At 45.5% G+C, this 72,089-nt stretch overlaps 1 long non-coding RNA gene across 4 annotated transcripts; it reads right to left on the bottom strand.

The window, feature by feature from the left end:
* Nucleotides 1–36,421: 36,421 nt before the first annotated feature.
* LOC149127705 (uncharacterized) lies at nucleotides 36,422–63,363 on the bottom strand. 4 transcript variants are annotated; one of them, XR_016229842.1, is made up of 3 exons: nucleotides 62,577–63,362; nucleotides 59,813–59,992; nucleotides 36,422–36,872 (listed from the first exon to the last, which is right to left on the bottom strand). It is a non-coding gene; the product is annotated as an uncharacterized LOC149127705 (long non-coding RNA). The 4 variants fall into 4 exon arrangements; XR_016229841.1 differs by lacking the exon at nucleotides 36,422–36,872 and adding an exon at nucleotides 46,850–47,079 and having other exon boundaries at nucleotides 59,809–59,992; nucleotides 62,577–63,363; XR_016229843.1 differs by lacking the exon at nucleotides 36,422–36,872 and adding an exon at nucleotides 46,852–47,079 and having other exon boundaries at nucleotides 62,632–63,316.
* Nucleotides 63,364–72,089: the final 8,726 nt, after the last annotated feature.

Here is a 72,089-nt window from a genome sequence, read left to right as displayed (position 1 = left end):
GAATGAAAAGGAGAGGCAGAGTGGGGAGGGGGAGTGGGGGAGAGGGAGGTCTTCCATCCACTGGTTACTCCCCAGACTCCTCCAGGTCTCCCATGTGGGTGCAGGTGCCCAAGAACTTGGGCCATCCTCCACTGCTTCCCCAGGCCTCAGCAGAGAACTAGATAGGAAGAGGGGCAGCCGGGACTTGCACCGGTGCCCATATGGGATACCCGCACTGCAGGCAGTGGCCTCACCAACTACGCCACAGCGCCAGCCCCCTTATTTGTTTATTTATGTTGAAGTCAGATTACAGAGAGAAGGGGAGTGACAGAGAGAGATATTCCATCCACTGGTTCACTCCTCAGATGGCCACAACGACTGGGGCTGGGCCAAGCCAAAGCCAGGAGCCAGGAGTTTCTTCCATGTCCGCTACATGGGTAGCAGGGACCCAAACACCTGTTCTTTCCCAGGCTACTAGCAGGGAGCTGGATCAGCAGTGCAGCCCCTGGGACGGGAACTGGCGCCCACACAGGATGCCAGCATCTCAGGCTGCAGCTTTACCTGCTACACCACAACGCCGCCCCCACCCCCCACCCCAAGACAGGAGTATTTTTGTTTCATTTTTCCCTTGAAGCTTTCTCACTTTGACTCCACTCCCACAGAAGAGGCCTCTATGGTGCTCCCTTTTAAAAAGTATGACCTGAGAATGAACAAACACATCCTTCCTAAGACAGCTTGACATTTTCATAAAGAGCTTGATTAAAATCTGAGAAAGAAGAAATAATTGCAAAAATGCAGATGGTATAAAAATAGTTTGGTTTCTAAAGCACAAGTTTGAAATCCTAAGCATTCCAGTAAATTACTACTAAAAACAATGAATATCCCCCAAACCCTCATCCCCAGGTAACTGCTGCCCAGTTCTCTGCTTTCAAGTTAACAGGCCCTTTGCCTGGCTCCTTTCCCTTCCCTCTCTTGTCTTCCTGCTCTCAGAGTTAGCCCCCACTTCCCACCTAGCATCTCTCTCCTAGATTCAGATCTCAACCATACACCCAGGTCCCAAAAATGATTCATAGCAGGGTAACTGCTACAAAGATCTAATAAGCACTACTACACATGCCTTCACCCGATTTCACAAACTCTGTAAAGGCCAATTTTTTTGAGTTGTTTCCTCATCTTCCCACATATTCACACATGGAAATTGCCTTATAAAAGCCCTTCCACCAGAATTTTAATATATTCTTAGTCATTCACCAAGTGAAGCTCTGATCTGAAGAGCCTGACGCTGGCCTGGGCTCAGTGGGAAAGAATACAATAATCAATTAATAGCATCTGCCATGGGCATGGGAAATCCATTGGCATTATCCACAAACGTACCTAGCAACCACAACTTTAACTTCATCATAACCATAATACCAACACAGAGTTAGTAAATAGGCAAGGGTCATTCTTTCCTGGTTGGTTGGGCCAAGAAGCAACCATTTCGTTCACATAAGAAAATAGTTACAACAACCACAGAGGAACATAATACCAAGTTTCTAGACAAATGATTATCTACTTTCCTAACTGGCTCTAGGCCTCTTCCATCAACCCTATTTTACTTTCTGCCAAAAAAATGAGATCCTCTTTAAGCAAACATTCCTCTTTGTTGCATGGATATGTTGCAAATGCTGTAGTGACAACTTTCTTCAATGTAATCAGGTTGAAATTGCTGATACCAGGCATCTTCCTGGGCCACATAGCCCTGCAGATTCTGAGTACAACCAAAAAAAGGTAATTGGGTTGCAAAACCAAATGGGACCTATCACAAGTTAATCTTTTCCTGGTTATGTGTCTAAGATCCAAATTAATCACCATTTTATAGATTAAAAACAGTGACTTCAGTCTATCAATAAATATTTAGGATTTAAATGCAAATATTGTCACAGTGAATGTAAAATAAAAGCCAAGAGTCTTATATCTAGACCAGGTTTCTGCTCCTAAGTTTGATTCCCACCTTGTATAAGGAAAAATGACAATTTTATGATGTTTTTATGCCAGAGGCAACCTACCAGACAGACTGTAAAAAATAAGGTGAAAATTAGCAGTAGAGAGCAAAAGGTAAAAAGATAGCTGACATATTGTTAAAACTCTCAGGTAGCAACAGAGGATATGACAATATGAAGAAAGAAGGGATATCTTCTCTGTTAGTTCTAGCACTCATCAATACTTGGTTAACACTGTGTTGAGATTCTCAAGGATTTCATAATATGAAAAAAAAAATTCTCATTAAGTCTACACAACAGAAGATGAGGGGGAAGTAGGTAAAAGGTCATAGACATTTGCTTCATTATTGAGGCAAATTCTTGATATTAGTGTCTGGGTTTCTGGAGAGCATGACCAAAGAATTTAGAAATAAGAAAAATAAGATTAGAGTTAGAATTTTAAGACCAATAAAAGAGAATCAGAGAAGAGATAGACAAAGTCATCTTAAGGAAATAAAATAGTTCATGTCACTCTCCCTCTAATTCAGATTCCACATTGAACAAGCAACCTTTTTTATTGTGATGTTGTTTCCCATGTGGTCTGCAGTAGAATGAAGTGTGCCTCTCAAAAAGATGAGTCCAAGTCCTAACACCTGGTACCCATGCATGCAATATTACTTGGAAAACAGTCTTTGTTTACATAAGTACAGACCTCAAGAAGAGATCATCCTAGATTTATGAAGATTCCTAACTCCAAAGACTGTGTCCTTATAATAGAAAAGGGAGGAAAAATTGAGATGGACACAGAGACAGAAAAGAGGGCCATGTAAAGACGGTGACAGAGTTCGGAGTTATGCTGCCATGAACCAAGAAGACATTGGAAAAGACAAAGGAGGACCTCTCCTAGTGTAGCAGGACTGTGGTCCTGCCAACCTTACATTTGGACTCCTGACATCCAGAACTATAAAGAAGCAATGTCTATTGCTTAAAACCATCAAACGTGTGGTAATTTGTTTCAGCAGCCACAGAACACCAACGATGCTACAGTTGAAGGAAAAGATGGGACTGACCTAAGGACTCAAGTGTCCAGCCTTTAATTATGTGTACCATTGTACAAAATTAGCATTGTTTCCGTGCAGCAATTTCATATATTGGCCTATTAGACACAATAGGTTAGGTTATTTGAAAATTGCATTGAGAGACCCGGATTTAAATGTTTTAATATGCTACATGCCCAGAGGTCAGTAGAGGCTTGTGTTCAACATAGTCACTCCAGGATTTAAAATCCATCATGTTGTAGCTGGACCATGCGGAATGCATAGCAGCAAAAGATAGCACATTTTAGACATTTTACATACATACAACTTCTGTGCAGAAACCACCAGCAAATCTAGTCATACCCACTAGCCTTACTGCAGGAGCAATGGAAAATATATGGCAATAAATAAAATATTTTGTAACCATTACTTTTACTGACACACTTGTAAATCCACATGGATAAAAAATGATTCAGAAATGGTGACTACTGATCTTAGAGGACCGAAGTTTAGTCTTTGAACTGGAGCAAATGCCTTTTATGCTCTCCAGGGGTGTTCTGGGTGACTTTTTCTAGTTCACATACCATGTGACTACTTTAGCAACTGTCCAAAAAAAACATAGAACTTACTTTTAATTTCTAAGGTACAAAAATCCTGAAGAAGCTCTTCAAGAGCTATATCAAATCTAGCAACGATGGCTGTAATTCAATACACCTGCTCTGGCATCACTGTGTGTCTGTGCCAGCCGTCTCACTTCCCCCCCTCTTTCCAAGGACTAACAAATTTTAATTGCTCAGGATTCCTAGGAAAGAAGGTGTCCTGGGACACTGAAATTGTTGTCAATTGCAGGACCAAGACCAAGAAAGAAAAATTTTTCTGTCAAACCTTCTACAAATTCTTCTCAAAGGTCTATAGACCAGTATGATTTACTCAGTGGAGTCAAATAAACATAAGAGAATCTTAGATTTTCAGAATCACGTAGCACCTGAGAGTTCTCATTCTCCACAAGACACTGTACTCAGAGCAGGAATAGCCCTTCCCATAGCAAAGACTTCATTCACCTCGAGGGACTCAAACCAGGGAATTCTTCCAGATCCATTCTTTTTCCAGAAATTATCTGGAATCAACACCTATCTTGTTTCCTCCAGATCTCCAGAGCCTGATTCAAATCCAAGTTTGCTTCCTACCATTTTTAAACAACAAAATCTGAATCCCAATAATTACACTAAGTATGATTCTGGGGAAGAGAATTAAACACTCTTCAAATTGCGATCTGCTGCAATTTCCAGCTGAGGTAAACAAGCTTTGCAAACACAAACGTTTGCAGAAAATTCTTCCTGTGCTGGTAAAAACTGTTTTTAAATTGCTGCAGGTGGTCTTGGTGAGACTCAGGCATAGCATTAGGGTATTCCCTTAAGGGCTTGCTCCCTTCCTGTTACTTATTTTTGCCTACAAATTAATAGGCATGGTTAACCTGGAGTTGGGATTTAACTGGTGAATGGGGAATTGAGATCTCAGAGGCTGCATACTAGGTCCCTCCCAGAAGTACTCCCACTTCTCTGGGATGACTCCTTGCAAAGGAACTGGCCTAAAGGAAGCTTAAAAGGGAGCTCTTTTAACTTACAGCGAATCATTCAAATGGGTAGCACTTATTAGAAGAAATGTCATACTCTGTCACCAGCCTTGCCGTCTGCTGTTATCCAATTACAGCCTTATGGGATACCAACATGACCAAGGTCTCAAATGCTGTTTCACAAAGCAGAGAAAACCAGATTCTCCTCCAAAAGACTGCTATAGAGGGCTAATTTTTCAGACAACTGATTAAAGATTAACATGAGTGCTGCGTGGATCTAAGAGCAGCCTTGTTATGGAATGGTTAGACCTGAACACAAGGCTGTTTCTACTAAGGGTTCTCAACAGATGTATTTTGACAGGCACTCTGAGTCAACATTGACTTAATGAAGGTAAATGAGATATATGTCTCTCAGCAGGCCCTGCTGAGGGTGTGACCAATCCAAATTCAAATGATCTAGACTGATCCATAAGTGATTCTCACCTATCTACTGACTCTCCAACATCCTTCATTCTTTTATAGAAACAATATCCCAATTTTGTCCCATGGAAGACTCCTCCCTTCACTCTCACTTGGTGATGCATAGATATTAGTTATCCCCTACCTGGCCTGGCTAAGAAGAATCTAACATCCTTCAGCCATGGCATTGGGCAAGCATCAATATCCAACTAAAACCAATAACTTTTGCTGGAAACATAGATTAGAGAGGGGAGGGGGGAATGGAGGAAGACCAGAGAGAAACTACGAGACGCTCTCTGATTGTCTCATCTTCTGGCCTGGGTTAGTCAGAGCCACACTGCCACCATGAGAAGCCTAAGCTGAGTAATGAGGGAGTCAAACCACAGGAATTAGAACTGAAGAGACAACAGGGCCTGATAGTCGCTTGTGACATCATTTGAGCCTGAATCCAGCCACACCCAAAGGGGAGATCCTCAAAGCCTTTCAGTTACTCACATCAATGAAGTCCCTTTTTGTGTGAGATGGTATAAAGATGTGAGGTAGAGAGAGGTTGTGGTTACTCCATATTGAAATAATGATAAAGATTACATAAGTAGGTAGCTAAGGCTATGAAAGTAATTTTAAAATACAAAACACACACTATCCCCCACAAGAAAAGTACATAGCTAAAATAATACATGTCAGGGCGCCCAGGAATGAATATTCATTGTTATGAATTCAACAACCTGCCACTCTGATAGGTTTTTGGAAAAATAGATCCTGATAAGTTCTTTTGGTTCCATGGAACAAAGAAGTGGGGTTACCCAAGGTTCTGTTTTTAACTCTGGCTACTGAGTATAAAAAAAGGACCCATTACAACAATGATTTGAGAGTCTTATTAGAGTAGATTTAGAGAGCATGGAACCTCCACCCACCACCATCATGTCTTGCTTTATTGTTCAGAGTGCCTAAGGCTTTGGATTCTGAATTTTAAGCTCTTCAGAGTAAAGACCTGACACTGGAATCTCAGCTATACAAAGCACAAAAAATGTCAGAGATGCTCTATAAATTATACACAGCAGCAGTGATGAGACGAAGGAAGTTACAAAGAAATTGTGCTTCTCGGAGGTTTATGAAAATAATATTTCAAACTGAAACTAGAAAGTCTGAGAAACAATTTGTTCTGTGCAGAGTGAGAAAATTGGGAAGCTAAGGTCTGTGTTTCTAATATGTTATGATTAATGTAGGAATGGAAATAGAAATTTTATGATCAGGATCATTCCTCAGAGGAATAATGCCCTGTACATATTTTTGTAAATCACATAGAAATGAATCTTTAGGTTAAAAGCCCAATTCTTTTCATGGATCCATTACTTTTCTCCATGATCTATATATTTAGAAAATTGGTATATAAACTAATATATTAAGATGGAAACTATAAAATACTTTGAAAAGTATTTACAGTTTTGATGTTGCATTTCAGAAAAAAAAATTTCAAATAGTTAATACAAGTATTACTCTCTAAAGTTTGACATAGCAAATGACCTAAGCAAAGACAGAGTATCCTAAGAGATACCTACAAGTGATAAACAAATGTGAAGTATAGGTAAAGACTAACACCGCCATTTTTGCCCCATTAAATCATCCTTCCATCCTCCCACCAAAAAAGAGATTAAAATGGCTCATAACACAGCTACAGAAGGGAGAGTAGCATGCATCCTGATAAATGTTCAAACTGCTACTCAGTCTTTTTGGCATCTAAGAAAGCAAGAAATCAGACCTTTATAAATAACAGCTTTATTGAGATAAAATTCACATGCAATTAAAGTTCATCCTTTTACTATACAATTGTTCATAGCACATTTGCAAACTTCTGAAAGTGGCTCAAGGAAAACTATAAAGAGTTTAGCTTATTGGTTCAATCCATTGATTTACTGTATTTCATTTGTTGTCATGCAATTATTCATAGTATTCCATTCTAATCTTTATTTCTGTGAATGAGTAATGACTTCCCCTCGGTTCTTCCTCTCTCTAATCATTTAAATCTTCCCTATTATTGGTCAGTAAAATTGTCAACTTGGTTGCTCTTGTCAAATAGTCAACTTTGTGTTTCATTGACTTTTTCTCTCATTTTCATATATTTTAATTTTACTTATTTCTGTGCTAGTCTTTATTATACATCCTTCTGCTTGTTTTGGTTCAGTGTGATCTATTTTCTCTATTTTATGTTTTTTTTTTTAAAGATGTATTTATTTTATTTGAAAGGCAGAGTTACAGAGAGAGACAGTGGAGAAAGAGAAGATCTTTCATCCACTGGTTCACTCCCTAAATGACCAGGGCTGGGCCAGGCCAAAGCCAGGAGTCAGGAGTTTCTTCCAGGTCTCCCATGTGGGTGCAGAGGCCCAAGCACTTGGACCATCCTCTGCTCTTTCCCAGGTGCATTAGCAGTGGACTGGATCAGAAGAGGAGCAGCCAGGACACAAACCAGAGCCCATATGCAATGATAGTGCCACAGGCAGTGACTTCACCCACTACACCACAGTACTGGCCCCTTTCTCTTTTTTTAATGTAGAAGTTTAGGATATTGATTTCAGATCTTTCCTCATTTGAAATACAGTTGGTAAAAGCTATAGATTTCTTTGTAAGCATTGATTAAGCTACATCCAGTGTGTGTAGGGGTGTGTGTGTGTGTGTGTGTGTGTGCTTCATTCATCTGAAAGTATTTTCCCATTTCCCTCATGATTTCTTCTTTGACCCCTTGGCTATTTAGTAATGTGCTATTTAATTTCCACATATTTATAAACCTCTCAAATTTTGTTCTGTTACTGATTTCTAATTCCATTCTAACTGTGACCAGAAATCATAGTCTGTATAATTGCAAATCTTTTATATTTGTTGAGTTTTATTTTTGGCATAACACACAATGTCTTCTGGAGACAGTTCCATGTGCACTTGAAAAAATGTATTAAGCCGGCGCCGTGGCTCAATAGGCTAATCCTCCACCTTGCGGCGCCGGCACACCGGGTTCTAGTCCCGGTTGGGGCGCCGGATTCTGTCCCGGTTGCCCCTCTTCCAGGCCAGCTCTCTGCTATGGCCAGGGAGTGCAGTGGAGGATGGCCCAGGTGCTTGGGCCCTGCACCCCATGGGAGACCAGGAAAAGCACCTGGCTCCTGGCTCCTGCCAGGATCAGCGCGGTGCGCCGGCTGCAGCGGCGGCCATTGGAGGGTGAACCAGCGGCAAAGGAAGACCTTTCTCTCTCTGTCTCTCTCTCTCACTGTCCACTCTGCCTGTCAAAAAAAAAAAAAAAAAAAAAAAAAAAAAAAGAAAAAATGTATTATCCCACTGTACTACTGTGGAGTGTAGTGCTCTGTGTCTGCTGGGTCTATAATAGTTTATAGTATTGTTCAAGTCTCCTGTTTCTTTGTTGATCTTAATTCTAGTTTTTTTATACACTGTTGAGAGCAAGTTTTTTAAGATTTATTATTTTATTTGAAAGTTAGAGTTACACAGAGAGAAGGAGACTCAGAGAGAGAGAGAGAGAGTCTTCCATCTGCTGGTTTATTCCCCAATTGGCTGCAACATCCAGAGCTGCACCGATCTGAAGCCAGGAGTTCCTTCCAGGTCTCCTACACGGGTCAGGAGTCCAAGGACTTGGACCATCTTCTATTGCTTTCCCAGGCCAGAGCAAAAAGCTGGATTGGAAGTGGAGCAGCTGGGACTCGAACCGGCGCCCATATGGGTTTTTGGGACTGCAGGCAGTGGCTTTACCTGCTATACCACAGCGCCGGCCCCAAGACAGCGAGTTATGAAAGCCTCCAACTATTATCGGTGGAAAATTTACTTCTCCCTTAAATTCTATCAGTTTGGATTCATTTGAGGGACACAGATCTTAAGAGCATATATGTTTTTAATTGTTACGTTTCTATTTGCCATTTTATCATTTTAAAATATCAGTTTTTGTCTCCAATAACAGTTTTTGTCTTAAAGTCTATTTTGTCTGATAATATATTCACTTTAGCTCTTTTTAAAGGACTGTGTATGGTTAAAATTTTGCATCCTTTTACTGTCAATTTGTGTCATTGAGTCTAAAATTTTTCTCTCACGGGCAGCATATACCTTGATTATAGATTTTTTTTTTTTTTTTTGACAGGCAGAGTGGATAGTGAGAGAAAGAGACAGAGAGAAAGGTCTTCCTTTTCCATTGGTTCACTCCCCAATGGCTGCCACGGCTGGCGTGCTGCGCCAATCTGAAGCCAGGAACCAGGTGCTTCTCCTGGTCTCCCATGCGGGTGCATGGCCCAAGCACCTGGGTCATCCTCCACTGCCTTCCCGGGCCACAGCAGAGAGCTGGACTGGAAGAGGAGCAACTGGGACAGAATCAGACGCCCCACCCGGGACTAGAACCCAGGGTGCCGGCACCTTAGGCGGAGGATCAGCCAAGTGAGCCCCAGTGCCGGCCTGATCATAGATATTTTAGAGTCCATTCTACCAATGTCTTCCTTTTAATTGGGGAGTTTAATCTATGCATATTTAATGTAAGGTAGAATTGTGGCTTCCATTTGGTTGCAAGTGGAGTTTTATGTATCATGCATTTTTCATCCTTCTATTCCTCTATTACTGCCTTCAGTTGTGATAAAGACTTTTCTGTGTACCATTCTAATTCACTTATTTCTTGTTTCATCTTATGAGTTATTTCCTCAGTAGTTGCATGAAGATGACAATATCTTAAAACAATCCAATCACATTAATATGAATGAACTTCAAAGATATATAAAGCTTTGCTCCAACATAGTTCCATTTCCTGCACCCTGCTTTGTACTAATGTCATCCAAATTACATCTTTATGCACATAAGCCAAGCAATACAATTTTACAATTATTTTACATAATTTTCTTTGAAATCATGGACGAGAAGAAAGCAAAATACAGTTAAATTACAAAGCAAAAATACAGTTAAACTTTTTTTTATATTTACCTATATACTTACCTCTACAGGTACTCAGTACTATTTCATATGGATTAAACCTATCTATGAAGTCCTTTCATATTGGCTCAAAGGCCTTCCTTGACTATTTAGTATAAGACAAGTCTGCTAGTGACACATTTTCTCCATTTTTTTTGATTACACTCTCCTTTATTTGTGAAAGATATTTTCCTGGATACAGAATTCTTCAGAATTCTTCATTCACAGAGTTTTTTTCTTCTTTCAGTAGTTTGAATATGTTGTTCCAATGACTTCTACCTCCAAGGTGAGAGGTCAATTGTTAACCTTATTGAGGCTCCTTTGTACATGATGAGTTACTTGTCATCCCTGGATGATTTCAAGATTCTTTGTCTTTAGACATTTGACCCTACATTATTGAATATGGGTCTCTTTGAGGTTATCCTCCTGGAATTCACTATATTTCTTAGATGAACGAATTAATGTTTTTATCAAATTTTGGATGTTTTTGATATTATTTATTCAAGTACTCTTTTTTCCCCTTTCTCCCTCTCCTCTTCTTTGGGAACACCAAGTATGATACATGTGTTAATGCACTTAGTGTTCCCACCAGTTCCTAAAGATCTATTCACTTTTCTCTTTCTCATTTTTCAACTGTTCCTCAGATTGAATGCTCCCAATCTGTCTTCAAGTTCACTCTGTCTCTCTTTTTATTTATTTATTTTTAAAGATTTATTTATTTTAAAGACAGATTCACAGAGAGAGGTAGAGACAGAGAGAGAGGTCTTCCATCTGCTGGTTCACTCCCCAGATGACCGCAATGGCCAGAGCTGTGCTGATCAGAAGCCAGGAGCCAGGTGCTTCTTTTGGGTCTCCCATGTGGATGCAGAGACCCAAGGACTTGGGCCACCTTCCACTGCTTTCCCAGGCCATAGCAGAGAGCTGGATTGGAAGAGGAGCAGCCGGGACTAGAACCGGTGCCCATATGGGATGCCGGTGCTTCAGACCAGGGCCTTAACCCACTGCGCCACAGCGCCAGCCCCATCTGTCTCTCTTTTAAAAAGTTTATCTATTTTTAATAAGTTTAATATTTTTAATAAGTATTTTTAAATAAGTTTATTTATTTATTATTTATTTATTTATTTATTTCAAAGGCTCAGTTATGAAGACAGAGGGAGAGAGTGAAAGAGAGAGAGAGAGAGATCTTCCATCTACCAGGTCACTCCTCAAAAGGTCAAAACTGCTGGGGCTGGGCCAGGCTGAAGCCCAGAGACTAGCACTCCATTCAGGTCTCCCAAGTAAGCGGCAGGGGCCCACGTACTTAAGCCATCTTCTGCTGCTTTCCCAGGCACATGATCAGGGAGCTGGAGCAGCAGTGGAGCAGCTGGGACACAAACTGGCATTCACCTGAGATGCCAGCTTCGCAGGCTTGACCCACTGTACCACCAAACCAGCTTCAAACTCATTCACTTTTTTTCTTCATCTAGCTTAAACTAATCCCTTGAACAAATGTTTGATTTCAGAGATTGTACTTCTCAACTCCAGAATTTCATTCAGTTCCTCGTTGCAACTTTCATCACTTTGTTGATATCCTCTATTTGGGGAAGTAACGTTTTCATACTTTAGTTCTTTAGACTTGATATCCTTGTTTCTTGCCAGGTGATTTAAAGTCTTTGACTAGTGAGATGAACACCCAGGGACAGTTTTTACTTCTACATACTGGTTTTTACCCTGTGTATGGGATGGACTTTTCAACTTCTTTGTGAAACTCATAGTATTTTTTATAAAATCAGACATTTTAAACAATACAATGTTTCAATTCTACTTTCAGATTCCTCAAATTTCAAATTCCTCTGGTATTTATTGTTCTTGCTGTTATTGTTGCTCTGGCTGATGCTGTTTGCTTGCTTTTGGGGTCTGTTAGTTTCTCAACTAATTCTGTGAAGTCTATATTCTTTGTCCTGTGCAGTCACTGAAGTCTCCACATTATTGGGTCCATCAGCTAATTACTGGACAGATTTCCTTAGCTTCTTTGAATCAGTAAGTCTCCCAGTTTTTGTCTAAGAGCTGTGTGTGTGTGTGTGTGTGTGTGTGTGTGTGTGTGAGAGAGAGAGAGAGAGAGAGAGAGAGAGAGAGAGAGAGAGAGAGAGAGAGAGACTCAATGTTCCTGCAGATAGCTTACAACTCCTTCTCAGCCTTTATCTCCTACTCTACAGGGTCTCAAGATCAGTCAGAAAGGGAAGCAGCTTAGAGTTCTCCTAGACCTTTCATGAGCATTTCTTGTAGAGTCCAGGAGTACATCAGAGCTTTTCAAAATCCCCATGGGCTTTCCATTCCCCAGTTTTTCTTTCTAAGTTTTGGGGTCAGCCTCGTTACCCTGGTAATGCCATCTCAGACAGCTGTGGTGTTAAACACCTGTCACTGATTGTTCTCAACAAATGCCTTGCAGTTAAGGCTGCTGGCTCAGAGTGAGTGCTGAGTTAAGTCAAATGATGCCCTAAGAATGGAGTCTGTCAGCAAGCTGCCAGAGGGGCTTTACTGGTGTGGATCTCTAGGAATGGGACTTGAGGGGCAGGGGGGTTCCAAATCTTTTACCTTTTCTAGTAACTACTAATCTATTGGTTTTCACAGCTATTATCCTTGCAAGGTTGTTAGATTTCAAAGCTACCACAAAGCCCAGGAGAGGGGGTGGAATTAGGGCAAATTAAAAGACAACAAAGGTTTGCAGTATTTACCAAGATTTAGCTGTTTTTCTTGAACATACTTAGGTTGTTGCAAGCTTTCAGTTAACTTCCAGGTTCTGAAAAAGTTGCTTTTGTCAGTTTTTCCACTGTTCTCACTGCTTTTATGAAAAAGAAGGTTTTTAGAGTCCTTTACTTTGCCATTCAGAAAGTTAGAGCTAATAGATGGTTATTGTAGCAAGTTCATTTTAACTAGAAAATAAAATTGTACAAACAAATAATATATATAATTAATCACAAAAGTAATAACAAAATGGGGTCGGCACTGTGGCACAGTAGGTTAATCCTCCACCTGCGGCACCGGCATCCCATGTGGGCGCCAGTGCTGGTCCTGGCTGTTCCTCTTCCAGTCTAGCTCTTTGCAATGGCCTGGGAAAGCAGAAGATGGCCCAAGCGCTTAGGCCTCTGCACCCACCTGGGAAAACCCAGAAGAAGCTCCATGGCTCCTGCCTTCAGATCAGCTCAGCTCCAGCCATTGTAGTCATTTGGGGAGTGAGCCAGCAGAGGGAAGACCTTTCTCTCTGTCTCTCCCTCTCATTGTGTGTAACTCTACCTCTCAAATAAATAAATAAAATCTTTTTTTAAAAAAGTAACAACAATCATATTTCAAGACGCCACAATGATAAATACAGTTCATGACTGTCAGTATTTACTTCCACATTTCTAATTTTGAGTTTTTACTGATGTGCTAATACTATATTCCACAGATAACTGAAACATATTACTCCTGTGATTCTCAAATATGAGTAAATTCAATTCACCAATCAATAAGAGAGGTTCTATTATCAAAAATTCATAAAAATTAATGTCTTGATCCCCAAATTTTTATCTCGTTCACACTACATATTGAGTAATGGAGTACACTTGGAGCCCCTGGCCATCACACAAAGATCCAGGCTGACAGAAGCTTCATTTCAACAGATGATCTCACGACTGGCGTTACTTGGGCAGGGAATCTCCCACCAGTTCTTAAAGCTTCCATCCAAAAGCAATATCATTCTGTATCTTTATCATTGTTAATTTAACAATTAGATGAGGTATATACATCAGGTTTCAGAAGCCTCTTAACAAGTAAACCACAGAGGAGAAATACTATCTAGTAGTGTAATAAATTCTAGTCACTCTTCAATTTTTTTCCCTAGAGAGAGCTGGTAAAATAAATTCCAGTGGTAGAAATCTGGGTTCCCCTGTTAGAGTTGACAATGCTGATACAAGAATATTTGGGGATATTGTACCTTACAATATCATTTGGTTTAAAAGGTTAAGAGGCAGAGATTCAATGTCATTCTCAGTATCTATTCCTTCCCTCAACAGGCAATTATTGTTCAAGTAAAAATTCTTTTACTCATTTAACATTCAATGGCAGTCTAATATTGACAGATTCAGTACTACAATCATATACAAGCGCTTGAAATGTTCGAGGGATACAAAGATGAATTTAATCCAGCCTCTAATCTGAAAAGAGCATCCAGACCCATGGAGGGGAATGGTCATGTGAGTACCCAACTATAAGGCAATTTTTGGTGTTTAACAGTAAACAGGTTTTTCATATCCATGGAGAGCCTCAGATTGTCTGTCATATCTCCCCTACCAAAAGCACAGAGGATAAAATAGACATTTGGATAAGAGGAAGTAAAGCCCTCTTCTAGGTCACTGATCCTCAAATTTCTGTGCACAACATAATGACACAAAAACAACTGTAAGCAATGCTTTGCAAAAGCCTCGGACGCACCTGTCTCAGATGTTTAAATTCAGCTGGTGCAGCCCAGGCTGTGTGAGCTTCAACTTCAAACTCTCCCAGTCAAGGACTCTGTTCTCCCTTCCCAAAAATTCTAACCTCCACTGTCTCAATATGTTATCGTTTCTGCAACTAGGGTTGCTGCAGATATAATTAGCGAAGGAGAGTTAAGAATACACCTGGGCCCTTAATTCGCTGTGAACATTACCCTCACACTTGACTCTGCTTTGGTTGCCACAGGCGGCACCACTGACTGAGCAGCATAAACAACATTTCTTTTCTCAGAGATCTGTAGGCTGAAAGTCCAAGTTGAAGATGTCAGCAGTTTTAGCTTCATCTAAGGCTTCTCCCCTTAGTTGGCAGATGGACTCCTTCTGTGTCCTCACGTGGCCTTCCTCAGGGTGCATCCATCCCTGGTGTCTCCCATGGTCAGAGAGGACTGGCATCCACTTTAATGACCTAATTCTAGCTAATCTCTCTAAAGGCCCTATCTCCAACTAGAGTCACATGTTAAGGGACCAGAGGTATGGGCTTCACATCTGGATGGTATACAATGCAGGCTGCACAGCTTACAAAAACGGAAATGTGGATGCGGCAGCCCCCATCGAAAATGCCATGTGAAGATAAAGGCAGAGAGATCTAGTGAGGTAACAAAAGCCAAGGAACACCAAAGATTGCCAAGGATCACCAGAAGCTAGGGGACAGGCATATAAGAAATTCTTAAGAGGCCTCAGAAGGAACCAACCCAGTCAAGGCCTTGATCTTAGACTTGCAGTTTCTAGAAATGTGAAACAATAAACCCGGGTGTAGTCCACCCAGTTTGTGGTACTATTTCTGCAGCCCTAGCCAACTAACACATTCCCCTTTCCCACCACAGTAAATACCGCCTGACGCCCTTATCTGGGAGTTTTCCCTGGCTGCTAAAGTTTGCCTTGGGATACTAATGCCCCAGAAGCCACCTTCAACTAAGTTGTGATGAAAGTCATTGCACAAATACCACTCACCTTTAGGAGTGCTGTTTCTCCAGGGTAGGAAGCTTGGGAACACATCTAGTATGGTCTCCCTGGTCTTCCCTGTCCTTCCCTATCCCTCACCAGAGTTTTCTTCACCACCTCTACATCACTCACTCAACTCTTGTCCTAGGCTGATTGTCCAGGTTCTCAACTAAATTTGAGCTTTGGAATGAGACCGTGGGATTTGCATGTTAATGAGCATCTCCCTATCATTCAAATGCAGATGGTCCCTGGACCCCATCTTGGATGGCAGACTGTCCCAGGAACTTCAAAATTCCACTCCTGGGGCCAGTTAGTACAATCCAAGTCTGAATGATCACCTCATATTGTTCCCTCTCTGGTACAAGCATTCTATTGAGTTGCATTTGTATGCGACATCTTGATAGTGATTTGTGAGAAAGCTATTAGAAACAATCTTGGAATTCATCACAAAATTCTTACTGTATATCTAAAATCCCTCCCAAGATTTATTTTACTCTAAAAATTGTGTTCCAGGAAAAATTAAATCTCCTCTAGTAGACTGAGATGCTTCTGTGTGGCAATGGGAGACTTTTCTGTAAAAATGACAATGAAAGGTCTGGGTTTGCTCTTTCTCACTTTTTGCCCTGGTGACCAGGAAGTCCCAGGGCAAATCAGATGTTCACATTCACATCCGTTTCATGCTCTTCCATTTAAACTCTACCTCTGTTTCCTTTTTGAAAAAAAAATAGGAAGGAAATAAAGTAAAGATGAGAGGATAAACAAAGAGTAACACATTTTCCAAGTTATGCGAGCACCAAGCTAAACAGCATCTTCTTTGCATTTTCAATGGTAGACTTTCCCCAAGAAAACTTTGTGTGGAACATTTCACTGTCAGAGGAAACCTGAGCAACAGGGACACTGACTAAAACTCATTAATGGCATTTGATCTCAGCCACTCATTTGGCCTCTAAATCTGAATATACCCCATGCTATAAACTACACCCAGAAAAATAAAAGATTGTGTATCTAATAGGATACCCAAGGGAAATTTTACCATTGCTGCAGAGGCATCGGTTGGAGGAACCAAGCACATTTTCTCTTGGGAAACCCCTGTTGAAAAGAAGGCAAGAGTTCTATGTTCATTTTAGCTCAGCCCCACAGCAGCCCAGTTAAGACAACAGCAGCAGTATCTACTGAGTCAGACTCCCTCAGCCCAAAGCCCTGCCAGTCCCATAGGGGTTTTAAGAACCCTCCAGACTAGTTACTGATCAAGACAACATGCCTCAGTGGTACCTTGTGATACCTGCACTTCAAAAAAAGAGACGCAAAGACTCCGGAAATGAAACCCAAACAGGGACATCATGCGAAGGACAGAGTGTGTTTGCTAGCAACTGTCTTTGCAGAAAGTAAGTACATCATAGACACTCAATGCTTGCTTCACAAAGTTGTTTATCTAGTTTTTTCAATGTGATAGGTAGGAAGGAAATAATTTTTATTTCACAAGTAGGGAAAAAAGAGCAAAGAAATATTATGACTTATTTGAGGTTATAGGCTGCAAATAACTTAGGACTAGTTATCTCCAGTTTTCCTCTAACAACTTGTACATCCTCCTGGGTTTGATAGCTCAGTTAACTTCATCACCTCCCCTCTGGCTGAGCTGTCAGGGTCACGTACAAGCCCTCCTACTTCTATGAGAGCTCTTACCAATTGGTGCAGATTCTTCCCCAGAATCTGGCCTCTCCTCTCCATTTTTCCAACCATGACCTTGGTCCTTCCTTGTCTCTCCTTGGGACATGCAGCCAATCAGTTGCTTCCAGTCCAACATATTTTCAGACACTTGTGTTTAATCCTGAGCTAGGACACTAGCAATCATATTAAAGGAAGGAACGGAGCATTCCCTGGTCCAGAGGTGCTTACAGTGTCAAGCTGAAGACAGATGGCAAAACTCCAGTGCACAAAAGTGAAATTACAGAGGAGTAAATAAAGGGGAGAGTGATCCAACATGGGAAGTGAGATACTCAGCAGACTCATAGAATGGCAGATGTCCTAAATAGCACTCTGGCCTCAGAATCAGCCCTAAAGGCATTCGGAGCTGGCTGAAGAGCTCATGAGAGTATTTCAGGCATGGAAAGCCAAGACACTCTGGCAAAAGATCTCTGCGAGTGAGATCCCAGTGGAAAGAACAGGTCATCAAAGAAGGAGGTACCTTTCTCTGAAGGGAGGAGAGAACCTCCACTTTGACTATGACCTTGTCTAAACAAGATAAGAGTCGGAGAACTCAGAGGGCTTCCATAGCCTTGGAAACTCATGACTGGAGCATAGGGAGATTACTGATGCCATAGACAGGAGTGTCAATTGGTAAAGTCAACAACAGGAGTCACTGTGCACTTACTCCTCATGTAGGATCTCTATCCTTAATGTGCTGTGCATTGAGATTTAATGCTATAACGAGTACTCAAACAATATATTTCACTTTGTGTTTCTATGGGGGTGCAAACTGTTGAAATCTTTACTTAATGCATACTAAACTGATCTTCTGTAAAAAAAAAAAAAAAGAAAAGAAAAAAAGAAATTATCAATTCCCAACTTGACTCTCACTGGGATTAAACATGACAATAGGTCTGCTCTGATTTCATCATCATTTAAAAAAAAATCATCTATTATTTTTCACTTTATGTTTCTGTGTGGGAGCAAACTGTTGAAATCCATACTTAATGTATACTAAGCTGATCTTCTGTATATTAAGATAATCGAAAATGAATCTTGATGTGAATGGAAGGGGAGAGGGAGTGGGAAAGGGGAGGGTTGTGGGTGGGAGGGACGGTATGGGGGGGAAGCCATTGTAATCCATAAGTCGTACTTTGGAAAATTATATACATTAAATAAAAGTTTAAAAAAAAATCCAAAAAAAAAAAAAAAAAAAAAAAAGAAGGGACCATGGGTGTATAATAGACATTCATTAATTCCCTCATTGAATAAATATTGAACAAACTGTATACCAGAAATGCCTGCATAGAAAGCTGGCAGAAATTGAGCAAAGATATACCTGCAGATTCATAGATAGGAAGCTGGTGGCACAAACCGAAGTGTTCAGTGGCCTCATATTTCTAACCACATAAAGCTCCATAGGTGATGGTGACCATTGTAAGCAAGACCACTAAGGCCCCTCTACACTTGGGTTCCTACTTTCATGGAAAAGACAGGCAAAAGTACTGCATTTGTAATAGACAATGAGATTGGGGGCTGGTGCTGTGGCGCAGTGGGCTGGTGCCCTGGTCTGAAGTGCCAGCATCCCATATGGCACCAGTTTGAGGCCTGGCTGTTCCACTTCTGATCCAGCTCTCTGCTGTGGCCTGGGAAAGCAATAGAAGATGGCCCAATGGGCCCCTGCACCCACATGGAAGACCCGGAAGAAGCTCCTGGCTCCTGGCTTTGGATCAGCGCAGCTCCAGCTGTTGAGGCCAATTGGGGAGTGAACCATTGGATGGAAGACCTCTCTCTCTCTCTCTCTCTCTCTCTCTGCCTCTCCTCTCTCTGTGTAACTCTTTCAAATAAATAAATAAATCTTTAAAAAAATAGACAATGAGATTGATGGTGATGATGATGATGATTAAAATAGATAGACAGATAGATAGATGACATTAGTGACCCTGATGAAAAATGAAGCCAGAAGAATACCAGTGTAGTCCTAGAAGAAACAAGATGATGTCAGGTGCCTCTAGAGGAGATGCCATGGGAGCTGAGACTTAAACAAAGGAGGCACAAGACAACTATTTAAACCAAAGCTTGTAGACTTCATGGAGAAGATGAAGTGCAAGTTAACTGAAGACTGAATGAGCCACAGATCAAGAAGGAGAAAAAGCATCCTAGCCAATGGCAGTTGTAGGCAGAACATGAAACCAGGCAAATGGAATGATTCACTCTGGAGCTCCGCATGGTGAGAGAAATCTGGGCTCCCAACAGTTTTGGTCTATGTCACCAACTTCTGTCCCAGGAATGCAGCAGAGTCATCTTTGCTCAATTTGGGCTGTCTTTCTGTGCAGTCATTTTACCAAGAGCAGTCCTTTGTGTTCACTGGCTCCTATAAAACAATGGCCCAGCCAGGTACCACACTCAAGGCTTTTACCATTTCCACATGCTGGACTGCCCTGAGGGTCCTGATGTGAGGTGAAATTTGCAGCAAATTGCCCTGCACCTTTTGAGGGTGTGTTCTCCTTTCTGATTAATAGCTCAGGATATGAGCTGGGAACACTGCTTTGCTTCATTGAATTTTTCTTAACAATAAGCACTACCTTGGTTTCTCCAACTGTTATATAGGACCAAGAAGCTTCCCTTCCTCTTGTTTTTCAGAATCCTCTAAGTATGTGTAGCCTGTAAAACCCTGTGAATTCTTCCAAGAAAGGCTTTCTGTAAAGATGAGATTAAGCCTTCAGCAGCTGGCGGAGGGCTGGCTTCATTTCTACATCAGCGCTCTTTATTTTTTGCTGCAGAAGCAATTCCATCACACCAGAATTCACAACTGGAAGGAGAAAAAAAAATTCCTGATTTTACTTCCGTGTAATCCAGAAACATATGGCCCGTGGATCTATCACAGAGGACGCCAGAAGGGGCCAGGTGACGCGTCACCAGGCAGAAAGAGCACAGCATGGGAGAAGTGCTACCAGAAACAGCATGAAAAGAAAGAGCAACTAGGCCACACTGCAAAAGAAGGGGAAAGAAAGTAGGACGCCCAGCAAAGGCAAACGACGACTTTTCACCACACGCTCATCCCCAGGAACAGGAGACCTAGAAGAGGCGCCCATAAAAACCCAAGCAGCTCATCTCATGAGTGCATGTACTCATTCCCCAGCTTCCATGGAGAGTTTGTTGCAAACCTGACAGATGCCGAAATCCGTGGATGCTCATATTCCTTATACATATAAGGTGGCATAATCTACACACATCCCGTGCATACTTTAAATCAACTCCACGGTACTTGCAGTAGCTAGTACTGTGTGAATAGTTGTTAGACTATATTGTTTAGAGAATAATGACAAGAGAAAAATTCTACAAGTTCAATGCAGATGCACTTTTTTCTCATATATTGTTGGTTCACAGTTGGTTGCATCTGCTAGAGCATGTAGGCCGGAGGGTCAACTGGATATGTCCTCTGTGACCCTCTTCAGTCATCTTGCTGGGAGCATAGGTGTCCTCCTTGCATGACCCTGGTCCCTCACAGTCTAATCAGTCACTAAGGAAGCTTCAGAGGCAGAGGCTGGGCTCTAAGGATGGTCCTTAACTGGCACACAGGACTTTCCCACCCATGAAGAGGCCAGAACCACACCATACCAGTCCCCTGGAATGAAGCTTCCCACTAGAGTGTGCACCTGTCTCCATTGCCTTGTCTATTGTCTAAGACTTGTCAGACTCTGATGGCTACAGTCCATGACCCTGGACTTCCCCACTGGTGCATTTCTGACACTGACACTCAGTGTTAAGTCCCATGATGGCTCATGTTGAGGGAGGAATGCTGGATGCTTATTCTTAGTTTCCTGCATGTAATAAACATGTATAATGTTCCTACTAGGTGTCACACACAGTTCTGAGCACCAGGCACACCGATGGCCTGTAAACAGAGGAAATGTCGCTAGGAGAGAGGTATTTGGTGGGATTTCCAGACAGCCTAAGACAGATAGGAGACCTCTCAGAGTAAATGACACTTGAAACAAAAAGAGCTAGCCATGCAGAGATGTGTAAAGAGGGTCAAGGGTGGGAGAGAACAGTTCAAAAGCTCCGTGGCAAGGTCAAGCTGTATTCAAAAGGCAGAGGGAGGGTGCATGGCAGCAGCAGAAGGTAAAGGAGAGACTGCCAAGAGATGAGATCCGAGATGGTCTTCAGGCATGAGATAGTCTAGACCCCCATGACCCCTAATGGTTACGGTGAGGATTTTGAGAGGTTCATAAATGAAATAAGAAGGCATTCAAAGATTACAGCAAGGGAGTAATTTGTTCTGATTTGGATAAATCCATTTGTTTAATGATCACAATGGCAGCTGTAGGGAAGGCATGAGTAGCAACAGAGAGGCCAACCAGGGGTCCAAAGGACAGCAGGTGATGGCCATGGAAAGGGTTAACCATGGGGACTGTGGAGCCACCTGCTGTTCACCTCTGCCGCCTTCACCCACACAGTACAGGCCTCCTCACTTCTTGCCCAATCTATTACAATGGCCTCTAAATTTTTTATCCTTCCTCCCCAGTCACTCCCACACCAAGCTAACTCTAATCATCACTACCTGGTAAAATATACTAAATTACAGATCTGGACTCAAGGATAAATGTGTGCTGAATCCTAGACATCCCTCCTCCTTCTCTGAGTTTCCTTGTGACCCAATCTGCGTGAATGAAAAGTACATGGGGGTCTCCATGGTGGGGCATCCCAGAACATCATTGCTTTTCTAATATAAATAACGACTGACCTGGCACAGATCTTGGTACAGTTTTTGCCTGTGGTCCAGACATTGTGTCTGGAGGCAGGACAGCCACCTGCTAAGAATGGTGCAGCAGGAAGCTAAAAGGGGCCTAACTCCTGATGGCATCTTTAAGATCCGGCAGCATACCCAGATAGTCTGCCTCTGAACTCTTTGTTAGCTCTGAAAAATAAGCCTGTATGTTATTAAGCCACAATAGTTGGATTTCTATTAAAAGCAGCTGAACACATTTCCTTACCAAAGCAAGGAGCTCGGGGAATTAATTCACCTACAGCCATAGAAGCTGCTGGCAAGTGTATGCTTCCAAAACAAAGAGAGAAGCCGATTCTGAAGACAGGTGTGTCACATGTCAGAGTTTTCGATAATACAAAGCCTTGATTCCTGTGTGTAACTGCTCAGAACCCACCAGCTCCGTGTAGGCAGAAGCACTAGCAGAAGCCTGAGCCAAAACCCACTGACAGCGCACCAGTGGGGCTCATTCTGGGTGCCTGAACTCCCTCCCTTGAACACTGCTTTGCGGGAGCATCCAGAGAGGCCTCCAAATCTGAGCACTGGATCAGTCAACTAACAACAAACCACCTCCATGAACGGCTGTGAGTCAGAAGCTAGACTGGAGTGTAGACAAGACTCACCCTCCCAGGTCCAGAGGGACTCAGAGATGAGGCCAGGAACCACAGAGGAGATTGACTATCAGGCTAAATCAGAACACTACAGGCCCTGAGCTTTGGTTCTGACACAAAGCAGGCAGCATCCAAGAGGGCCAGATAGATGCAACAGAGGCTTCCCAGCGTGGGGGCCATGGCATAGGCTCACCAGGGATCTTGCTAAAATCCAGATTCTGGCAGATTTGGAGGGAATTTGAGAGTCTGCATTTCTAATAACCTCAAGACACATGACCACACTTTAACGAGCAGGTGGAAAACAGAACAGGAAATGTGCTCCATAGGGATTGCTGGGAAGCTGGGGGAGGTCATACATCCATGTGTGTGTATGTGTGCACACACGTGTGCTCATATTTTGAAGTCGGCATCAGATGAGTGAGCAGATTTTCTAGTCACAGAGGATACAATAGGCCTCCCTTATTCACTGCTTTACTTCCTGTGATTTCAGCCACTAGCAATCAACCACAGTCTGAAAATATTACGTGGAATATTCCAGAAATAAATAATCCGTACATTTTAAATTGTGTCCATTCTGAGTAGCATGATGAATGCCCCAGCTCCTTTATGCAGCACATCCACACAGTGTAGGAGACCTGCCTGATGTCAGCTAGCAGCAGGCCCAGTCAACAGACTGACTGTTGTGGTATCCCTGTGATTGTGTTCACGTAACCTTTATTTTGCTTAGTAACAGCCGCACAGCACAGGCGTAGTGCCTGGGTGGGGGTTTGGCACAACAGTTAAGACGCTGCCTGGGATGCATTCCATATTGGAGTGACCAGACATGAGCCCCAGCTCCACTCCTGATTCCTGCTTCTTGCTCATGTGCGACCTGGGAGGCAATGAGTGAGTGACGTCCTAAGTTCTTAGATCCTTGCCACACACATGGGAGACCCAGATTGAGCTTGAGGCTCTTGACTTCAGCACGCAAGCCTGGATCTTGTGGGCATTTGAGGATTGAACCTGTAGATGGATGGTTTCCTCTCTCTCTCTCTCTCTCAAATGAATAAATAAATAAATACTTTACATAAAAAATAAGAGTGGTGAAAGGAGGTATCAAGGAATGAAACATGGAAGGATAGATGAACTCTGGCACTATGTGGAAATGTTGCAAGGCATATAAAAAAAAAAAAAAAACAATATAGACAGGGCTTAGTTCTATCCATGTTTTCATTATCCACCAGGGGTCTTGGGCCATATCTCCCTCAGATAAAAGGGGAATAATTATTCCAGTAACAGGCAGCTTGCCTTTGCAGAAGCTCTAGAAATTGCTGAGGAGTGTCCCAAAACAAGTGACTTCCCCTGGTCCCCTTAGGAGCCCCACCCAGCCACCCTCACTACAGCTGTGACGGGGTTGTCTACAGCCTCAGTCAGTGGGGATGCCATACACCAACACATAGGCTGCTCACCTCTCCCAGGCAAGGCAGTCGTAACCAGGACTGACTGCTCAGTCCGAATAAAGTCCTTGGACACAGCAAGGAAAAACAGACCCCAGGGAGGTCAACACATTCCTGCACTAGTCAGCTGGTGCCCAGGCCATGTTATTTAAATGTAAAAGGAGATCTGACCTCAGTTTGAATTCTAAGCCAGTAAAGCCAGACAGGTTGCTTACCTTTATGGTCAGGGAAAACAATAAAGCTATTTTCATTTGAAAGAAAGTAAAAGTGCAGAAAGGGCCTGGCCTGCTGAAAATTGCTCCAGATTGGCTGCAAAACTACGCGCTCATGCTTTCCCAAAACGTAACCTGGACCAGCAGCTCAGATACTGACAGCCACAGGAACGCTCTTACATGTGGACAGGGCAAGGAATGAGTAGGAGAGGAGACTGGACCTGGAGGCGACAGAAAAGCTGGAGTGCACTTGTCCTCCGCCCTGTCAGTGTGTGGGAGTGTGAAGGGTGTGCCCTAGTCTGTTCCACTGGCCCTCCAGGCTTGTTTGGGCTGCACTAAGGCTTTATGTGAATAAGCTGAGCACTGGGCTCCAGACAGAGACAGGGCATCCAACAGAGAAAGCTTGGAGCTCAGAATCAAACCTCAGTGTCCCCAGAAGCATTTCCTCTCTCAACAGCTTCATTCCTCTTCTTATGGCAACTGCTGCTACCTCCGTTTGTGGTGGAAAGGGTGCATCTGGGACCAGGTCCCAGGAAGGAGTCCATCATCAGAGCTGGTCCTAAGCCCCCCAACACCTCCAGCCTAGCCCACAACAGCTCTGAGTCCACCCTGACAGCTGCCAGGAAGTCCACCGGGGGAGGCAGAGAGGCCTCACCTGCCACCTCCCTCCATATCTGCACAGTGTGCTGACGTCCGTGGACTTGGCTCTGGGATTCCAGGCGGAAGGCTTGACTGGGTTCCCAGGAGACACGTGTAAATGTGCTTCTAAGAGCAAAACAGATTCCCCTTCATCCCTCTTATTGGCATAGATCTGTGTGCTGCTCTGTCAGCAGAGACCCCAGACAGGTCTGAGCATGCCAGAAAAAGTAACTCAGGAGAAAAATCATCAAACTCTGTCATGTTGTAGATAAGGAAAGATTGTAGGAATGCTGGGAGTTTCTGATATAATGTATTAAAAATGTAAACCAGAGGTTCTCAAATTTTTTAATCAAACTTATATTGTGAACGCAGAGTTGTTATGAATCATGATTTTTTTTTATTTTGGTTAGAGGGTGGCAGTTCAAGAACTAAAGACTTACAAAGTGTTATATCAATCTGCCCTGGAGTTACTGTCCAGTAGCCACAACCATATTCTTACTCAGGGCTGCTTGGAGATCCGGAGTCTCAACTGCAGCTCCTGTTAAATGCACCTCCCCTGGTCAGTTAGAGCATGAAAAGACTTAAAGTACAACAGATGGACTTTCCTGGTGAGTACATCCAGTTGATAAGAACCAAAGGTAAAGGCCAGTTTTCAAATTTTCCTAAAGCACATAGGAAAGTGTTTTCCATTCAAAAGTTAAAGCATAAAGAGATAGATGACACTGGAATAAATAACAGGGAGAAGGTCCAAGACACAGGATAGATTAAAAATTCCCATAGGCAGGAGCCGGCGCTGTGGTGTAGCGGGTAGAGCCGTCAGCTGAAGCGTCAGCATCCCATGTGGGCGTGCCAGATTGAGATCTGGCTACTCCACTTCCCATCCAGCTCTTTCCTATGGCCTGGAAAAGCAAAGGAAGATGGCCCAGATCCTTGGGCCCCTGTACCCGCGTGGGAGACCCAGAAGAAGCTCCTGGCTCCTGGCTTCAGATCAGCGCAGCTCTGGCTGTTGAGGCCATCTGGGGAGTAAACCAGTAGATGGAAGACCTCCCTCCCTCCCTCCCTCCCTCCCTCTCCCTCTCTCTCTCCCTCTCCCTCTCCCTCCCTCCCTCCCTCTCTCTCTCTCTCTCTCTGCCTCTCCTTCTCTCTCTGTGTAACTGACTTTCAAATAAATAAATAAATCTTTAAAAAAAATTCCCATAGGCAGCTGAAGTTACCTATGTGTATAGATCTGTGTGGGCACAGATATATATAAATGCACACATACACAATTGCAGCACACACTAGGGAAATGTTTCTCAAGGAGGACTAATCTCACCTAAGGCTAAGAAAGGCTTCCCTGAGGAAGCAGTATTTAAGCTATGTATTAAAAAATATAAACTAGATATTTTCAGATTTTTTTAATCAGACTTGTATTATGAACACAGAATTATGAATCATGGATTGGGAGGTAGTGCACTCAGGAGGTTTAACTGATGTTTTACCTGTACTGACTTTAAAAGATCTCACTTAAAAAAAAAAAAAAAACCCTCAGGGCAAGTATTTAGACTGGTGGTTTAGACACCCATGTCCAATAGCTGAGTGTCCAAGTTCAATTCCTGGCTCCAGTCATGACTCCTATCCTGCTAACACAGACCCTCAGAGGCAGCAAGTGATGGCTCCAGTAGTCGAGTTCCTGCCTTCTCCATGGGCAACGTGGATTGCAATCCAGGCTTCCAGCTCATGCCCCACCCAAGCCGCTGCGGGGATTTGGGGAGTGAGCCAGTGGTTGGGAATTTCTTTCTTTCTTTCTTTCTTCCTTTCTTCCCTTCTTCCTTTCGTCTATCTATCCATCTAGCTATCTAGCTATCATCTATCTTCCTCTGTGTGTGTATATGTGTGTCTGCCTCTCAAGAAAAAATATAGCTAAACATGATGCCATGCACAAACACAAATGCCTTCCTGAGGTTTTAATCTCTCCAAGCTCCAAATCACTCTATGAAACAGGAGAGGCAGCAGTAGCAGTGGCCAACAGAGCTGCTCCAGAAGCAACTGGGGTCAGAGGCTCTCCTTTGCCTGAAGTTGGCTGATGTTTGAGCAGATTTGGGCCCAGCCTACCTGGGCCTGAATTCCAACTCTGCCTCATGGATGGGCATCCTGCCCTGTTTGCCGAAGAGTTGATTCCTGACACCAAGCATGGCTGGGACAAGCAGAGAACCAGCATCTCGGGCAGAAAGGGCCTCAACAGCAAGACCAGAAGTGAAGAGCAGGCTCCGACCAGTTAGCAAGGATATAAAGGAGATCACAGGGCATTTGTGAGAGTATTAGGCAGGGAGACCTAGAGGTGGGCAGAGGCCCCACCTTGGCTGGTCATGGATACAATTAGGATTTGTGCAGAAACAGGAAGCTGGGGAGTACATTTCAGTAAAATCACCCTTGCATTGGAGTGAAAATGCAGCAGACGGACAGGAAGATGGAAGCAGAGAAGCTGGAGCAGGAGTTGAGAAGAGAAATGACAAGGTCCCCAACCTAAATAAGGGCAGAGTTGGCGAGAGCTGACGGGGAGGTTACAAAAGAGTCAGCAATAGGTGTAGCACCCGGGTGGATGAGGACGTTAAAGGAGGCCTGCGGTCAAAGAGGATGCCTAGGTTTCTACCTGATCGTGTGGTAGAGGAGATGCCAATCTCTAAGCCAGGAGACCTAGACTAGAAGGGGGAGAGACAGTGATGTACATAGTGGAGGCAAGATGTTGTACAGCCAGAGGGCCCATATGATGTGGCAGCCAGACAGATTCTTACAAGAGAGAAAAGATTGCTCTGTTCTACTCTTAAAATCCCACAACAGGCCTTGGGAGGCTGAAGGTAGAGATCTGAGGGAAGCATTTCCAGCCAAGAAACCCAAGAGAATGCCAGGAAACCACCAGAAGCAAGGAAGAGACAATGAAGGGAGCCCCCTGCAGACTTCAGAGGACCGTGGTCTTGCTGACACCTTGATTTCAGACTGCTGGACTCCAAAAGACAGTGCATTTCTGCTGTTTGAGCAGCCCAGTTTGTGGCATTTTATTACATCCCCTCTCACAACCTGATCCAGTGTCAGGGGGATCATCCGGTCCAGACTGCAAGCAAGGAAGGAAATGAAGGTGTGGGGCAGCCCAGAGCCCAAGAGAGGAGATCCTGAGAGATGGACAAAGGAAACACAGCTTTAGCTCAGCTCCAGTGGGGTCTGGGGTATGCCAAGGCCAGTGCCTAGTGACCCGTGCCAAGTGGCCTGTGGTGGAACAGGCTCAGGTGGTTTAACAGGCTTTGAAATCCACGTGGTTGAGTGGTTGACACGACTGGCTCCCAAGCTTACCTGGAAATAGAATGACCAGTTTTCCCTGTTTTCCCGAGACTCCAAAGTTTCCAGGTATGTGGACCTTCATGCTCAGCCTCCGGAAAATTGGTATGAGGCCAGACTGGATGGGATCCCAAAGGAGGCAGCTTGTTGGAAACAATGGAAAGCCCCCAGAGAGGTTTCCAGGTTAGCCCACAAAATGAGGTAGTGGGGAAAAATAAAAAATAAGAAAATAAGTTTAAAAAACTCACAACAACCCCCACCCACCCACACACACACACACACAAACACCGAGAATAAGATCTACCCAAGCCCTTTTCCAACTTAACCCATATAATCAGGCCCACGCCCTCTGGCCTCAGCATCTCCCCCAGCTTACTGCTGTTCAGAGACACTGGCCTCCTTCTTCTTCAACTATACCTAGCTCCTTCCTGCTCCTACATGCTTGTCCTTTGTAAAATAGGGCTTCTCCCCATTGTTCTTGCCATTCAGGGCCCCCTCCTAGCTGCCATGTTCCCAGAAACTCTTAACCACACAGCTTGCGGTCACAAACTCCCCACCCCCACTACACCCACCCAGCTCTGCAATGTTCCTGCCTTCTCTTTTCTTCGTAGCATGAATTAATTAATATCTGTGGTGATCGACTTGTCTCTTTCTGGTCTCCCCCATAAGGGCAAACCTTCTGCCTGCCCTTTCTTCCCTCAATTCCTAATGCCCTGTACTGGCCGATAGGAGATACTGAAGGAATATCCTAGAAGGAGCAAAGGACCCAGCCTGGGTCGTGTGCCCACCCACAGTGTTTGGTTTTGATTCTGCAGTGATACTGAGGAGGAGTGGGATGCCCAGTGCATCAGTCAAGTTGACAGTAAGCAACAGGCAGACCTGCAATGGAACAGCTGAGGAGAGTTTAAGAAAAGGTCTGTCCCCAGAGGTGTGGTCAGGAATAGAGGACATTTACAAGAGATGGTGAAGGGCTCTAGACCTGGGAAAAGCCAGAAGCTGTGCTCTCTGGGTGTAAAAGGCACAAAGCAAATAGTTCTTGGGACTTGAGGCAACTGAGGGCACCTATGGGAGGCAGGAGCTTCAGTGAGGAATGAGGCCAACCTGCAGCAGCCCTGGGGGAGGGAGGTTCGGGAATGCCTCACTCCCAGACCTGGGCCTGTCAGTGTATCTCACCAGAAGGCAAAGCAGGGGAACCTGGGAAATAACATTCCTAAGGATCAGACTTCCAGGAAGAGAGTACGGAGAAGGGAAGGGGGTGGCTCCGAAGTGGCAAAGGCAGTGACCTGAGCATAAGCATGTGAGAACCTCACACAATAGAGAAGAAGGAGCCGTTCACCTGAGTGACACTGAACAAAACCAAGCAACACACAGCAACTCAAAACACCAAGCAACTCAACTTCTGATGGGGAATGTCCCAGCATGCTCATAGTAAGTTGAAAACATCAACAGTCAAAAATGTATTGGTTCCTCCTTACCCACCAAACTTCATAGCTCAGTCTAGCTCAGAAGACTCATTTTAGCCTGCAGTAGGGCAAAATCATCTAACACAAAGCACATTTTATAATGAAGACTGGACTATCTCTTAGAACTCATTAAATACTGCATTGAGAGGAAAAATGGAAAAGCCATTCTTTACCAGGAGTCCAGGAAAGACCAAAATTTGAAGTGAATCCGGATCACTTCCACCCATCATAAACTCGAAACATCTGTATTTTCCTCCACTGTGTGTACTGATGTACAGGAAAGGGAGTCTTGTTTCCCATCACCCACTCCTGGTCCCTTTGGAGTCCGGGTTTCTCTTTCTGCCTGGTGCCATGGCCACAGCTTCTCCCTCGCCTTTGCTTGTCAAACATGGAAACAGCACGGTGGCTGCAATCTGTAGAATCGCCCTTTACATGTGGCTACCGCCTCGGGTCGTGGTGCAGAATAAACTGGAGGCATAAAAAGGGCCGTGTTCTGAAATTCTCACTGAGTTCTGAAGCAGCAGGAGATGGAAGAACAAGACATTTGAATTTCATGCCCTCAGTCACCTGAGCTGCAAGTTTCGAAAATGCAGAATTCCTGAACTGCTTACGCTGGAAATGACAAGATTCAAGCTCAGAATCCTCAGGAGGATTTGGGAGGCTCTCAGTTTTCCCCACAGACTGGGGTGCCTGCTTTTCTGGCAGAGGTAAAGCCTGCGGACGTGGGCACACACATTCCGGAGAGTCAATGCATCTCTGTGCTTCTTAAACTTCTGATTCTGTGTTCCGCCCCAGGCTTCATATCACAGGCATAATCAAGCATTAGCTATCAAAATCTTTAAATGTGGCCAGGACTTAAAGAGTTTTTCTTTATGTAATAGACACTTGTGGGTGGGGAAGGAGAGAGGGAAAATTTTACAGTCCACCTTCCTCTGGTGTAAGAGGACAAAGGTCCTGCTACTGGGACGGATCTCATCTGCTGTCGGCAGTCCTGGTGCCCGGGAACAGTTCTGCTTTTAGGATGTGCTCACCGGTGAATGGCAGCACCAAAAGAACCTGTCCCCCAAAGTTCCAGGCACCAGGGATTGTCACTGGCTTCACCCCTCACCATTGATGAAGACACTTTCCCCATTCAAGGATTTCTGTCTTATGCTTTTTGCACCACTAAACTCACAGATAAACACTGTGCATTAGGCATGCATTTTCAGTGTCAATTAGATGCCTGTGATGGACTGAGTGTAGTGCCTGATAATGTAAATGTTTCCTGTTTATAGAGTCACCTTCAGGCACTAGAAATAGCCTGGAGTGCAACTGGGAGAGCTGTCTGCAGGTCCGGGCCAAGCGCTGGGCCTCATGGTTGCCCTGCTACAGGCCACCCATGGACAGAAAAGAAAAACATTGGAAAAACAGAGAATGAGACTATGGGGAGTAGAGAGGAAAGACAGGGAAGGAGAAGAAAAGGGGGAACAAAATGAGGATTTTAATGATTAGCCCATGATCATTCATCTAGTAGGTAAAAGAGAGAGAAATTGGATTCAAACCCAGGCCTGTTGGACCCCAAAATCCATCTTCTTTCCTTTGTGACAGAATCAGACAGAATCACAGGTAGCTCCCAGCAGAGGAAAGGCATCCATACGGAGAGCTCCCAGATGACCCGTGAGCTCTGCCGAATTCCACAAAAGCTTTTCTAATGGGTGCCTGATAATGAACTAGATATTTGGGGTCCAAGGATGAACAAGACACAGTTCGTATCCCTGACAACTTTAGTCCATTGGAGAAGTAAATGTACCAGAAAATAATTACACCAAGCAATGTAGTAAGAGTAGGAGCATAAACACTTATAAACTGCCACAATGTCAGAATCGCCTAACAACTGATCTGGAGAATTTGAGAAAGATAGGGACATTGGAGGTTTGACATAAGTTTTGAAGGATGATTAAGAGTGCAGATGGCAGACAATGGCAAGGAATGGTATTACCAGCCCAGGAACAGTTACTCCAATAGAAAACTACAATACGTGGATATGATAGGATGACAGATTTGGTTCAATAAAGCATGAATGGCCCAAAAACAGAAAGTTTCTCTAGAAAATAAGAACTACCCCATTGCCGTAAAGGGGCAAGCAATGTGTGAAAATCCTTTTGTTGGACTAGTAATGTGATTCAGCAGGTTAAGCCACGGCTTATAATACTAGCACCTCATATGGGAGAGCACTTCGAGTCCCAGCTGCCCCATGTCTGATCCAGCTCCCTGTGAAGGCATCAGAGGATGGCCCAAGTACTTGGGCCCCAGCCACCCTTATGGGAGACCCAGATGGAGTTCTGGGCTTCTGGCATCAGGCTGTTGGCTTTTGTGGTCATTTTGGGAGTGAACCAACAGTTGGAAGAACACTCTTACCGTACCCCCCATCCCCTCTGTCATTCTACCAGTCAAATAAATATTATTAGGGTGGGGGGAGAGGGAAGGAGGGAGGGAAAGAAGGAGGGAGGGAGGAAGGACTGACCCTGTATCAACAAAAGGACAAATGAAGGGGGCTAGTCCTGTGGTGCAGTGGGTTAACACCCTGGCCTGTAGCGCCAGCATCCCATAAGGGCACAGGTTCAAGACCCAGCTGCTCCACTTCCAATCTAGCTCTCTGCTATGGCCTGGAAAAGCAGAAGGTGGTCCAGGTCCCTGGGCCCCTGCACCCGTGTGGGAGACCCAGAAGAAGCTCCTGGCTCCTGGCTTCAGATCGGTGCAGCTCCAGCTGTTGTGGCCAATTGGGGAGCGAACCATCGGATGGAGGACCTCTCTCTCTCTCTCTGCCTCTCCTTCTCTCTCTGCATAACTCTGACCTTCAAATAAATAAATAAATCTTAAAAAAAAAAAAAAGGACAAATGGGGACTGCTCCTTAAACTCTTGGTGCTCCTTGAGGTGTTCCTGATCCTCTGTGTGCATGAAGCACCCTGGGCTCACTCTGAATTGGACTATGATGCCGTGAAGGAGGACACAGCCTAGGTTGGAACCCTGGCTCTTAACCTGCCTGACAGCAAGTGATTGAAGGTCTCTGAGCCTCCAGTTCTATGCCTGTGGACTCCACAGTCCACCCCACCTGCTGGAGTAAAAGGAATTGCTGGTGTTCTACACCAGACCAGCAGTGTCTGCAGTGCACACGAGTTCACAATATATGAGGTGACTTCAAAAGGTTCATGGAAAATGGATTTTAAAATCAACTTTGATGCAAAAGGATTTTGAAATCTGTGCACAGTTTTTGCACAATACATATTTCCCATGAACTCTCTGACGACCCCTAGTACAATCGTGAACAATGACATTAGAGTAAAAGGGGGGAAACAGCAGAGGTCATCAGCTTTGACCTGCTCTCATCACCCAGCCAAGGTGCTCTGGGAGGTGGCAGTGCTGGCAGAAGCCGAGTTAATGAGTGTGCACTGTGGGCAGGGCAGGGCCAAGGTCAGGAGGGGATGTGAATCATGACAGCGCAGGGGTCAGATCCCAAGTTTGTTTAAAATTTGGGTATTTTCTTTGTCCTTTGATTTTTTCACTTTTATTTTTGAGTATTGCATTAACATATTATATACTTTGATTTCTGAGGTTGTAGTACCTCCTTAAAATTGGCCCTTGGGGAAGATTCTTCACTCACCTATCCTGGTGGAGGTCCGACCTAGGGTGGACCCCCACCCCCTCCCAAAACCTTTCCCTGATGTTCCAGTTCCCCACAGCCACCATAAGCAGCCTTGCAAGTCCTAGCCTCCTTCCTGGGACCCACTTGTCCCTGTCAAGGGCCCCATGGGGTCCAAAGACGCCAAACAGAACTCCTGGGTGTGGTGATATCTGACTTCGCTTCACTTGTCTTTTCTTTTTTTCTTTCTGTTTTATCTATCCTATGATGAATTTCATAAAATACATTAAAAAAAATTTTATAGTTAGAAGGCTGAGAGCTGTCTGCTAGAAAACCAACCTAAATTGTGTCATTACCCAGAGGAGCTAGAAGAGTGAATTGAAATGAATACATAGAATTCGCATCACCAGCACATGAGTAGTCTTAATGCAGTTTCTGCCAAGAGCCTGTGTTTGCAGAGCCTGTTCCCCAGGAGGAGGCTACAGCAGGTGCAGCAGGCTTCCACCTGGCAGTGGCCAGACATGATCCACAAGGTGTGTATACTTCAACAAGACAGTGTCACCAGTTCTCTTTGGTGCTGGCCCTGCTGACTTCTCTCCCTCTGCAGCAGCCCTAAGTGATGCCATTAAGCAATTCATTTTGAAGAACTCTTCTGGAGATCAATTTTACTAATGCACACACAGCATAATAGAAGCTGGGCCACTGTAGACAGAAGAATCTCTGTCCTTTAAAAAAAATCGAGAGGAAGAAAAGGAATTGTCGATCGGATTGGTTCTGTGGCCCGGGGATGGCTTCCCTATGGATTAACATTTCCTGACTTGGTGCTTTGCAGAAAGGTTACAACTATTTATGTTATGTGCAAGCCTTGCATAGGAATGAGAACCGCTGCACCGCTTTAACCATGACACTTGTTGAGATTTCAAGCAGACATCAGAGTCCCTCAATTTCTGAAGACAGCTGCCACTCAGAACTGGTGGCAAGCATCTGATATTTTACTTCTCTCTCTCTCTCTCAAATTAGCTTTTATCATACCAAAGTATTCTCGATTCCTTTACAGATTAGCCATTCTGTTATCAGTTTTTATTTTCCAAATGTAAACAGTTACTCTATGCAGCCTGTAACTTAGCAACTATCCTGCAAGATGGAGACCTAGTTTATAGACAAACCTCGGTCATGTGTAGTGATTTATTCAAAACATGTAGCATTAATAGATGTCAGGACTCAACAAATTGCAAGCAACATAGGAAGGAAACATTTTAAAAGATTGGGGGGTTGGAATATTCTAGAAACTGAACAGAGAATCATTTTGGACAAAGTGATTGTGCTATTCTGTTGCTATAATAAAATCTCATTAACTGAGTGGCTTGTAAACAACAGAAATTTATTTTCTACAGTTCTACCAGCTAAGGAGTCCAAGGTCAAGGTGGCAGCCAGCTTAGTCTGGTAAGAATCCACCTTCTGACCTACAGATGGCACCTTAGGGCTGTGTTCTCAAATGGTGTGAAAAATGAGGGTCTCTCTTATAAGGACACCAGACCCTTCCTAATCACCCACCACAGACCCTTCCTCCTGATCCCGTCACATGTAAGTCAGGATTTCAACACATGAATTTTGGGAGGACACATTTAGACAATAGCAATTACCTATGAAGTTCATGCATATTAAACCCATTAGCCTCTGATGACAGTGAGCAAGTAGATGAAGACTCTATATATCCCAGGACTCATATGCTATATAAAATGTGTCCCATTTTTTAAAAAATTACTCAACTGCTCCCTTGAATAAATGCCATTCCTTTTTTATTTATGAGAGAGAGAGAGAGAGAGAGAGAGAGAGTGTGTATGTGTGCGCTTCCATCACTGGTTCATTCCCCATATGCTTGAAATGGCCTGGGTTGGGCTGGGCCAAATCTGGGAGCTGGGAACTCAACCCAAGCCTCTCGCTTGGGTGGCAGGAACCCAATTACTCAAGCCATCACTGTTGCCTCCCAGTATCTGCACTGGCAGGAAGCTGGGATCTTAGGAGGCCAGAGCCAGACATCAAACTCAGGTATCCTGAAGTGGGATGCAAAAATCTTAACTGCTATGCCAACTGCCTGCTCCAAAAATCTCTTCTCTTAAAAGGTATGATTTTCCAGTAACAGAGTTTCCCATTCATAAGCTTGTGTGAGTCAGATTGTCCCAATATAATTCTGACTATATATTAAGTTCATATTCATCTTGAGTCCTTCGAAAAGTAGGACATGAGAGAAGCATTCGATCACTCAGGCCACTTCATACCACTTAGAAGATTAGTAATCTACAAGGGCACACAAAACCTCTTTTAAAATGGCTTTAGCTTTCCAGTATCTAACTCGAAATAGGCTTCCTGGAAGAAAAGATAAGGGGATGGGAGAGAGGGCAGCAATTAGCAGTGAGGAGGTCTGCTAGGTTCAAGTCTATGCCAGGCACTGCACGGACCCTGTCCCGTAATCTAGGTCACAAGGATGTGAAATCATCTGGGTTTTTTCCTTATCATTTTCTTTTTTTTTTTTTTTTTTTTGGAGAAGCCCATTTGCTGCAAAATACCTTACATACCCCAATTTAATTGCTCTTTCTATTAGTTTGGTTGCGAGTGACAGAATCTCAATTGAAAGCAGTCTGACAAAAATGAAGATTTTTTTTTACTCAAATCCAAAGAAAAATGAAGAAAGCAGACCGTGGAAAGGACAGGGAGACAGTCCAGTTTTCTGACAGCTACAGCCTGGAGATCAAAGTTCACCAGGATTCTCCTCCCGAAACTTCTCTCTTTTTTTTACCCCCCTGGGTGTTACTTCCTTTTTCTCGAAATGCTCACTGCTTGTCTTCATGCCCAGCAGTGGGGTAGGGGAACCATGGCCCTCTCCAAAGCACTTGAGCTTGACATTTTTCAGCTTCTGCACAAGAGGGACTAAGTAATATCTGTTATGTCAAGACACAAAATCCCAGAAAGAAGCCCCATGGACCTGGCCTGGTCAGATGCTGGCTGTGAGGGTGCATGACAGACACAACACTGCCAAGCGTCACCATAGTGATGAGAAGTGAGCTCCTGCTAGAAAAAGGGGACAAGGTGCCGCAGCCCACGTAAAGTCTCCTACACCCATTAGAAAGTATTTCTCTCCTTACTGAATGCCTACTTGCATTGTTAGCACAGAACAGGCCTTCAGTAAATACTGAATGTCAAGGGTAAAACACGAGAAGTAGAAGAAAAGGCAGTAAGCAAAGCAGACAAAAGCCAGGGCTGGACCATGCATGATACAAGTTCAAAGAAATGTCTCTCCCCTGCAGGTGAGCTCACCACCTGCAGAAATGCTTTTGTGAGCCCCAGGGAGAGTTGCTCACAGGTGTACAGATGTGAGGAAGGTTCTCCCTCAACTCACTGTCAGCTGGCACAGACCCCCTGACCACACGACAAGCCTCACCAGCTGCCAGCATTTCCAAGCTTATTTTATCTTTCCCCTGCACAGTACTATTTTTTTTCTTTTAGAAGCGAGCACGAGAATCCTTCCCCCAGGGAGAGACCCACTTTTGTCAGGTGAATGCTTTGATAAACTCACGCAGGGGCTGGGTCAGCCAGGCCTGGGATTAGAGAAGCAGGAGGGGCAGGTCCACTTGAGCTGGAAGTGGCTGCTCTGCTTCTGAGATGCGGGAGAGGAGGGAGGAGAGGAGAGATGAGAGTCCAAGTGCAGGGCACATCCAAGGAGTCTGGGAAAGAAAAGAGACCCACGTGTGGTGAGTGAGATGTCCTGGCTCTGCTGCACGAGCCCTCCCCGAGCCCCCACGCATCCTCAGCAAAGCAACAGCAAAACCCAGCTGCTCAGTGGGGCCTTTTTGGAGAAGCCTAAGAAGAAATGGATTTTGTGTCAAGGTCAAAGTCTGACCTGTAGGTAAAGGGGGCAACATCTGGCTTGGGTTCTCAATGCACAGACATGAAAATGACCGCAGTGCTGTACCGTAGTCTGTACCTGCTGGGGGCCCAGGCAGGTACCATCACAAAGAGTCTGAGATAAAGACGCTGCACTGCCCTCCTGTTCTTTACAGGAACAAGTTGAAGCTCTAACAACAATTCTGTCTGTTATGTCTAACCCCTGTAAACAGATGCCAAGTTCTTGTTCTTTGCAGGTTTCCTGATTTGAGATCGTTGGTCCTCTCTTCCTCTCCCCTTCGCCCTTCTCCCCTCCCATCCCATATTCTCATTCACCCTCTCTCTCTCTCTTTCCATCCCTCCCTCCTTCCCTCTCCCTCCCTCCCCCTTCTTCCCTCCCTCCCTCCCCCTCCCCCTCTCCCTCTCCCTCTCTCTCATCTTCCTTAGTCTGGTTCCTCTTTCTCCCGAAATCACCTGGAAAATTCTTCCAATCTGGCCTCAGGGTTCCTTTTCCTAGGGGCCCTTCCCCAAACTCCCCAAAGCTAGGCCCACATCCCTTTATGTGGTCATGATTTCCCAGCTGATGTCCAGCACCCCGTGACCATGCTGGCTTATCATTGTTTACCCGACACTCATCAGCCCATGCCTTACATAGACTATAAACTGTCAGAACAAGGGCCAAGTGTCCGATGTGTTCCCCATCCTATGCCTAGCCCAATGAATACTCCTGGCCAATATATACAGAGTTCAATACATATTTGATGAATGTGTTGAATAAATGATGGAATTAATGAGGTTCTGGGAAGACCACACACAGCCCCATCATCCCAGGTAGACCTGTTCCCCTCTTCTGCCCCACGTCCTCCTGCTGCTCCCTGTCAAAGACAGGTAGAACCTGCAGTCACGGCTCTGCCATCAGCAAGTATGGTGCACCCTGTGGGGGGTTCCAAACAGAAGAACACCTCCCCCTAGAGTTCAAAGATCCCAACCAAGGCAAGTGAGGCTGGGAGGAGAAACCTCCGAAACTGCATACCTCCATCACCCACCCAGCCAATGTCACCACATCCAGAAAGTATATGGGCCCAGAGGCATCTACTAGGTCCTCTCCCTGGTGCCATTAGATGAACATACAAGTAGCAACAGAACCTTCTAGAAGCCTTTCAGTTGTTCTGGCTCTATGAACCCATGGGACAGACACAACATGGTGCCTGTGCACTCTAGCTGAGAAGATTGGCTGCCACCCAACAGCAGCAGAGAGAAGACAGTATGTGGTTAAAGCCCACAGGAGAGCAGTCTCTTCAAAGAAGGGACAGGGATGACTCCCTTCCAAGGACTTAGAAAACAGATGTCTATGGATAGGAGGACAGAATTAAGAAGGCATTGAAGACATGAAAATCACGTCTCTGCCACAAAGCAGAAGTGGGAAGTCAGAGGACCTTCAGAGGCCGGGAAGAAACCACCATAACTGGAGCAGATGATTCACAGACGAAGAAGGCAGGAACCAAAAGCTTAGCAAGGGCTCGGGCTGTGCACATCTGAGCTCCAGGCTTTAGAGTTTCCACACTGACTTCTAGGCAACCAGGTGCCTCGGGAAGCTTTAGGGGCAAGGTCCTCAGAGTGGAGTGTGGGAACAATTCATCTGGCATGTGAAGGATGTGTTAGAAAAGGGGACTGTGAAGGCAGGGGAGCAGGCTAGGAAGCGGCATCCTTGGTGAGAGAGGGAAGATGACCCTCATTGCTCTACACGACCAGAGCCAAGGAGACAAAGGGGTGGGGGGATGTGAGGGCAGGAGGGCCAGGTTTGGGGGTGGGTTGTGAACAAAGGAGAATCTAGCTTAACCTGAACTCTTTATAAGGAAGATGTGTTTACGTAATACCTGAGTGTCTAAAAAAACATTTTTTAAACTTTAAAGGAAAAATAATAATAGAGAGAATATGAAAGAAAGAACAGAGGAAGATGAAAGAAAGAGAAAGATTGAGTTACAGGAGCCAGAGAGGAGAGGAAAGATGGAAAATATGGAATACAGTTCAGTGGATTCAAGATTGTTATTCATTCAAGAAATATCTACCAAGTCCCCACTATGTGCCAAGCTCTCTTATAGGCACTGGGGTGAAATAATAGAGAAGACAGAAAAAGTTTCTTCCCTCATGCAACTTATATTTAATGGAGGAGACAAATAATAAACAAGTAAAAGTAAATCCTCATAGTGATAGATAATTTTTAAAAAAACTAAAAGTGTGAGAGGACAGTGTTCCACTCACCTTTGCTATACAACAGTCACACAACAAACTGTGGCTTTAAATAATAATAGTTTGGGCTGCTTATGTTTCTGCAGTTTGGACAGGGCTCAGCAGGGCAGCTCATCTCTGCTCCACTCAGCATCACTGAGGCAGCTCAATAGTGGGAGGCTGCAACCAGCGAAAGCCGTCTCTTCTCACATATCTGGAATTTATACTGACGGCTGGTTAGCATTTTGGCTGGGGATGTTGGCTGGAAGAGCAGCATGTGGCTTCTCCCTGTTGCACTGGCTGCCTCACAACAGGTGGGCATGTTCCAAGAGTAACATCCTAAGAACATCATAGATGGATGATAGAATATAGATGGATACTGATGATGAAGCTGGATGGAGATAGAGATGGATAGATGAATGGATGGATGGATAGATATAGAGATCGATGATAGATGGACAGAGATAAAAATGATACACAAATGCATATGGAACGAAAAGATAAATTTATTTTTGGTGCAAAAAAATTTGAGATTCATGCTAAATGTCTTCATAATATACATTCCCCATAAACTTTTTAAAGAGTCCTGCATATGTGGGTTTCCAAGTTTTTTGGCACCAAAATAAATTTATCATTCCTTTCCATTTTTTCATGAGCTTTTGAGGCACCCTCCCACATGCATTGCATAGAGGTGGAGGCTGAAATCGCGGGCATACAAGGCTCAGTGAGGGAGAAAGCAGGCACAGGATTTGCAGTGAGCAGCTCTTTGTGGTTATCTATTCACGGCCTCAGAAAGAAGTTTCAAGTAGTTGAGGGAAGAAAAGGAAAACAATTTGAGGAGAACACTTCTGTGTTCTGTGCCTCCTGGAAAGGTCGCGCCTGTGATGAGGTATTAAAGGCAATCCGGGAGACAGTGGCGAGGCGAGCAGCATGCATGCATGCATTACTTATGAGACTCTACTGAAATGTAAATTGGGGTGAGTTTATTGGTTCCCTTTGTCTTAAATGCAATCATAAAGTATTCATTGGGTCCAGCCAAGGCCTTTCAGATCTAGAGCTCCATGAGAAATATGTGGCATGCTAAGGTTACATTAATAAAAAATAAATTAATCCATGTCCAAGAAAGGCGTGCTTGTGCACTATAAAACTGCCCATTCTGTAGATATGAATGTTTAATGTGTTTGTAAAAAGCAGTCGGCATTGCCGAGCACAGCAGCAAAAACCGCCCCACACCCTGCGCACTTCACATCTCAGCAGGTCTCCTAAGTGCTCTGCTGGAGAACGCGCCAGCCCAGGTGGGAAGAGAAGGAGATCTAGGCAGTGCCCAGAGGAACCCACTGAAAAGGTGCTGTGCTAGGAGGATGCACGAGAGCCAGATGCCACCCACCTTCCCACCCACTTCACCCTGCACAGACGAGACGGTGAGAGGAGCTGATGTATTCAAAGCTGCACACACAATGGCTAGAAGCCTGTTTAAACATAGACACTCAAAAAGATAAGTGCACCAAAACAATCAGTTTGTTTTACAGACAAGATTCATAAATATCTCACTTCAGAGAAGCCAAAGTACCTGCCCCGCTCCGCCCCACTCTGGACCAATTACATAACCTTGCTGTCTCCTAGACGTTTCTAGAATGTTGACACCGATCAATGAGAATCACCAGCTTCCCATGCATGCCGGCAGTCCGCTGCACAGTGAGAAAGCTGCACTTGGTATCTCTGATGTTTGCGTTTTGTCCCAACTCAGTGCAGAGAAAGCTCTGCTTCTCCTAAACTGATGGGCAGTCAGGAAACATCCCGCCAGCCCTTGGCCCTGCCCACCAAGACATACTGCATCGCCTTTCTCCCCTGAGGCATTGCCAGGATGTAAGTGGGAAAATGAGGAAGGCCAGGTATGGAAAACAGAGGCGGACATTGTAAAATGGGATATATATACGTCAACCTAGCACCAGGCACCAGGCACCCAGCCTGCTCGCCAGCTGAGGAGCAAACTGTAGCAGGGATCAGCAAAAAAAAAAAAAAGAAAGAAAAAGAAAGATGACAGCAAGCAGCAGAGTCTCTTTGTCTCTCTCTCCGTGCCCTAGAACTCAGCAGTCCCATTTTCTTTACTGTCTGGCCCTCAGCACCCATTGATAGAGTCCCTGAAATAATGAGCCACACTTCCCAAGAGAGAACAAGGCTTCATGGCATGAGGGCTGCTGGGAGACCCCTGAACTCTGCTTCTTATATGAGGGAAAGAAACTGGTTTAAGAGTCATCATAAGAAATCTTTGCTTCTCTCATCCAGAACTGTGGCTTCAACTGTGTTCCCCAGAAAGATATGTTGAAGCCTTGTGATGTAATCTTATTCGGAAATAACGTCTTTGCAGATATAATCAAGTTAAGGTAGGGTCAGCCCCTCAAGGGCTGGTTTCCTATTAAGGAGACAGAGACTGGAAACACACACCTAGAGAAAGGTCATGGGATGATGGAGGCAGAGACAGGAGTGATGCTGTCACACAGTGAGAAACATGGATTGCCAGGATTGCCTGCAACCACAGGAAGATATGAAAGGATGCTCCCCTACAGGGAGGCTTCAGAGAAACCATGGCCCTGTAGACAAAGTGCTTCTGGTATCTAAGGCGCACAGTGTGCACCGACTTGTTACCAAAGATCTAGGAAACACCACACTCGGGGACACTTAGGAGTAGCTCAGAAATAAAAAGAAACATCTGAGATCCGGGGCTCAGATGTGGTTACAATGTACAGATCTCCCTAGCTGGCCCCCAAGAGGCTTCCTATCTGGGACACACTGAAGTTACCAAGAAAACCCCACCCAGGCAGGATGTCTTGCTAGAACACATGGACAGTGCATGCTGAAAAGAAAAATAGAAAAAGAAGCAACTACCAGATCTTCACTGAGACCATGAAAGAACAAGACAAGAGGGAGCTGGCTCTCCAGAGACACTGGGACCAAGGCAGTAGGCCAGACCCACTGTGGGCCAGGCAACCACATCACCTCAGGGGCTGCTCCAAGGAGAGACACCTGACTGTCCCCAAAACTCAGTCTGCTGCAAAATCTCTGGCTTATTTCTAAAATGGCTTACCATCATGATTGGTGCTCACCATCGCATCCCAGCGGCTACAGGAGGGCCTAGTAAAGAGTGGTCATTCCATGGATGTTTGTTGATGGACTAAAAATGGATAAAGCGATGCCATGATGTGATAAAAGCAGAGAGCAGAGGGGAATTCACTAAGATCCTGCAGAAACTAAGGGGAATCTAGTGCTACTGGAAGCACAGTGAGCCGAACGGTCACCTTTTAGGGTAGCTCTGAAACACCAACCCTTCAGCCTTCTCCCTCTCTCCTCCTCCTTTCATACCTTAGGCCCGGTTATTTCTAACCACTTCCAGGTGCCCACACTTGCTTTGTGGTTTTAGGCCCCCAGGACTTTGCACATGCTTTTCCCTGAGCCTGGAAAGCGGCCCCTGTGCAGCTTCTAAAACACTATTCATCACTCCCGCTCTAAAAACCCTCCTAGATACTTGCCCCGGTGCCTTCCTGCACACCCTTTGTCATCTCACACATGTCCCACAGCATTGCAATGCCATGGGGGTCTGCTAGAACCCCCTCTCTGTAGCCTCAGGACAAAGATATATCCTATGTAAATGTTTCAGTGAACCAGGTTGGCTGGAGCAAGTGAGAGAAAAGGTAAGATGAGGCCAGAGCAGAGAGGGAAAATATCAACTCAGGAAGAGGGAACAACACTGGATTTGAGAGATTTTTCCAGGAATGAGCTTGATTTTGAGTCATCTGTTCACAGCCTTGAGAACAGTGTGGTCATGTGTCTTCAGGGAAGAAGCTAGGCACTTCTAAATTACCCGTTCTTCACTTCAGAGAACTCACAGCTGGGCTTCTGGGATCTACTTTGTCTGAGCAGCCACACTCTGGCCCGTGCCCAGGAGTACAGTCTTCTGAATTCTAGTTTCTGCAATTCAACCACTCGAAAAATAGAACAATGACCTCTTGGAGCTGAGTCCGCCATTGGTTCGCTGGGACAGACCAGCTCCATGTCTCTTTGTTTCTTAAGCGGAATGAGCAAGTGAATGCATGAACAAATGAATGAAAGCTTCAGACACACAGTTGCACACAACACTGCAGTAAGCAACATGCCTGTCTTCAGCCAGCTGCAGAGACTCTTATCACTGTCATTATTATTATGCTGATCCTCCAGTTGCTTGCCAGTAAGTCCGAGACCACCACAGAAAACAACGCACAGAAATTGAATCATAGTTTCAGCTAAATACATATTTAATTCCTTATGTATTTTTTATATTTTGTTTTGTGCAGGACTGTTTACCTAGTTAATGGTGAAAGGGAATCTATTGTCACCAAGTTGTTGGGTTTTTTTTCCTTACTCAGTCTTGAAGTGCCCCCTAGTGAAAAGTTTTCATATCTAAGAAGTTGAGAAATAAGCCGAAAATAAGATTCTCAGGAAGCTGAGGAAAATTTGAGAAAGAAGGAGCGCAGCAGAAAGGTTTGAGCACGATTCTTTTCAAATCTCTTCCTGAGCCCTCTCCTGTATGCGCACACATGCCATCGCCTTGCAGACGTGTGCCTGGGACAGGAAGGTTCTACCCGAAAAGCGTACACCAGCAGTTCTGCACGCTGACTTGCAAGCCGAGTGGATGAGTCTGCCCCTCCATGTACACTGCAGCCACAAAGAAGCCAGGGACTCCGCCAATTTACTCAAGGAGCATCCATGGAACTTGTGCCGAATCTAGACTTGTGCATGAGCAATGTTAGGGAGCGTCTTTTAAGGTGAGGAAATCAGTCATCCTCTGGTCACAGCCACTCATGCAAATTTGTATTGAGAAAGGCATGGCTAAGGGAGGCTGTGGCAGGTACCTGGGAATCATTTCTACTTGTCCTCCATTTTTATATAAACCTAAAACTACTCTTAAAAAAGAAAGTATATTACTGAATTAAAAAAAAAAAAAACATAATGGACAGAGCAAAGACAACCCAAGGAAGCAGCCTTGAAAGCCAACTCAACATCAGCTCCATCTAATTGGCAATTTGCAACCCTGCCTATGCATAAGAACCACTTCAAAACCCTTTTAATACATGCGCTCCCTATCCCCACCCTGGAGGCTCACATGGACAGGTTTCCCACGGAACAGGCATTAGTCTTCCACCTAAAGTTCTCTCGAGCAGCCTGTTGCACAACCAGGGTTGAGAAACATCTATCAGACTCCAGGATCTCACCAAGGCACCTTCTAGAACATGACTTGATTCCCTTGGGGTCTTCCCATAGGCAGACAGACAGGAGCAGCTGGCCATGCAGAAGGGATGGATGTGCAGATTTCAATCTCACTTGGTCCCCTGGACCCTTGTGGGGAGTCAATAAGAAGTCTTCTGATGGACTGGCACCCAAGATGACCCAGAGCCCTACGTGCATTTGAATTATCAGGGTAGCTCCGTGAACAGCAATGCCCGCAGAGCAGTGTGGCAATGTGGCCTGCACCCCCAACACGAGGATCATGCTGTGGAGAGGGCAGTATGTCCCCCAGGGAATGCACCTTGCACTCCCGACAAGGCTGCAAGAAAAGCTGAAGGACTGCTGCAGAACACACGGCCACACCTCTGGTCCCAGATGCCCCCAGCTCCATCTGTCCCACAGGTCTTAAAGCCTGACTGCTCCCATGGCCTTTGCACAATTAAGGAGGAAATAAATAAAAACGGGAGCTTCTAGGCAGTTCTTTATCCCCCTTTTGAAAGAAAAAAGTGTGGCTCTCACCAGTCACGGTAATGTCCAAGGAAATGCAGAAATAAATAAATAAATAAAAGATGGTGGAAGCTGCCTGGATCAGTCTTTTTGTTTGTTGTTGTTGTTGTTGTTGCTACAGCAGAAAATCCTGAGTTGTGTCCAGCACTGTGGCACAGTGGGTAAAGCTTTCACCTGCAGTGCCCTCATCCCATATGGGCACAGGTTCAAGTCTCAGCTGCTCCACTTCTGATCCAGCTCTCTGCTGTGGCCTGGGAAAGCAGCAGAAGATGGCCCAAGTCCTTGGGCCCCTGCTGGGAGATCTGGAGGAAGCTCCTGGCTCCTGGCTTCGAATCAGCACAGCTCTGACTGTTGCGGCCACTTGGGGAGTGAACCAGCGGATGGAAGTCACCTCCTTCTCCCTCTCTCTTTTTCTCTCTCTCTCCCTCTCCCTCTCTCTATGTAACTCTGCCTTTCAAATAAATAAATAAATCTTTAAAAAACAAAAGAGGCTTATTTGGCTCCTGATTCTGGGGACTAGAAGGTCCAAACAGCATGACACCAGCTCTGGTAAGGCCCCCTGGCTGTGTCAGCATGGCAGAGAAGCAGAAAAGGAAATGATCCATGCAGAAGAAGTCACACAGTGACACAGGAAGCCAGAGGGATTCGGGGGAGGTGCAGGCTGGTTCTTGAGAGACTTCCTGAGATGGAGTGAGACTGAATTCCAGGAGAAAAGCATTAAGCTCTTTAAAATAGTGTTGTGCCCGCCCCCATCTTCATCATCTCCCACTGGGCCCCACCTCTTAAAGGTTCTACCACCTGTCAGCATCACCACACTGGGGACCAAGTTGTCCCACACGCCTGCAGAGGACCCACCAACACCGAATACAAACCACCGCACTACCCAATTCAGTGGTTATCAAACACAAATAAAAATCACCTAGGGCTCTTATAGATGAAGATTCTAATCCCACCCCCAAGATGCTAGTGCAGTAGGGCTGGACTGGTTCCAAAAATTCATTCACTCATTCAGCAAAAATTTAAAAGTTCCAGCTATGTGCCAATCTCTGTCCTGGGTCTGGAGACATGCCACTGAACAAACCATCCCTTGCAGTCATGAGCTTACATTCTAGTGGATCTGCATTTCTAAAAAGCAATGCAAGTGTTGTCAGTGCAGCACGTTCTAGATCATGTTCAGAGAAATGCTGATCACTCAACACACTCACATGACAGACATGGAAACTGAGGGCCAGAGAAAGGAGTTAACCTGCCAGGACTTCCTCCATCGTGTCTGTGGGCCAGTGCTACCAGTGCACCAGTGGGCACATTCTGTCCAAAGCCATCCAAACATTCTGCAGATGGACATTTGTTTTGGTTAATCCTCTCCCTATTCCAACTGAAACAGAGGAGACACCTGCATTAGCTGCTGGTTTTATATGGATGGAAACCAAGCAATAAATGGTATGATTGTCTTAGCGTTCACACAGCAAACCAATAGGAGAGGAGGCAGGGATGTGGTGTGTTGCACCTCCCACCATCTCTCAGGAGGCTGGGTAGGCTGGCTTCACACCACCACCCTCATTGAACTGTGGTAGGATACAGTGGCTCTTGTTACTGCAAATGTCTAAAAATGCTGATCCCCAGGCATGCCCCAGGCTTCTACATCAGCCTCCAGGGGTGGGGCCCGGAAATCTGTTTTATAAATGCTGCCTGGATAATTCAGATGTGTGTGGCAGCCACCAACGCATGAGAAACAGCCCAAGCTTTACATTCAGACAGAGCTGGGATCAAGTTCCAGCTCTCTCTCCCAAGAGCCGTGTGGCCAGGGATAAACTGTTTGACTTCTCCGAGATTCTGTTTCTTTATTTGTACAGTGAAATACATATTCACCCTCACCAAACTGGGGATGAGGCTCTAATCCAGGGTGTGGGCAGGCGTCTGGCACACGGCCCGAGGGCAGTGAGGCTCCATCAGCAGTGACTCGCACTGTCAGGCTGCAGCCCTGATCTGGCTCCGTAGAAGCTGACCCACTTGATTTGAGCAAATAACTTCTCAGAAGCTCTGTCTTCTCATCTGAAAATGAGCACAATTATCATCATGACAATAAGCAATATCATTGTTTTTGAGGACTAAATGAGCTAATTCTTGGAGAGAAAGCTCTTGGAACAACTCTGGCGACAAGCAGTGTTCAGCAAATGCTGGCTCTTTTCACCCTGTCACTTTCTGTAGTATTTCTGCTCCTTTTTTAAAGGGCCGGCGCTGTGGCGTAGTGGGTAAAGCCGCCACCTGCAGTGCCGGCATCCCATGTTGGCGCTGGTTCAATTTCCGGCTGCTCCACTTCCGATCCAGCTCTCTGCTGTGGCCTGGGAAAGCAATAGAAGATGGCCCAAGTCCTTGGGCCCCTGCACCCATGTGGGAGACCCAGAAGAAGCTCCTGGCTTCAGATCCGCGCAGCCCCAGCTCTTGCAGCCATCTGGGGAGTAAATCAGAGGATGGAAGACCTCTCTCTTTTGTCTCTCTGCCTCTAACTCTGCCTTTCAAATAAATTAATTAATTAAAAAAAAAGCTCAGTAAGCATTTCACCTTCTTAGATTCACCCCCAAGCAACTGCAAGATGCCTTCAAAATGCAAGAGGGAAACCAGAAGCTATGGAAGCCAGTGGATCCGGTCTCAAATCAGCACGGGCCTTCGCAGTGTATGTCCTTGGTTGTTTTCTTAACATCTGTGCCCCCTCAGCTTTCCCGTCAGTAAAATGGGCCTATAAGGTTCTCCAGATGTCAGATAACATTTCCATGCTCACCCACCACAATCTGCGCCCCATGCTATGACTTTCATGTATCTCCTCTCATCTTTCTGAGGGCGCACAAGAAGCATTTCATGCTGCAAAAAGCAGTCCCAGCTGCTGTTGTTGGCTTGAACTCACACTCCGAGCCCACAGCTGCTGCTCCCCCTCTGTGTCTCCTTGTAACCACTTCTTCAAGCCCTGTCACTTCATCTCACTGTGTCCCAGCAGATCCTTGTCCTATGTTGCCTTCAAGGGCTCCTGTCTCGGGCTGCAGCATTTGATCACCACGTTTGACTGAAGGCCTGAGTTAAACCTCAAGAAGTTTCATTTTTAAAAAGACTGTTTTGTTGTGTCCTGGGTTAAGACACTGCCTGTGACACTAGCATCCTGTGTTCCAGCTGCTCTACTTCCTATATAGCTCCCTGTTAACAAGCTTCGGAAAGCAGGAGATGGTGGCCCAAGTACTAGGGTCCTCGTCACCCATGTGGGAGACCAGGTGTTCCAGGCTCCTGGCTCCAGCCTGGCCCATAGCCACTTGAGGAGTAAACCAGTGGATTAATGATCTCCCTCTCCCCCTCCCTCTCCCTCTCTGTCTCTCCCTCCCTTTATAACTCTACTTTTCGGATAAAATCTTGAAAAGAAAAATGATCATTTCAAACAGGACTCCCAGCTATTCCCATTCCAAAGTCCATCAGCCTCGCCCCTTGTTGGGGTGCTCCACTGAGAAAGAAAAGGAGACTCAGGCTACTCGAATGATGCAGAGCTAAGGAGGATGTAGGTTCAGTCCCCAGGGGCTCGAGTAGGGGGCCAGCAACCCTGGGACCCACTCATTGGCAGCATTGGCAGTCCTGAGAATGTCACCCACGGAAAAGGAAAGGCCTCTGCCCAGGGAACACTGTGTCTGTGGGGACCTGACATGGGCCACCTGGAGGCTGAGCTCCCACCACCACTGATGGGCACGGCCTCCATAGGACCTATGGTGCTTGACAGCACGAGACAGGACGCCTCCTTTGCCACAGATTGTGGCACTGCTGGGCTTCATCCACTGCCCCACATGAATGCAAGTCCCCTCCTCCATAACCCAAAACCCCTTTGAACTCAAAAGGCTGATAGGCAGAGACATGCAGGTGGGTGGTGAGGGGACAGCAAGCTGCCCCACCTGTTTCAGAGGACATTCAAGTCCTCCCCTAGTGACCTCCCTTAGGAGTTGGTGACACCCCCCTGCGTGTCTGTCAGCAGCTCTGATCACCTCACCCCACAGGGACAAGCATCATTGCTGACAGACAGCGTGTCACCAGGAGACGGGGCGCCGGCTACACCCAGGTAGCTGCTTGGCACATACAACCTGCTCCCTGCTCCTGGGAGGCTCCCACTCCTGGCTACCACAGGACAGTGTAGTGGCAGTATAGCACAGCACGCATCTGGCAAAACCTACAACACGTGCACTGCAAAGGGCCAACCCAACGCCAACTACGGACCTGACTTGGTGACAGTGTCCCAGTACTGGCTCATCAATTGCAGCAAATGCACCACACCAAAGCAAGATGTTAACAGGGAAACTGGCGGCTGGCTTGGGATGCAGCAGCTTCATCTGCAGCTCATCACAGCTGCAGCCCACATTGACATGTAGCTTCATATCCCAGCTGCACCCCTCCCATTCAGCTCACTAAAAATGCACCCGGGAGCCGGTGCCGCGGCTCACTAGGCTAATCCTCTACCTGTGGTGCTGGTACTCTGGGTTCTAGTCCCGGTTGGGGTGCTGGTTCTGTCCCGGTTGTTCCTCTTCCAATCCAGCTCTCTGCTGTGGCCCAGGAAGGCAGTGGAGAATGCCCAAGTGCTTGGGCCCTGCACCCACATGGGAGACCAGGAGGAAGCACCTGGTTCCTGGCTTCGGATCGGCGCAGTGTGCCAGCCATGGTGGCCATTTGGGGGGGTGAACCAACGGAAGGAAGACCTTTCTCTCTCTCTCTCTCTCTCTCTCTCTCATTAACTCTGCCTGTCAAAAATAAATAAATAATGCGCCTGGGAAGGCAGTGAAGGCTGGCCCAAGTGCCTGGGCCCCTGCCACCCACACAGCAGCCCAGGACAGAGTTCCCAGCTCCTGGTTCCAGTCTGGCCCAGACCTGCGTGTTGTGGCCATTTAGGGAGTGAACCAGCAGATGGAAGATCTCTTTGGTTCTTCCCCTCTCTCTGTTGCTCTGCCTTTCAAATAAATAAATATTTAAGTTGTTCTGCCTTTCAAGTAAATAATATATATATTTAAGAGGGGAAAGAGGAGAAGGGGGGAGGACAAAGCATATGATGCAAATTCTACTTTCTGCTCAATTTTTTTTACACCTGAAACTTTACCAATTCACAGAACATGCGCTGGCCCAGCCAGCTTCCCTGGCAGTGGGACGTCTGGCCTTCCCCTCAGAAGAAGGTTCTGTTTAAATGTCAGCCAGGCAAAGCTCCTGAGTCCCGCACAGGAGAACAAAGCCCACCTGAGCAAACGCACGTACGCCCCACAGCTCCAGCCCTCCCGGGCCCCAGCACTGTGGACCCCACAAACTAGGCCAGGAAAGCCCCAGCCCAAGTCCCCAGGGCCAGCCCAAAGGTAGTGAGAGTTCAGGTATAATCGCAGGAGCCCAAGACAGCCCTGCCTGCATTACTTACTCTCCAAGGTGAGAGCTTTCTCCAAGGCTGCTTTCGCCAGCCACCTTTCTCCGCACCTGCCCCCTGATGAATGAGTGCCCTGGGCTGCAGCCACCGCATCTGCACGCCCCACTGCGCCCACCGCCCTGAAATCTATCCCATACTGAGGAAAGCCATGGCTGCCCACCCCGACTTCGCCAATTTGTCTGCTCCAGGGGGAAAAAAAAACCACATTGAAAAGAAAAGAAAAGCCTATTTTAAGACAGAGGTTGCTTTTTTGTTATTGTGAAACATTTAGTACACAGGGAAATTTATCACCCTTTGCTTACCGCACTGTGCCCTGATTTCTGTATTCTGCCCAAGGATGCTGTTGCCCCTTAAGGGGTTAGATTTGTTACAGCAAAGCTGCCAGGAAGCTGGAGCACCAGTGGGGAGATTCTACACAGAGCCCCCAACAGGTGCCTTGACAAACACAAAACTAGGGCCACAAGATAGGGACATGAAGGAGGAAGGAAGAGCTGGAGCAAGCGAGGCTGTGGTCTGGAGAAAGTGTGTGTCCAGTGTCGCGGCTCACTGAAGTCAAGACCCACTCACAAGCTTATAGCACACCTCCCTTCCCTACACCGTACCCCCACATCACTCAGAGCTGGAGGCCAGGGAGTGCGTCAGGAAGTGGAGGGCGGTCCTGTGACTGGTCTGCCTACCAGTGCCCACCTGGACTACAGGAGACCACGGTGTGGGAAGGCAGCGGCAGTCCTGAGTACGCGCCAGGGTCGGCAGGGGGTCGGTCATTTTTGTGGCCCAGACAACGTCCTCGTTTCATCTGCTTGTTGTGGCTGGCATCCCTCAGGGTCACAGCGCAGCCTTTGCTGTCCCTGCTCTTTGAAACTGGCTGTGTTTAGGAGGCAAACACCATGGTCCTGTCTGGGTGCCAGACCGGCTCCTGGCTTCTGGGAGCTGTGTTCTTTTCTCAACACTATTCATTACTTCTGATTTATGTATTCAATAAATATTTACTGAGGACCCACTTGTGCCAGGCACTGTTGAAGGCACTGGGATTACAGAACAGAGACCGACCATGCTCCCTCCCTGTAGAGCCTTACATCTAGCAGGAGGCACACACAAGTAACAATAAACAAATAAGCAGGGACTAGAAGTTGAGTAAACTAAGTGCTGTGAAGAAAAATAAAGTGGGGAGGAAGACACAGGTAGAGCGATCTTCGAAGATGCATTTAGGCAGAATGTAATGCATTCAGCCATGACAATATCAGGAAAAACCCTCCCACGAGGAGGACCAGCAAGGGCATGGAGAAAACTGGGCACATTTGGAGAACAGCAAAGTATGCAGGGTGGGCAGAGGGCAGTGGACAGGGTGAGTGGCAAGAAGGAAGGGCTGAGAAAACAGGGACAGACAAGGGCTCAGGCACACAAGGCCTTCAACGCCTCGGCCAGAACTCTGCTGCCACACTCAGGCTCTGGCACCGAGTGAGTCTTCAGTGAGCTGCATGTTGTCACTCCTTGTTCTAAAAGCTTCCAACACATGTAGAGGTTGTGCTGGCTGACAAGGAGGAAGACTGGAGTCACCAAAACATGAATTTGAAGAAGGAACCAGGAATGGAAACATCCGGACGGGGACTGTTGGGCTCTGCTCTGAGCTCTAAATTTAACAAGGACAGTGAGCGACAAATCGGACTATCATCAAGGGAGGTTACTGGAGTGTCAGGAGTGGTCTCAGAAATTAGGTCATGTGAGAAACTGTCCAAGCACCTGGGGCTGCTTACTTTGAAAAGAACAATGACCTGGATGGTACGAGATGGAAGTGCCCTGGCCTTGTTCCCGGAAGCCAGGAAAAGGGAGAGAAGACCTACTTCTCCCAGGCCTGCTTTTATCATGGAAAGACTCACACACCAGTGACAATCAGTGGGAAGCCCAACTTAAAACTGTGTCTCATTCAATGCCCACAGCAAGTGTGCCAACCAGGTCTTCAGATCTCATTGCCCATGAACTTGATGTCACAGGAACTAAGCACCTACTGAAGGTCACGTTATTCTATTATATGTTTGTTAGGCACTTACTCTGTGACAATGTCCGTTCTAAGAAACGGTCAAAAATCATTTGGTTCTCACAAGCTCATAAGGTAGGAGCTTTTTCCTGTCTCTGTTTTATAGACAAGAAAACTGAGGCTTATAGGAGAGGTGACGTATGACTTAACACAAGGTTGTTGGGCTCTCGATCCTTGTCTACAGCCACGGAGCCCACAGCTGCCCAAAAGTGGAGGGAGGGCATTAAAACTGGGGTCTATGGTAGCTAGCCATGGTCCCTTTGCTCCTCCCCACACAGAATAAGTCAGGTAAGCTCTCTACCACCACATGTGACTAAATGAGTTCTAGTGACATTAATAGGAAAATGGGCAGGGGGAAGGGGAGGAGGAGAGAGAAGACAAAAAACACAGGCTTTTCAGTGGTTGCTAGAGCTGGGTGTGGAATGACTATGGGCAAAGTTTCCTTTGTGGATGATAAAAGTGTCTGAAACTGATAGTGTGTCCTTGGCTCCCACCAACTATCCCCTCCCACCCACTCCTCCCTGCCCCCAGAATCCCTGCCCAACAAGGATCACAGGAGCTCACTGCGACCTGCTGTACCCAGCCGAAGGCCCTAAGAGATCTGCACAGAATTCCTCACTCTTGATCTTCACGGGCAAGTACATTCAGGGGGCGTTTATTGCTCTTCGTTTGCAATTTTAATCGTTCATTTAGAGAGCGCTGGGAGACATTGTGCTAGTGCTTGGACATTAAGCCACAGCATGGGCAAGGAAGGTAAAACCCAAAGCTTAATCAACGAAAAAAAGAAAACATCACACTGGCAGGTCCTCAGCACACTGAACAGTGCTGTCCTTCGTAACGAATTCACCTGAGAATTGTATTTAGCTAGAGTCATTGTTAATGCTCTTTCTCTTTGAAAAAGAAAAGGGTAAGGGGACGTGTGTTTACACCATGAGATAGCTGCGGAAGATCTGCGCTGCGTTTTGCTCCGTCCTAATCTCCACATTCAAGGCCACGCTGCGTTCACTGAGTCAGCACCATTCCTTTAAGTGACCCGATTCTGTAATTCCAATATTAATATTATGAAAATGGCTTTCCTCTCCACGATTTTGTGCTATCAATGGGAACCCACAGTTCCAAAATGCATTAGCCATTGCAGGCTCCGGCAGGATTATTTGCATCAATAGAAACCGAGTTAATCAGGGGCCCATTTGACTGCCTCCGTCACATGGCAGCTACCACCTCCCTGCAGGGAGAGAGAATTTCACTGGGTCTCACAATCTCTAGAGTACTGCAGACCTCGCTGCTCACTATCGCGGCAGCATCTTGCCATTTACTTTGCAATTTTTTCCCCCTTCCCTGACAGTGATGGAAGCTCATTGCCAGCCCCCTAATCAGCAGGTCGGAGGTGGTAAATGGCTGGGTTAAAACCGATAAGCATAAGGAGAGAAGGAAACGTTCATTAGGAAAAATAAGGCGCCTGGGTATAATAAATGTCAGAACAGCAAAGACGCCTCTTATTTTTCACGATAGAAAATTGCCTTTGGTATCTTAGGCCTTGAGGTGATATTTTACTGATTTATAACCTCCAAAAGCAAAATTAAGGCAGAAGCGGATGGCGTGGAGGCAAGGTGCGATCAGATACTTTGGATGCATCTTCCCCTACCCGAGGCTCCCAGTGCTGTTGGGGCTTCCCACCAACCATGTTGCTGGCCATCATTAGTAAATTAGGGAGCAGGGCACTGAGGGGCAAAAAGTGTAGCCAAGGAAATCCTTTTAAATGCAAATCAGATCACCTTACAGGCGCTGAAGTCAGCCCCACAGCTGCTGGAGTCCAAACTTCAGCACTAAGCAGCTTAGGCTGTGCCCTCAGAGCCCACCTCTCTCTCCAGTGCCTGGCTCTGCTCTGCTTCCCTGTGGCCACTCCGCTGTGTAAGTTTCACTTCCATTTCTACCTCCCAAGGGGAGCCTCTGTCTGTCTTTGCACCCATCTATCATCTGCCCCGGCTCTCATCTACCAAGAACCTGATGTCACTTCCTCTGACCTCCAAAGAAGAGGCTGTTTCATCAATTTCCTGAGAACCCTGCTAATCCCCTCTAACACTCACACTCGTAACAATTCTCCACCACCTGTAGGGGTTGAATGATGGTTCCCCAAGAGATACGTTCCTGTCCTAAACTCCAGAGCCTGCGAACGTGACCTTATTTGAAGAAAAGGTCTTTGTAAATAGAATTAAGTTAGGGAACACGAAATGAAATCATCCTGGTCATTCTGGTGAGCCCAAAGGAAATGTTCCCATAACAGATGTGCAGAAAGGCCAAAAGCCCGTGTGAAGTCAGAAGCATTTGTTGGAGTGGCGCCACCAATGCTGCGGAACAACTGGAGTCACCTGAAGTTGGGGGAGGCAAGAAAGGCCTCTCCCCTTGAGCCTGCAGAGTAGGCATGGCATTGCGAACATTTGGATTTCAGACTTTTGACTTCCAGAACCAAGAGAGAATTCATATCTGTTGTTTAAGCTTCCAAGTTTGTAGTAACTTACTTGGCAGCCTGGTAAACCAATGCACCATCTCCGTCTCCTTTCTCAGCCCAAGGGGTCTGTGAAGTCAGGCACTGTGTCTGGGTTGCTCAACAACTTCTGCAAGGAACCTAGCACAGTGCTCAGAGGAGGTAGAGCTCAGTATACGTTTGCTGAATGAATTACTGGGCAAGTGGTAAAGTACATTGAAGAGATGTTAATCTTCAATATAGGCCTACAGCCTATATCTATCTAACTAGACTAACAGAGTTATCGGAAAGGGCTCTTTTGTTTGCAAGTAACAGAATCTAACCTAAACTACATAACAGTGCCTTGAGGACAGAAATGTAGACAGGTCTCAGAGGACCCAAAAAGAACTAGGAACAATATCATTGCTCCATCTCTCGTGTCAGTATTGCAAACACTTGTATACACACACAATCACAGCTGCTTATTTATGCTTCTCTCTTGCAGTATAAGTTTTCTCTACCTGGTAGAATTCACCAAGCCCCCATCTCCTTTGGGATGGTCCAGCCACCCACAAAGTGTGACTCTCTTGCTATACCCCAATTCTAAATTTTCAGGGAAGAAACTGGGTCAAGCATTCACCTTCAGTCAATCAAGTGTAAGGAAGTAAACAGGGCTGCAGGGAGTCACCTACCTTTTCAGTTCTTAAAGCAGATGTGAAAGAACAGGTAACCCAGTAGTGCTCTTCCAGATACCCTGAACTCGTCCTGTACTTGGAGCCACCTCATCCTTCTTGGGCCAGCAGCCTTGTGAGCACATGGCCGGCCAGTACACCAGGGTAGATTTCTACAGTTGACTTGAATTCAACCCTAATCCACCAAGACTTTTCTAAGTTCCTTTCAATTAACTGCAAATCCCAACTGGACCTGCAGCATGGCCATGTTTCTTGGACATCTCAAGAAACCTATGCCCAGAGTGGGGCCAGTCTGAGGAGGAAGTGGAGATCAGCACCCCTAACCCTTGCTGGAAGATGGTTTCCTCACGCACAGGACACCTATAGCTATTAGGAGAGTACACGCAATAGAAACAAAACAGAATGTGTGCGAGGTGACACCTCTCTGAGAAGTAAAAGGCCCTCAGTGTTTGCAAAGCACTAAGGGCTAAAGACTCGGGCTTTTGAAGACATGATGATAGCATGGTGAGAAGCCACTATAAACAAAATCCCACAGTAAGAAAAAAAAACTGCTTAGAGGCACTTAACATAATGAAGCTACTTTCATAAATGACAACAAACAAATGTCTTCTTGAAAGAAAATCTGCAGATAAAAAAGCTTCAACTACTAAACTACTACAGAGGGCCAGAAATGTTAGAATTGGAAAGGAGACTAACAGGACTCCAAGTCATGGGCCTCACCTGACCGATGGGGCAGCCCCAGAGCATAAAGGATGTGCCTGGTCTGATGCACATTTGGAGAGAAAGCCCTGAGCAGAAGTGAGCTCTCCCAGGGCCAAGGTGGTGCCATAGTGGCCCCTCTCTGTTGGCGCAGCAGTCAATAAAACCAAGAGAGGGGAGAACTAGAGAGGGCTAAGGGACAGAAAGGATGCCAACCAACAAAAATGCAAATACACAAACAAACCAGAATGCAGAATAATATAGTCATTCCCTCCACAACTAGCCTGGGATGTAGTCACTGTTCAGTGAACAGAATTTAATCAATTAGTGATGTTGGTACTAGAATAGGCTCACCATTTACAAACAACTAAGTCACTCTTGAAAGGGCCACAGCCGATTGACAAGAATACCCCCCATAAAGTTATTTCTCATTGCTTCTTTCACAGCACAACTATGTTCTTTTGAGCATCAAGACAAAAATGAGAAAATTCGTGATGGTGGTGTGGGAGTGGAGATTTTTAATCCTAATCTCCACACATTTCTAGAACCCACAATGATTTAAGAAGACATCATTTGTGGAAAGTTGATGATCCTTTTGCCAAGATCACCGGTTGTCAGCATGCATGATCTCATGGGCTGTTAGAGGAAGTGCCCAAGTCACCTCCTGGATCTTCCCAGAGAAGCATAAGGAGGCCTGTTGATGGCTCCACTTTAAGTGAATAAAACAGAAACAGATCCCCAGCTTTTTGCAGCTGATTGTTGCCACTGGAATCATGGCTGACCTGCACTGGCCAAGAGGAGATATGGACTAGAAAAGAATATGTCCTTTCCACCAATGAAGAAGTTGGAACTGCCATCTCCAGTCACCCAGCCTACTTGGTGCACACAGGTCCCTATGCCTCCTGAACCAGCCTCCCCCCCCTTCTCTTCAGAACAACATCCTGAGGGAAGCATTGCTTTCAGTAGAACATCAGCTAATCAGCCCCTCTGCAAATTCTGAACAGGACACAGGCTCAGCCCTCACGCCCATCTCCGCACTTTGCCTGTTTGGGGGTCAAGGCTGCACATGTGGAGAGGACAAGTAGCAGCTATCCTCAGCTCAGGCATGTCTTGCTTGTGCAGATGCTCAGGGCAGTTGGGGGCAGGACAAGTGGTTGCCACCAGAGTCGTTGGAGGTGCTCAGGGAACATTCTTCTTGTATCAGAATCTTGATCAGAAATTCCTGGGTCCCATTCTCTTTATGCTTTCTTTTAAAGAGCTGAGGCTTAAAGAAGGTCCTTAACACTGAAAGCCATGGTAGTCAATGGAAAGAGAAACAAAGGACAAAGAACATGCATTTAAATGGCAAGCAGTAGGGCCAGAGTGTAGAGGGCAACGGTGACAAGAGATTTGCTCACAAGACAGTGGGAAAAGACAGGCCGAGCAGGTGAAGCCAAGAGTCATCCCTGAGACAGGGGGAGGGTTTGGAGGTCAGCAATTTTCTGTACTGTGCAGCACAGAATTCCCTGGCATCCTGGGAAGACCGCTCATGGGCAAAAAGTGACACAGGCAAAAATGCATCTCACTTGCCTCCCCATCCGCCACAGGAAGACAGAAGATCCTACTATGCGTCATAAAACTCCAAGGCCCAGACTCCAGCAGCCACAATATCTCAGACCCAAGACCGCCATGCCAGCTTCTTCCTTTCTGACCGTGTGCCTGGCTGACCCATGGGGCCCAGCTCTCCAGACTGATGACAAATTTATCAAGGACTCTATTTGCCCTCCACTGCTCTTGGAACTTGGTTGAAATCAGCCTGTCCTGGTGTCAACTTTGGGCCAGCAGAGGTTGAGGGCCCCTACAAGCTGCCCTCTCCCTTCTAGAACTCTACCTACAGAAAGGAGAGCCAACATCCACCAAACCCACAACATGATAGTTACACCCAGTTCTCAGGAAAATGGGAACCTCCTCTCCTTGCTGGCTCTGTGACCCCTGCAGAAGTCTCCTGAGCCTGCTTTCTTTTCTACAAAATGGAAATAATAGCAGATAGGACCTAGCACCTAGGACTTTCGTGAATTTAACTGAAATACTGATGTCAAGCGCTGAGTCTGCACACGCTCAGTAAATAATGAGCATCCTATAAAATGTTGCTAGGATTATCATTCACCTACATTTACATAAGTAAGGTTTTTCAATTGACCCTCTACAGACTGGAGGTCTGCTAGAAACGGGCTTTCTGTCTCAGCCTATTTCTGCTACAGCTAGAATCTTCTCTCAACTAAAGCATGTCCTCCTCTACCTGTCCACCAGTTAATGGTCCCAGCGCCCTGGCTACATAAAAAGTTAATTCAGGCTTCCCAATGCATTGCTATCCAGAGGTTATTCTGCATATTGATGCTGCTTGCCTCTCATTCATCTCTGATGATCCTCCCCTACACACACACACACACACACACACACACAATAGCTACTAACAAAAGAAAAAGAAAATAATAAAAGGCTTTCCAAAGACAGAAAAAAATATTTCATGAAATTGCTATTCTATTCTCATGATGTACTGATAGAAACACTGCAGCAAATGTTTAACTCATCTGAATTAAATAATGCATTTGCTCTTGCTCTGTCTTTTCTAACACACAGGAGTATCTGTCTAATAATACATGTAGCCCACACTCCCGTAGTTCAAGTCCTGGTAGAGCAACCACTTTGTAAGAGTGCAGGATCACCTATGCATTCATTTATCTCCTTACAAAATAGATCCTTAGCAATTGTCACTTAAACCTTATTAGGATGGGAAAATGGAAGGAAACCAGGATTTAAATAGGCTAGTGAGCTTAAACGCGATGCTATCGAACACATAAAATCATTAGTAAATGTGACTGATGTAGTATTGCATTAAAGAGCTGTTAAGACAAGAGTTCCTTTTGCAGCATTCATCTATGGAAAGACCGTTTGATGGTCCCCTTCCCCATCCCTCTCCTCCTCACCACCCACGTCACTACTTGACTGTTCGGACGTCACTCATCCTAACAAGCTGCTATTAGGTACCCATGACGTGCCCAGCACCTTACCAACCATTAGAAACCCAGAAATGAAAACAGATGGCGCCAGGTTTACAGGGACTTACAGTGGAACACGGTACTGGACATGATAAGCAAGGAAGCATTGTGATGGAACCAGGGAGAGGACATTTGGGGGCCAGAAGGAAGGCGTTACCTTAGGAACTCTAGGAAGGCATCAGAGAACCCATTCCAAAAAAGATTTTAAGGAAAAAGCCTCTCTCTCACCAGGGAGAGAAGGGGCCCTGTATGGGGAGGGAAGGGTGGAGATTGAAGGAAAGAAAGCATCTGGTATATGTGTTTTCATAGCCCTGCAAACCCAACAATAAAGCGAAAAGAATGAATTTTGTGTCAGGAAGGTTGTTGACCCCAAGTAACAAAAAGCCACATCACCAATAGCTGGAACCAATAAGACAATGACTGCTTACTTACAAACAATCTGGGGGCTCTAATTGACTCCAAAGCTCATTCCAGACTCCACTATGTCATGAGCTATGGAAGCTTTGACCACCCTTTTCTTCCACCATCCTCAAAGCGTTGGCTCTGCCCCTGCAATCATGATTGCAAAATGGCTGCCACGGTTGCAAGTATCACATGTTCTTAGCAACATCCCTAAAAGAAAGAAGAGACAGGAGCCAATGAAATTCTTTTTATCAGAAAATAAAAGCTTGCCAGAACCATGCCCTTCACCCCAACACACTTCCCCTTAGGCCTGAAATTGGGTCATTTTTCTCCCTTTATGTAGAAGGGAAGTAGGAGAAATGAGTGTCTGGCAAAGGGAGGTGGTATTAGCACAGTAGGATTCGTTCAGTCCTGGTTAGTCTCTGGGGAAGGGCACATGACTGGGTTGGCAGCCAGTAGTGCTGCAACTGTTGAATTGATTTTCTAATGCTTAAGACACACAAAGCGGGATAAAGGATAACACTGCAAACACTCCAGTACTCACCACCCAGTCTAGAAACTGACCTGTCGCCAACACAGTTAAATTCCTCTACAGGGCCCTCTGCATTCCTCCTCCACTGCTGTCTCCCAGGAGAAGCTCTGTCCCTATTCCAGGGGTTTATCATTCACTTCACTTCCTCTTTCCTCTCCTTCTCTCTCACTATGAGACAGAGAGAGAGAAACGCTCCTAGGATTTTTGCATATAGATTTACTGCAAATATTCATTTGCAGATTGCTTTCTTTGATCAATATTTTGTTTGTGGAATTAATCCATATTGATTCATGTAGTCGAGTTCATTCCTTTTCTCTGCCACATGAAATTCCATTATAGACAGCACAATTGATGTTTCCTCTGGATGGACTTTGGGAAGTTTTCAATATTTTACTATTACAGACAATTGCTCTGATTGCTATTTTTCATGGCTGCTGACATGTATGTGTGTGTATCTCTGCGGAGGTGTATATGTGGATACACACGCATGTATATGTATGTGCATATATGTGAATTCATCTAGGATCTATATCTAGAAGCATACTTCTAAGTAACAGTGTGTACATATCTTCAACATGACAGAAGTTGCCAAATTTTTTCTCCAGTGTGTTTCTCCAATTTTCATCACAACAGCAATGGATAAAGACATGCCATTACTCCACATTTTAGCCAAAAATTGGTACTGTCAGATTGCTAGATTTTTGCCAAGCTGATGGTGTGAAACAGCATCTAATCTTAGTTTTATGCATTTATTAGCAGTAGATGTGTCTACTTCAGCAAACTGTCTCCTGAACATTTTGCCCATTTGACTAACCTTATTGTCTTCTTCTTTTTGAATTAAAGCAATTCTTTATGTATTCTGGATATTAATTCTTTGTGTCTTTCTTATTGGGAATTATCTTTTCATTCATTTAAAGGTATCTTCTGTGGAACAGAATTTTTTTGATTTTAAGTCAGATTTTCCAATTGCATGCACTGATTGAATGCCAGTGTAGCCATTACACGTGTCCTGACCATGTCAGTGAAGTAGGGGGAAGTGGGTTGGGGAGGGGGGGGGTCCACTTGACTGCAGCACGTCTCCTGCAAGTCGAGGCAGGGGAGGCCACAGTGTGCAGGGACTTAGGAAACCTCAGCATCAGGGGCCGAGGGTGCAGTGGTGGAGTGTAACGGCGTTATGCTTCCCCATCCCCGTGAGCTGCCCCAAACCCTCCCTACACCTCATTTTTCACTCCTACCGCTTCCTCCTTCTGCCTAACACAGCAAGAAAGAACATTTGAGTCTACCTCACTCAGGCTTCCTCTAGCTGTCCAAACTCTCAGCATCTAATTTAATATCTAGATTTTCCCATTCTAGGTTCCAGCCACTCTGTTCACATGTCCTCAGGAATTCCCAATTTCTCACTTTTTTTTTTTTTTTTTTTTTTTTTGACAGGCAGAGTTAGACAGTGAGAGAGAGAGAGAAAGGTCTTTTTCTGTTGGTTCACCCTTCAAGTAGTTGCTACGGCCAGCACGCTGCGCCGATCCGAAGGCAGGAGCCAGGTGCTTCCCCCTGGTCTCCCGTGTGGGTGCAGGGCCCAAGCACTTGGGCCATCCTCCACTGCACTCTTGGGCCACAGCAGAGAGCTAGACTTGAAGAGGAGCAACCGGGACAGAATCCGGCGCCCCGACCGGGACCAGAATTTGGGGTGCAGACGCCACAGGCCGAGGATTAGCCTAGTGAGCCGCGGCACCAGCCACGTATTTTGTTTTAACATTTATTTAGTTATTTGAGAGGTAGAGTTACAGAGAGAGAGAGGCAGAGAGAGAGGTGTTCCATTCGCTGGTTCACTCCCCAGATGGCCGCAACTGGGCCAGTCGGAAGCCAGGAGCTTCTCCCGGGTCTCCCACGCCAGTGCAGGGGCTCATGCGCTCCGGCCAACTTCACTGCTCTCCCAGGCTATTATCAGGGAGCCGGGTCAGAGGAGGAGCAGCCGGGACAGGAGCCAGGGCCCATATGGAATGCTGGCACCTCAAGCAGAGGCTTAACCCACCACGGCTGTACATGCCAGCCCCTAACTTGTGTCGGGCACAGTCATATTATGAGCCTGTTCAAACATGCTTTAGGAGCTAATCCAAATCTACGTCCCATTTCCCAGACACGGGGTTGAGCGGCAGGGAGACGAAGCAACATGCTCAAGTATCTGTGGCCTCCCCAGGGCTGGAGCGGGAGACTCGTCCCGCCCAGGCCAAAGCCCTTTCTACGCCTCCCTCCTCCCTCACTGACCTGCTGGCCCCGTGAACTGAAACTCCAGCGGCCAATTTGGCTGACAAGGACTCACCGCGCCGAAGCGCTTTCCAGGACCATGAGACAGAACTTGGCTTCAAGGAACAGGAAAGCGATCCGCCGCCTGAGGGGGGCGGGACACGCTTGTGCGCGCGTGATTGATTCAGCGTGCATCTGAAACGCTGCGGGCGTGGTGACCCCTCTGGCCAATTCCCCTTTTTCATTCTGAAGCCCTCAGCCCTCTACCTAAAGCAAGGAGTTTTCAAAGCTCCTCGGGAAAGGCGAGGAAATCTTGATTCCGACTTAAAAGCTCTATGCTCGCAGCAGGAGCCGTCATTTTGCTCTGAGAGCCGAGGCCTCGCCTGATGAGTGCGGGCAGATGCCCTGTCCAAGTTCAGAAGGAAGAATGGCCACACATTGTGCGCGTGTCAGCACAGGTGAGGAGGGCGGAGGGATGAGCTTCCTCTAAGAACTCTGCAGCCGGAAAGACGCTGCCACAGAGCAGGTAGCGCAGGTAGGGCTAACCTACAGGGAGCACACTCATGCCAGCGATGCCTGGGCTACGTGTGCACTTGGATTCAGGCCACACAGCCCAGGGCCCCTACTGCAGCTGTGCCCACGTCTCTCACTCGGGTGGGCCTGAGGTGAGGCCTGAGAAGGTGTGTTTCCATCCTTTGGGCTCCCAGGAAATTTGGTGTGTCAGGTGCATCAGCCACACAATGAGAACCATGGCCCTAATCAAGTCAGTTAAACAGGATCAGAAATTCATCTGTCACATACCACAGTAGGCACCAGGCACTGTAGGGGCAGGGAAACAGTGTATCCCTCCAGGGGTGGTAAATGTCAAACACTTCCTCTGCCCACTGGCGATAATGGTGTGTGTACAAAGCCTAGTGATTCCAAAGAACTATAGGGAAAACTTGAAAATCTACAGCCGTCAAGGTTCCTTCCAGAAAATACAGAATCAGTACACCTGTGATGGGATCCAGGCATCTCTGCTCTCAACAAACTCCCCAGGTAAGTCTTGTGATTGTGAGATTTAAGACAGCCGTGAAAAAAGGCCAAAACTTCTTCTATAAGGACAGCACAAAGTAATCAAATACCTGGCACCTGCCACAAATTATTTCCAAAGTAAGCTGGCTCGTTCCCATAATGCATCCTGAACAAAGAGCCCTGGAATCACAAGGAAAGAGGAAAATGAAGTGGGCCCAAGGACAGGCAAATATTAGTGAGCCTGAGTGGAAGGCATGAGGTGCTTAGAGAGGTGTCTGAAGACAACCTGGGAGATTGCAAAACGACCACCTCACTTTGTAGCTCCTCCCACAAAGAGGTAGAATCTATTTGCTCACCCCTTGAAGCTGAGCTGTCCTTGTGACCTGCTTTTATCAACAGAAGGTAACAGAAGGGGCATCACGCAAGAGTCTATCCCCCGCCTCAGCAGTTCTGACAGCTGCGCTGTTTGCTGTCCCTGAACCCTGCTTTCACCCTTGGAACAAGCCCAGGCTAGCCTGTGGAAAAGTAAGACTACACGGGGACACCAAGGCCAAACCACTCTAATCCTTCATAAGCCAGTAAGCACTAGCAGAGGCCACAGATGCTTTAGCAAGATAGACAAGACCAGCTGAGCCCAATCAAAATTACTGCAGAATCATTAGCTAAATGGGTGGCTGTTGTTTTAAGCTATCACATTTTGCAGTGGCTTGCAGCAAGATCCTTTAATCAAGAAAGAGACCAAGAAACTTGGCCGGCGCCGCGACTCAATAGGCTAATCCTCCACCTGCGGCGCCGGCACCCTGAATTCTAGTCCCAGTTGCTCCTCTTCCAGCCCAGCTCTCTGCTGTGGCCTGGGAGTGCAGTGGAGGATGGCCCAAGTGCTTGCGCCCTGCACCCCATGGGAGACCAGGAGGAAGCACCTGGCTCCTGGCTTTGGATCAGCGCAATGCACCGGCCGCAGCAGCCATTGGGGGTGAATCAACGGAAAAGGAAGACCTTTCTCTCTGTTTCTCTCTCTCTCTCTCACTGTCCACTCTGCCTGTCAACCAAAAAAAAAAAAAAAAAAAAAAAAAAAAAAAAAAAACACATGTGGACAACTCTGAGCGCAATTCCATCATTGAAACATTTCACCTTGGGCCAGATCTGAATACTGAGCCCCTGCTGTGTGATAAGGCTACCCTCTGGCTCTCCCACCCCAAATTCCCCCAAAAGTGGAAAGCTCTTCTATGAGTAGCAAGTAAGAAAATTTGGATTGTGCTAACATGTAGTTTTTCTCATTGTCCCATTGCCTTGAACTCAGTCATCTCGCTCACCACTTGCTTCAGTTTCCAGCTAAGAAAACAAAGCAAGACTGTCCCCTCGATGCACACATCCAAGAGTGTTGGGACGTCTAATGCATAATTAAATCCTGAGAATTCTCAGCCCAGCAGGGCATGTGCACTGAGCTAACTCTTAGAAAATGGAGAAGCCACCCAAGCAGGAGCAAGAGGATGTGGGAGAGTGACAATGGACCAGGGATTCTGGGCTCCAGGCCTGCCTTTTCTTTTTGAGATTTCAGGATAGGCACTTAATTTTTCTTGAACTGAGGTCTTCGATGGTTGGAACTGATCACCAAGTTTCTAAGGACCTATAGGAAAGAGCATGATGTCCAGGTGAGAGATTTGGGCCAGAGTACTGGACAGAGCTGGCTTTGTGAATGTGCAAGCCGTGTAGTTGTACACACGAGGGTGTAGGCTCAGAAGAACCACATGCTTGGTTTTATGCTCAACTGTTGCCATTTTGACATTATTAATAATGTAGTCTTTGAACTTGGTTTTGTAAATGAAGTCCAAGAGTACAGTGAAGCATGCAATATGCAGCCTGCTTCTGTTCCTTGCCACCACATTGTATCCATGACTCCCTGTGAGCACAAAATTCCAGCAGACCCAAGGTGTGCGGGACCTCAGCAAGGCTCAGATCCATGACTGAGTGACGTGGCACTGACAGCCCTGACAGGTGACACCTTCTGTACAAGCCAGAAAGAAGGCGTGGCATCCTCAGAACCGTGAGCAGCCAAGGAGCGTGTTAGGGTTTCAATGATGCCCCCTCCACCAAAATTCACATGCCAAAGTCCTCCCTCTGAATGTGACCCTGTTTGGAAATATTTTTGCAGATATTAGTTGGGAGAAGTTAAATTAGGATAAAGTTGTTACTGGTCTCCTCATAGAATGGGGGAAATTGGGGCACCTCACACAGAGAGAAGACCATGTGAAGATTGGATTAGGCTGTCACAAGCCAGGGAACTCCCGAAAGTCAACGGTCAGGACAGGAAGACCCTTCCCTACCCCTTCAGACGCTTCAAGACCTGCCAACACCTTGATCGTGGACTTGCAGCCTCCAGAATTGAGAGATGCTGCATATGGTTGCTTAAGCCCCACGTCTGGGACACTTCTCTATGGCAGTCCTTCCAAGTGAATCCAGAAACCCGTCTTAGCCTCCTTTCTCATGTTACTTCCCTGTGTCAGTCAACCCCTGATGCTGAAAATGAAGGCAGAGGATCCTTTCTCTCCTTCCTTCCTCCCTCACCAGCAAGTCAAAGGCAGAGAGTGTGGGGCGAATGTGTGAACATCAAGAAGTGAAATAAAAGCAGGTGGGTTAATTTTGTGCAGCATTTCCACTGTTCTGGGAACATGTTTATTTGTTCTGGAAGAACAAAATAAACATGTATATACCTAGGAAATACAAGTTGTGTAACGTCAGTAATTCTGCCTTCTGTTTGCATTGAAATGTGGCAATGCACAACATAAAGATGATGGTGAAATTCATATTAATAATGAAAATTTTATTATTTCTTTAGAGCATTAAAAAGCTGAATATAAAAAACCATGAAAAATAGAAAAGAAGACCATGGAAGAAAGGAAAAAGTTGTGCATCTGACCACCTTTAATAGCTCCTTTTCCCCTGCTTTTTGAAGAAGGAGACCTGAATTTTCACTTTGCCTTGGCTACTGTGAATTCTGCATCCCAGAGCTGCAGGAAATGCTATTTTTACTCAGATGCTTCAAACTTTTGCTTTTCCCCAACTCTAAAATCTGGATCTCCCTCATATAACCCCTTATAGCTCTTTGTGTGCATAAAGAAAACACAAAACTGCATACACTGCTCAGATCTGCAGAAATGTCACTTTCTTCCTTTCCCCATAACTGATAGTTCTTGAGACTCTATCTACCCCTGACAGTGAAGGAAACATATCTGCCAGTTCAAAGAAAATCAGTGACTTTGGGATCTGAACTCAATCAATTTGGGAGCCTCTGTCCCACCCCTCAACCCCCTGCCAACTCCCCAGAGAGGGATTTAAATCTGGAAATCATTCCTGGCCTGCTACAATTATCCACTGATACGCAGGGTCCCAGTGAGACTTTGGTCATCCATCCTCCTCCTTTTTTTCTTTTTTTTTATAATACATTATTTATTTATTTATTTATTTATTTATTGACAGGCAGAGTGGACAGTGAGAGAGAGAGACAGAGAGAAAGGTCTTCCTTTTGCCGTTGGTTCACCCTCCAATGGCCGCCACGGCTGGCACACCACGCTGATCCAAAGCCAGGAGCCAGGTGCTTCTCCTGGTCTCCCATGTGGGTGCAGGGCCCAAGGACTTGGGCCATCCTCCACTGCACTCCCGGGCCATAGCAGAGAGCTGGCCTGGAAGAGGGGCAACCGGGACAGAATCCGGCGACCTGACCGGGACTAGAACCTGGTGTGCCGGCGCCCCAAGACAGAGGATTAGCCTAGTGAGCCACGGCGCCGGCCCCATCCTCCTCCTTTTTGAAGGCAGATGGAATGTCCAAGCTTCACGCTGCACAGGGATACACCCCACCCTTTTAGATTCCTTTCAAGCCCCCCAAGAAGCCCTCCCTTCCAACAGCACCCCACCATCACAGCCCAGTAGCCTGCCTTCACCTCTTCACATTTCACATAGGTATGTTGGAGACTCAGAGGTTTGACTTACATCTTCCTATCATGGAACAGGTTGGCAAAAGAAGGTCAGGGACCCAATCCGGCTCACTGTTTCCTTTTAGAAATAAAGTTTTACTGAAACTGACCACTCATTTATGTTATCCCCATGGCTGCTTTCAGTCCACAGTGGGGTAATTAGAAGTTCTGAATGACCCACTAACTGTGCCTTTAGAAAACGTTTGTCAACCTCTGCCCAGCTATTCCCAATGCCTGATGTTACTTCAGTCCAGTAGATACTCTTTTCTTCTTCAGGAATTTTTCTGCTCCTTGGAAGCAGAGTGTAAGTCTGCTCTACTTAGGACAATCCCCTAAACTTACTGGGAGTTGCCATCAACCCCGTCCCAAGACAGAGATGCCATTGTCTTGACGCTTGTGGCATAATCTCTGCCTATCTCTTCCCACCAATAAGCCATCAGATCATTTGCTTCTTAGAGTAGGAAAACTTACCCAACATCATTGTGTATTGACGAATTGTATTAGTTATCTATTGGTGTATAACAACTTACTCAAAACTTAGCATCTCATTTAACAGCCATTTGTTTTCTCGCAGGGTCTCTGGGTCAGGAAGCCTGCATGATTTGGTGGGTGTCTCCGGCTCCATGTCTCTCACCAGGTTACAGCCAATCTGTTGTTGGCCTGGCTGCAGTCATCTGACAGCCCAATGGGTGGAAGAATCTGCTTTGACATCTATTGGAAGGTCTCGAAAGATCTGCTTCCAAGTTCATTCCCATACAGCTCTTCACAGGGCCGCCTTAGACATGGTGGCTGACTTCCCCAAAGCAAGCAATCCAAGAGAGAGTGGGAGAGGCTCCCAAGATGAAGGCACCATACTTTAGGTTACTTCCTATCACTTCTTTTTTTTTTCTTTTTTTTTATTTGTTTATTTAATGAATATAAGTTTCCAAAGTACGAATAATGGATTACAATGGCTTCCCCCCCATACCGTCCCTCCCACCCACAACCCTCCCCTTTCCCACTCCCTCTCCCCTTCCATTCACATCAAGATTCATTTTCGATTATCTTAATATACAGAAGATCAGCTTAGTATACATTAAGTAAGGATTTCAACAGTTTGCTCCCACACAGAAACATAAAGTGAAAAATAATAGATGATTTTTTTTTAATGATGATGAAATCAGATCAGACCTATTGTCATGTTTAATCCCAGTGAGAGTCAAGTTGGGAGTTGATAGTTTCTTTTCTTTTTTTTTTTTTTTTTTTTTTACAGAGGATCAGTTTAGTATGCATTAAGTAAAGATTTCAACAGTTTGCACCCCCATAGAAACACAAAGTGAAATATACTGTTTGAGTACTCATTATAGCATTAAATTTCAATGCACAGCACATTAAGGACAGAGATCCTACATGAGGAGTAAGTGCACAGTGACTCCTGTTGTTGACTTTACCAATTGACACTCCTGTCTATGGCATCAGTAATCTCCCTATGCTCCAGTCATGAGTTTCCAAGGCTATGGAAGCCCTCTGAGTTCTCCGATTCTTATCTTGTTTCGACAAGGTCATAGTCAAAGTGGAGGTTCTCTACTCCCTTCAGAGAAAGGTACCTCCTTCTTTGAAGACCTGTTCTTTCCACTGAGATCTCACTCACAGAGATCTTTTGCCAGAGTGTCTTGGCTTTCCATGCCTGAAATACTCTCATGGGCTTTTCAGCCAGATCCGAATGCCTTTAGGGCTGATTCTGAGGCCAGAGTGCTATTTAGGACATCTGCCATTCTATGAGTCTGCTGAGTATCTCACTTCCCATGTTGGATCACTCTCCCCTTTATTTATTCTATCGGTTAGTGTTAGCAGGTACTAGACTTGCTTATGTGCTCCCTTTGACTCTTAGTCCTTTCATTATGATCAATTGTGAACAGAAATTGATCACTTGGACTAGTGAGATGGCATTGGTACATGCCACCTTGATGGGATTAAATTGGAGCACCCTGGTATGTTTCTAACTCTACCATTTGGGGCAAGTCAGCTTGAGCATGTCCCAAATTATACATCTCTTCCCTCTCTTATTCCTACTCTTGTGTTTAACAGGGATCACATTTCAGTTAAATTTCAACACTTAAGAATAACTGTGTATTAATTACAGAATTAAACCAGTCATATTAAGTAGAACAGACAAAAAAACTACTAAGAGGGATAATGTATTAAGTTGTTCATTAACAGTCAGGGCTATGCTGATCAAGTCACCGTTTCCCATAGTGTCCGTTTCACTTCAGGAGGTTTCCTTTTTGGTGTTCAGTCAGTTGTCACCAATCAGGGAGAACATATGGTATTTGTCCCTTTGGGACTGGCTTATTTCACTCAGCATGATGTGTTCCAGATTCCTCCATTTTGTTGCAAATGACTGGATTTCGTTGTTTCTTACTGCAGTATAGTATTCTAAAGAGTACATATCCCATAATTTCTTTATCCAGTCTACCGTTGATGGGCATTTAGGTTGGTTCCAGGTCTTGGCTATTGTGAATTGAGCTGCAATAAACATTAGGCTGCAGACCGCTTTTTTGTTTGCCAATTTAAATTCCTTTGGGTAAATTCCAAGGAGTGGGATTGCTGGGTCGAACGGTAGGGTTATCTTCAGGTTTCTGAGGAATCTCCAGACTGACTTCCATAGTGGCTTGACCAGCTTGCATTCCCACCAACAGTGGGTTAGTGTCCCTTTTTCCCCACATCCTCGCCAGCATCTGTTGTTGGTGGATTTCTGAATGTGAGCCATTCTAACCGGGGTGAGGTGGAACCTCAATGTGGTTTTGATTTGCATTTCCCTGATTGCTAATGACCTTGAACATTTTTTCATGTGCCTTTTGGCCATTTGGATTTCCTCTTTTGAAAAATGTCTATTGAGGTCCTTGGCCCATCTCCTAATTGGGTTGTTGGTTTTGTTTTTGTGGAGTTTCTTGATCTCCTTGTAGATTCTGGTTATTAACCCTTTATCTGTTGCATAGTTTGCAAATATTTTTTCCCATTCTGTCGGTTGTCTCTTCACTCTCCTGACTGTTTCTTTTGCAGTACAGAAACTTCTCAATTTGATGCAATCCCAATAGTTAATTTTGGCTTTGACTGCCTGTGCCTCCCGGGTCTTTTCCAGAAACTCTTTGCCTGTGCCAATATCTTGAAGGGTTTCTCCAATGTTCTCTAGTAACTTGATGGTGTCAGGTCGTAGATTTAGGTCTTTAATCCATGTTGAGTGGATTTTTGTGTAAGGTGTAAGGTAGGGGTCTTGCTTCATGATTCTGCACGTGGAAATCCAATTTTCCCAGCACCATTTATTGAATAGACTGTCCTTGCTCCAGGAATTAGTTTTAGATCCTTGATCGAATATAAGTTGGCTGTAGATGTTTGGGTTGATTTCTGGTATTTCAATTCTGTTCCATTGGTCTATCCATCTGTTTCTGTACCAGTACCATGCTGTTTTGATTACAACTGCCCTGTAGTATGTCCTGAAATCTGGTATTGTGATGCCTCCGGCTTTGTTTTTGTTGTACAAGATTGCTTTAGCTATTCGAGGTCTCTTGTGCCTCCATATAAATTTCAGCACCAATTTTTCCAGATCTGAGAAGAAGGTCTTCGGTATCTTGATTGGTATTGCATTGAATTTATAAATTACTTTTGGGAGAATGGACATTTTGATGATATTGATTCTTCCAATCCATGAGCATGGAAGATTTTTCCATTTCTTGGTATCCTCTTCTATTTCTTTCTTTAAGGTTTTGTAATTTTCATCGTAGAGATCTTTAACATCCTTGGTTAAGTTTATTCCAAGGTATTTGATTGTTTTTGTAGCTATTGTGAATGGGATTGATCTTAGAAGCTCTTCCTCAGCCATGGCATTGTCTGTGTATACAAAGGCTGTTGATTTTTGTGCATTGATTTTATACCCTGCTACTTTGCCAAACTCTTCTATGAGTTCCAATAGTCTCTTAGTAGAGTTCTTTGGGTCCCCTAAATAAAGAATCATGTCATCTGCAAAGAGGGATAGTTTGAGTTCTTCCTTCCCAATTTGTATCCCTTTAATTTCTTTTTCTTGCCTAATAGCTCTGGCTAGAACCTCCAGAACTATATTGAATAGCAGTGGTGAGAGTGGACATCCCTGTCTGGTACCAGATCTCAGTGGAAATGTTTCCAACTTTTGCCCATTCAATAGGATGTTGGCTGTGGGTTTTTCATAGATTGCTTTGATTGTATTGAGGAATGTTCCTTCCAAACCCAGTTTGCTTAGAGTTTTCATCATGAAAGGGTGTTGTATTTTATCAAATGCTTTCTCGGCATCTATTGAGATAATCATATGGTTTTTCTTCTGCAGTCTGTTAATGTGGTGTATCACATTGATTGTCTTGCGCACATTAAACCATCCCTGCATACCAGGGATAAATCCCACTTGGTCTGGGTGGATGATCTTTCTGATGTGTTGTTGCATTCTATTGGCGAGAATTTTATTGAGGATTTTTGCATCTATGTTCATCAGGGATATTGGTCTGTAATTCTCTTTCAGTGCTGCATCTTTTTCTGGCTTAGG

Source organism: Oryctolagus cuniculus, chromosome 2, assembly GCF_051225735.1.
Source record: "Oryctolagus cuniculus isolate XC-2025 breed Fujian yellow rabbit chromosome 2, ASM5122573v1, whole genome shotgun sequence".
In the NCBI taxonomy this organism is placed as follows: domain Eukaryota; kingdom Metazoa; phylum Chordata; class Mammalia; order Lagomorpha; family Leporidae; genus Oryctolagus; species Oryctolagus cuniculus.
Note: the sequence above shows the minus strand (reverse complement) of the source record. Positions and strands in the feature narration are given on the sequence as shown.